Raw genomic sequence first — 72,089 nt, 5'->3', positions numbered from 1 at the left:
GGGATCATGAAGGACATTTGATAGTCATAAAGGCTAGTCCATTCCTCTCAAAACTAATAATATAGCAGAGGCACACTCATTATTGGTTGTGTTAGTCTTGGCTAAGAAGGGTGGGTATACCAATGTGCACATTAAGGGTGATTCAAAGATCATAATCAATGCTTGCCTCAATAAGACTCTACTAAATTGGTGGATATCATACATTATGGATCATAAAGCTGGGGTGTAATGGAGAACAAGTTTTCTCTCTCTAAAATTTGTAGGCTTTTTACTTAGTTGATGCCACCCATGGAATCATTTGGAAATAGTTATGCACCTAATATTTCAAATTTCTTTTCCAACAAGGATTTAGAAATTTCTTCCTAGTTCTTTCGCTAAAGAACTTTTGATATATATATATATATATATATATATATATATAGTCCTATCCACTTTGCCAAAAATTAAAATAAACAAATAAGGCAATCTCTCTACTTTTTATTTTAGAAACATTAAACTTTGAAATATGATCTTTTGAAACAAAAATATATTATTATACATGTTCTTGTATTAGACATCACACAACACTAGCAACGTTTCCACACATCACCAATGTGGCAACATTTGTAGACATCACCAATTTTGAGTTCTTTGTGCTAAGACCGGTTGCATTCTAAGGATCTGAGAGTATTGATGTTGGCACATTTATGTCCATGCTATAAATCAAACCCGTATAAGTCCCTAACATGGTCTCTGAGGCCTCTACTAACCCTTAAGCTGATAACTTTAGGATTTCTAACAACAATTCTTCCTTGAATTCTTCAGTAGAACAAGAATTGGAGAAGTTTTATCACATTTCTCTGGTTTCACCAAGTATTGAATGGTTATGTCCATGCTTGTGCAATTAAATCCATGAATCTATATTTTAGAAGGAACTATTTAATAGTTTTGTAAATTACACTCCTCGTCTTCGTGAGGATGAGTGAAACTTGTTTCTAAAGATCTTTGTAGATTAAAACCCTCTATGACACCACAATTGGTGTTGGAATATTAAATGAAATGGTCATTTGCCCCTTGAGCCAAATGCTCACCTACTCCCTTGACGTCCAGAACAAATAGAAACATAAATACGGTGGGTGAGATTTTTTGAAATAAAAAATGAGGGGGAAAAGGGAATGTTTATCCATTCATTTTCATTTAGTCAGATTATTTAGCAGATTAGTAGTTGTAGAGAAAAGCAGAGAAGGAAGAAGAAAACAAGTTTGTGCTTGTAGTTGCACATACTTCCCTTGTTCACTCTATGAGTTTTTTTTTGTTTGGTTTTTTCCTATTGAAGTATTGATTGCTCTAGGCACCTTTGTATGCAGCCATTAGAGTTGTAGGTTTAAAGTTTTTGAAGTATAAAAGTTGTTTGAAGTTTTACCAGTTTAGGGTTATATTAGGATTTTTCTGGTTGAAGCTGAATGCTCCCAAATTTTGTAATAGTTTAAATCAAAAATCGAATAGAAGTCAAGAAGGCATACTTGAATGCATTTCTCTTGGCATTTGACAAGTTTGTTTAGAAGTTTCAATTATTGGCTCTCTAGTTTTAATGGTGAAAGCATTCATGTTCAAATATTCTTTAAGTTATATTTTTTTAGTTTGAAACAAAACACTTGGCATCCTCTTGTATCATGTTGTTGTAATTGTCGAGCTTTTTTCTTTTGGGTGTCGAGATCTTCGTATGCCGAGCATTTTTCTTCAAGTGCAGAGCTCCTCTTTGTGTTGAGCCAACTCGACACCTACTGCCTGTCACTTGGCAATAGTTGTTGCCGAGAAAGCTATCACTCAGCACCTTCACATGCCAAGTAAAACTATCACTTGGAAATAGTTATTGCCAAGCAACTTGTCACTCGACACCTTCCAGTCCTAAGTAAAAATTGGCACTTGGCAAGTTTGTGCCAAGCAGTTTTTAGGGTTGTGAAAATTGATTTTTAGATTTGTGAGTCTTAATTTGTTAATTTATATTTCTCACATGGTATCAGAGCTTTGAGGCCCCACATCCACAGTGAGTTAGGACAAAGTTTTTTCTTGAGATATTTATCATGGTAGTAGATACAAGAAAGATATGGTAGCAGCCATCATCCTTTAATGGGCAAAATAATGATACATGGGCAAAGAAAATGAAAACCATTATGGTTGCAAATGATTTGTGGGAGTTTTTAGTTAATGGGTTCAATAATGTGACAAACCCAACTCAATATGCTGCTCTCACAAATGCACAAAAGACTAATTTGAAAGAGTCAAGGAGGAAGGATGCTAATGCATTAAGTTTGATTAAAGCAGCAATGATAGAGACTAAGTTTGATAGAGACTACAACTCAAATAAGAGTAATGTAGAATTCTACTACTGTCATAAATATGGGCATTATGCAAGTGAATGTTGGAAAAAGAAAAATGATCAGTGAGGACAAGAAAATGTGGCTAATGTGAACGTGGAAAGTAGAAACAATGCCACTGCCTTCATCATGTGTAATATTGGTGAAGAAGGAAGCCTTGAGGTTTGGTACCTCAAAGTGGATATAGCAACCACATGAGTGGTAACGAAACCTTATTTTCATTCATTGACAAGAGTTTCAAATTTGAGATTAAAATGGGTAATAGTGGAACCCTATCAGTTGTGGGCAAAGGGTCTATTATGGTCCACACCAAAAAAGGTGAGAAGAAGGAAATACAAAATGTGTATTTCACCCCTAGTATGAAGCACAATTTGATGAGCATTGGTCAGCTCATTCAAAATGGATACAAAGTGCTGATGGAGAATGACACGTGTGTCATTCATAAAAAGGATGGGAGCAAGAACTTACTTGTAGCAATTCAAATGACAAAGAACAGAATGTTTCCCTTGAGGATTGAGACATGTTTCTCATCTAAAGTTAGTGCTGCACCTCCCACACAATCAGCTCTAAGGAGTGTGATTGAAGACTCCTCATGGCTATGGCACCTCAGGTATGGTCATCTTGGCTATGCTGGTTTAAATTTATTATCAAATAAAAGAATGGTAGAAGATTTGCCACATGTAGGAAATTCATGTGTCAAGTGTGAGGCTTGTATTTTTGGTAAGCAACATAGGCTTCCCTTTAATTCTAGAAATTCTAGGAGGGCTAGATATCCATTAGAATTAGTGCATACTGACCTAGTCGGTCTAATGCAAGTTACTTCCATTAGGGGGAGTACTTATTTTATGACATTTATTGATGATTTCAGTCATAGGACATGGGTGTATTTCTTAAAGAATAAATCTGAAGCATTTGATAAATTTGTAGAATTTAAAGCCCAGGCTGAAAAAGAATGTGGACACTATATCAAGGTCCTAAGATCAGATAGAGGAGAGGAGTATACCTCCATAGTAAACATGGTATAAAGAAAGAGCTCACAACAAATTATACACCACAACAGAATGGAGTGGCTAAAAGAAAGAATAGGACCATTATTGAAATGACAAGGAGCATGATGAAAGAGAAAGGTCTCCCTACTGAATTTTGGACAGAGGTTGTGGCAACAGTAGTCTATCTAATCAATAGGTGTCCTAAAAAGGTAGTCCGTGATAGAATTTAAATGGAAGCATGGTCATGAGGAAGATGGACAGTTGAACACCTAAGGGTGTTTGTATGTGCTGCATATGCACATGTGCCTAAAGAGAAAAGGAAGAAATTTGATGACAAAGGTGTGAAATGCATTTTCACAGGGTATAGCCCAGAATCAAAGACATATAGATTGTATGACCCATTGAACAACAAGATGATTTTCTCAAGAGATGTGGAATTTCTTGAAAATCAATCTTGGTATGGCTAGACTAATGAGTCACCGAGTACTTCAAGTAAAGTGCCAATTATGAGTGAAGAAGATGCTGATGAACAGCAAGAAGAAGGAGTAAGTAGAAAAAAAAGCAAGCAGACTTAGATATTGTCGAGCTCCTCTAGGCATGATCAAGTGTCAGTGCCGAGTACCAATGAAGACCGAGCTAGTCGGCCAAGTAGCAACAGCAAAGAGTTTGATCCCACACTCTCCTCCCTATTACCAAGAAAGACCAAGAGTCTTAGGGAGATATACCAAGATGAAAGGTATGAAGATTATGATGAGAGTGTTAATTTTTCATTATTTTCTCATAGTGATCCAATATATTTTGAAGAAGCTATTAAGGAGAAGAAATGGTGTAAGGCCATGGATGAGGAGATAGATGCTATAGAAAAGAATGAGACATGGGAGCTAATTGAATTGCCTCCCAAGAAGTAAGTGATTGGAGTGAAATGGGTCTATAAGACCAAATGCAATGCTGAAGGCAAAATTGATAGGCATAAGGCAAGGCTAGTAGTCAAGGGCTATAAATAGCAGTATGGAAGAGATTATGATGAGATATATGGCCCAATTGCAAGAATGGAAACCATGCATGTTTTCATAGCAATTGTAGCTCAACACAAATAGAAGGTATATCAAATGGATGTGAAGCCCACCTTCCTAAATGGTACATTGAAGGAAGAAGTATATGTGGAGCAGCCACCTAGTTATGAAGTTTCAGGTGAAGAAAACAAAGTATATAGATTGAAGAGAGCTTTTTATGGGCTCAAGCAAGCTCCAAGGGCATGGTACAGTAGGATTGACTCATATTTGATGAGCAATGGCTTTAGCAAAAGCAATGGTGAGCCCACTCTTTATATCAAGGCAATAGATGGTAATGTGTTGATTGTTGTCTTGTATGTAGATGATTTGATTTTTTTTGGTAATGACAAGGCTCTAATAGGTGAATTCAAAGAGGCCATGAAAAGTTAATTTGAAATGATAGACCTAGGTCTCTTGAAATACTTTCTAGGCATAGAAGTAAAACAAATGCATGATGGCATATTCATCTCTCAAGAAAAATGTGCAGGGTAGATCTTGGAGAGATTTAAAATGCAGAATAGTAAAGTAGCCCCCACACCAATAGAAGTAGGTCTGAAGTTGAGAAAATAAGACAATATCAAAAGAGTGGATCCAACATTATACAAGAGTATGGTTGGAAGTTTAATGTACTTGACTACAACTCGGATAGACCTAATGAATGCAGTAAGTCTAATTTTCAGATTTATGGAAACACCAAAGGATTCCCATTGGCAAGTGGGAAAGAGGATCCTAAGGTATGTGAAAAGTACCAAGGGATTTGGAATTTTGTATACTACAAATGATGATTTCAAGTTGATGGGATACACAGATAGTGATTAGGCTAGAAGTTTAGATGATAGGAAGAGCACTTTCGGATATATGTTTCATATGGGATCGAGTGCAATTTCATGGGCATCCAAGAAGCAACCTATTGTTGCTCAATCTACAACAGAGGATGAGTATATAGCAACAAATGTACCATCATATCAAGCTATCTGGTTAAGAAGGATCTTGACAGATTTGAATGAAAGGCAAGATGATGGAACCACAATTTATTGTGACAACATCTCATCAATTGCATTGTCCAAGAATTCAGTCTTCCATGGGAGAAGCAAGCATATTTAGATCATATATCACTTCATTAGAGAGTTGGTGGAGAATGGGGATATCAAGATGAAATTTTGCAAGTCCGAGTAGTAGCTAGCAGACATATTTACTAAGCCTTTAGGCATTGGAACTTTTGTACACCTAAGAGAGAGTCTTGGTGTAGTTGATTTGGATCAGCAGTGATCCTTGTTTGTTTGGCTTAGGAAAAAGGGGGAGTGTTGGAATATTAAATGAAATGGTTTTTTTTCCTTTGAGCCAAATGCTCACCTACCCCCCTGATGTCCAGAACATCTAGAAACAAAAATACAGTGGGTGAGAATTTTTTGAAATAAAAAATGAGGGGGAAAAGGGAATGTTTCTACACTCATTTTTATTCAGTTAGATTATTCAACAGATTAGTAGTTGCAGAGTAGAGCAGAGAAGGAAGAAGGAAACAAGTTTGTGCTTGTAGTTGCACGTACTTCCCCTATTCACTCTGTGAGTTTGTTGTTGTTTGGTTTTGTCCTGTTAAAGCAATGATTGCTCCAGGCACCTTTGTATGCAGCCATTAGAGTTGCAAGTTTAAAGTTTTTGAAGTATTAAAGTTGTTTGAAGTTTTAAAAATTTAGGGTTATATTAGAGTTTTTTTGGTTGAAGCCAAATGCTCCCATATTTGGTAATAGTTTAAATCAAAGATTGAATAGAAGGAAAGCATGCATACTTGAATCCATTGCTCTTCCCTTTGTTTATTGCATTTGACAAGTTTGTTTGGAAGTTTCAAGTATTGGCTCTCTGGTTTTAATGGTGAAAGCATTCACATTGAAATATTCTTTAAGTTATATTTATTCAATTTGAAACAGAACACTTAGCATCCTTTTGTATCATGTTGTTGTGATTGCCAAGCTTTTTTCTTTTGGGTGCCGAGCTCTTCTTGTGCCAAGCATTTTTCTTCAAGTGTCGAGCTCCTCTTTGTGCCAAGACAACTTGGCACCTACTGCCTGTCACTCAGCAATAGTTTTTGTTGAGCAACCTATGACTCAACACCTTCACATGTCAAGTAAAACTGTCACTTGGTAATAGTTGTTGCCGAGCAACCTGTAACTCGGCACCTTCATGTGCCCAGTAAAAATTGGCACTTCACAAGTTTGTGCCGAGCAATTTTTAGGGTTGTGAAAATTGATTTTTAGGTTTGTGAGTCTTAATTTGTTAATTTATATTTCTCACAATTGGAATGATAAACCTTACATTGAACCATTATAGATAATAATCAACATAATTTCAAACGTATAGTGTAGTTGAAATGAACCATTACTGCATCCTTCAACATCAATTCTTATCTAGCTTGTTAGATGCAAACTAAACCTAAATTTGAATGGAAATAATTGATTGGATAGGAATATGGAAAAATTTCGCACTCTTAATTTGGGGTCAAACCTTTAGATTGATTATAAAATCTGTGAAATTTTTCCTTCCAATCTGAATAGAGTTGTAGAATTTATTGTAATCTCTTTGAATCATATAAATATATAATATTTTGATTATTATTTTATAATATAATTATAATGGCTCATCGCATTTGAATAAAATATATTTATATATAAATATCCATTCGAACAGTTTTTAAAACTAAAATACATTGAATAGTTTCTAACTATTTCCTCAATTATGACTTCAACCTGTCTCACAACTAACACAACTTATTTAAGTTTTAAGTTTTTATTAGATTCAATATAATTTTAAAAGTTTTTGATAATTATTTATCATAATTGTAAGTTATATTTTGTAGATTTTATATGTTTCTTCGACCCTGTTTGGTTGGGGAAGATGAATTTCTCTCATAACCAGGTTATCTGATAACCAGGTTTTTAAAAACCTAGTTATGTATTTTAGGAAGATAGTTGGACCGTTTGGTTGACACAGAAAATGAATTTTCAAATCCTTATTCTACATTTGGTTGCCAATTTAGAAATTGGAATTGGAACAGAATATGACTGGAATATCTTTTTCTTGAGTCTGGATGTTCATTTTCGAATTGGAATTGGAATTTGATGTAAATTATTTTAATCTTATTTAATTAGTGAAACACAAGGATTATAATGAGTAAAGTATTAATATTTATGATTTAATTTATTTATAATTAGACTACATTATTATTATTTTTTATTCTTGAATATTCACAGTTTTATTTTGTTAGTTAAGAATAAATAAAATGATTATTATTTTTTATTTTAATTCTATTTATTAGCAAAGAAAAGTAAAAAAAATCATACTTGCAATCATTTGTACAAAGTTATTTTTTGTCCCATTGTTGGAAATTGTGATCATATATATTATATATTTTTGAAAAATTATGTAAGACAAATTTATCGTCGAATTGAATTTATTGTCAAGTTCATTCGAACTTCATAATTGTCGAACTCGAATTGAAACTTGAACCTTGTAACTTAGCCACTAAATATGTGTGTTTGTGTCCTCCCTCTATCCCTCCCTATGTTTGTGTTCATCCATGTGATTTGGCAGAAGGATTGGACACAATAAATATTGTTTATGCAGATGAATTATTGCCTACACTATATGAGAATTCTCGCATCTCTTAGGACTAGTTGTCGACATAAAGAGGGACTGTGAGGTGTGTTGTGGCTCTTGGTCGGTATCATCAGAATCCATTAGCCATGGTTGCAACATTATATAGTCTTGGCAAAGAAATATTATCATTGAAGCTTCATTCACTAGAACATTTCCTTACTCCAGATGAAAAGTATGAAGTTGTTAAGAAAGTAATAGTTACAGCAACCAACTATAGAGGCTATGAAGCAACTTGTCTTTATAAATGCTATTGGGTTTTTTAAGGGTTAGAGGGAATGGACAAGTAGCATCCGAAAACCATGTTATGGATCCATTGGATGATAGTAGAATTCATCCAAAGTCATATGAATTTGCCAAGAAAATGGCTAAGGACATATATTGTGAAGAAGCTAGACATGATATAGATGATATGGATGAGGAAACACAAGAAATGGCTGTTGAGCATGTCAAAAAATATCCTAATATGTTAAATGCCCTTGATATTGATGAATATGCTAGAAGTGTGGAGCAATAGACATCCAATAAAAAGCACGAAACCCTTCTCTGACATAAAGAGTGAATTGTTACATGGATTTTAGGATTTGAGATCGCCATATAAAGAGCCATCCTAGGATGAGGAATTTTATCTGTTGACTGGAGAAAATGAAGAGACCATGTTAATGGGAAAAATTGTCCCCGCAGAGTCCAAAATCATCGTATAATTTGTGATTTGGAATCAGGCTTGACAGGAATAATATTGATAGAGGAGCTTTCTGATGATCTAGATATAGATCCTATAGAAAAAATTGCAGAAGGCAACATCCTTACCTTTTGGGTGAAAACTATGACAAAAGTGAAGTACTTAGTTGAGTTAACTTGCAAAGAGAGTTCACTGAAGAATGATAACTATCAGGGTGAACAAGATAAGCATAAGGAGGTTAAGGATCCATATTTTGTGAAAGAGGATTCCATTTCACGAAGTGAACAAGAGAATGAAACCATTAACTTCCTAGCAGATAAAGAGCCAAGGGAGAGTATTATCCATCCAAGCTTGAAAGGGCCTACTCACTTGATTCTAACACTGAACATTTTCAATGGAGTTTATGCACACAAGGATATTGTGGAGGGAGGAAAAGACCAAAAGGATTTTGCTAGCTATCTTCAACTTGGAAAATAATTTCAATTAGGGAGGAGACATTTGAAGATCTTGATGAGGTCATAGACATATATATATTCAAGAGAGGATAAGATATTTCAGTATTTTGTTCTACTGTTTGGTGAGTCATAAAACACACATCAACAGACACCTTTCTACAGATGTAGGAACACACAAGCTCCTCTCTCTCTCTCTCGCTCTCTCCCTTTGTCCCTTCGTCCCCCCTTCCTATCCCACACTCTCTGCCCCTCTATGTATCTCTCCCTTTTAATAAATTTATTAAGTTAGTTAATTATTCAACAAAATATGCAACTAAAATTTTATGTGAAATATTATATAGGAAAAAATATACCATTTTACATTCACATACATTAAACATTTGATGATAACTTTAATAAGAAAAATGATGCTTTGTCAATAATTGCTCTTAAAAAATGTGGAATTTTGGCAACATAGATTTTACATGCAATTTTAAAAAAAAGATCATGAAAATCATTAATCATATAAATCATATTTTAACATCTTGAAATTCTGATAATGAATTTCACATAATTACTACAATATGAAAACTTGCTAACTTGATAGAACAATATCCATGATTTGAATGGTGGTGTGAAAACACATTGTTAAATACGAAAACACTAAGAAATCCACGATGTATGCCTTTATGCCCCACATTCGATGGCACACCGTTAAATATGAAAACACTGAGAAATCCATGATGTATGCCCTTATGCCCCACATTCGATGGAAACCCTCTCATGCTACTCAATCTTCCCATTATTGTCTGTATTGTTAGATGGTCAATCCTGCATATATGAACTAAACATGCTTGAAAAATTAAAACCTGATTTATTTTTTAATGGAATACACCAAGGAGTGGCATTGGAAATATTGATCGTTTACAAACACAGTAAACAATCATCAGATAGATCATTTTTTATCAGCATGTGTGGTCTTACAATATCAGCAAATCAAGAGCAATAAAAAAATACAAGAGAAAGACACTTTATGAATACTGTTGACAATCTTGTCAAGAAGCACGTACATAGGAAACCAAATTGTGGAAAAAAAAAAAAAGAAATTTAAAACATATCCAAGAAAATTAGGAATATACATATAACATGGGACAAAATCATGACTATACAATCATCTACCAGAAATCCTCAATACTTTTGACAATCTTGTCAACGAGAACATACATAGGAAATCAAATAGGGACAAAAAGACAAAAAATAAAAACATATGCAAGAAAATTAGGACTATAGATATAACATAGGACAGAATCATGAACTATACAATCATCTAGCAAATCACATTTCTATATGCTTTCAAGTTCTACAATTGAGCATTTATCATTTTCCATTCCTTGTGTATTCCACGTATGTATGGTTCAAATATAACTCTAATTAATAATGCAATGAACAACTATACCAAACGTTTACGAGATCATAAACTACGTGTTGTGAGAGATCAATGCAATACCATTAAACAAAGCCAACTAACCTTCTGGAATTATTTCACATGCCAGTCATGTGAATGGCAATGAAATGAAGAACTAAACTATGTATTGACCAATGCCAATCATGTCAATGAAATGAATGACTAAACTATACATAGATCAAGTATGTATACATACCTGCATACATGTGTGTGCATACATATGCACATACATACATACATACACACATACATACATACATGTGTACATACATACACACGTACATACATACATACGCACATACACACACACATACATACATACAAGCTTAGCAAAATAGTAAAAATGTGCTCAGTAATGATTTCCAATATAGTGTTGTGACAGATCAATGCAATACCATTACACAAAGCCAATTAACCATCTGGAATGACTTCACATGCCAATCGTGTGAATGCTAATGAAATGAACAACTATCCTGTGTATTGACCAATGCCAATCATGTCAATAAAATGGAAGACTAAACTATGCATAGATCAAGTTTGTATACATACATACATACATGTGTGTACATACATATGCACATACATACATGCATAAGTACATACATGTGTGTACATACATACATACGTATATACATACATACATGCTTAGAAAAATAGTAAAAATGTGTTCAGTAATGAGTTACGGTATAGTGTTGTGAGAGATCAATGCAATGCATAGATCAAGTATGTATACATGCGTACATACATGTGTGTACATACATAAACACATACATACATAGATACGTACGTACGTACATACAAGTGTGTACATACATACTATTTGTTTCAAATTTGTTTAGCAAAATAGTCAATATGTGCTCACTAATGAATTCCATTATAGTGTTGTGACAGATCAATACCAGTGAAATAGACAACTAAACTTTGTAACAATTTCTTGCCAGTAATGAGTTCTAGCATAGTGTTGTGAGAGATGAATGCAATACCATATAAATAGAGCCAAGTCATAAACTATGTATAGATCAATGGAAATCATGGCTTTTATCTATACATGCTCAATATGTGCTCAATAAGGAAATTTACAAGTATATCACTAGCTTTTATCTATACATAGCTGACCTATACATAGTTTATCATGGTTCTATTTCTATCTGCTATCTGCTTAGCATAGTCAATAGATGTGGTAACTATTTATTTTAAATCTATTTAGCAAAATAGTCAATATGTGCTCACTAATAAATTCCAGTATGGTGTTGCGAGAGATCAATACCAGTGAAATGAACAACTAAACTTTGTAACAATGTCTAGCTATTTGTGTCAAATTTGTTTAACAAAATAGTCAATATGTGCTCATGTGATTACCTGTATATATCATAATGCCAATCATAATAGCAAAACATGGCAATCATGCTTTTATCTATACATAGTTGACCTAGACATAGTTTATCATGGTTCAAATGTGTTTAGCAAAACAGTCCAATATATGTTGTAACAATTTTTTTAGAATTTGTTTAACAAAATAGTAAATATATGCTCACTAATAACTTTTAGTATAGTGTTGTGAGAGATCAATGCAATACCATTAATCAAAGTGAATCATGCCAATGAAATGAACAACTAAACTATGGATATATCAAGTATGTATAGATCTATGCAAAATCATTCAACATACTTATGACGTCATAAACTATGTAGAAATCAATGCAATACCATTAAACACAATCAACTCATAAACTATGTATGGATACATGGAAGATCAATGAAAATCATGGCTTTTATCTATACATAGTTGACATATACATAGTTTATCATGGTTCAAATCTCTTTAGCAAAATAGTCCAATACATGTTGTAATAGTTTGTTTAGAATCTATTTAACAAAATAGTAAATATATGCTCACTATTGACTTCTAGTATAGTGCTGTGAAGGATCAATGCAATACCATTAATCAAAGTGAATCATGCCAATGAAATGAACAACTAAACTATGGATATATCAAGTATGTATAGATCCATGCAAAATCATTCAACATACTTATGAGTTCATAAACTATGTACAAATCAATGCAATACCATTAAACGCAACCAACTCATAAACTAGGTATGGATACATGGAAGATCAATGACAATCATGGCTTTTATCTATACATAGTTGACATATACATAATTTATCATGGTTCAAATTTGTTTAGAAAAATAGTCCAATACATGCTGTAACAATTTTTTTAGAATTTGTTTAACAAAATAGTAAATATATGCTCACTAATGACTTCCAGTACAGTGTTGTGAGAAATCAATGCAATACCATTAATCAAAGTGAATCATGCCAATGAAATGAACAACTAAACTATGGATATATCAAGTATGTATAGATCCATGCAAAATCATTCAACATACTTATGACGTCATAAACTATGTACATATCAATACAATACCATTAAACGCAACCAACTCATAAACTATGTATGGATACATGGAAGATCAATGACAATCATGGCTTTTATCTAGACATAGTTGACATATACATAATTTATCATGGTTCAAATCTGTTTAGCAAAACAATCCAATACATGTTGTAACAGTTTGTTTAGAATCTGTTTAACAAAATAGTAAATATATGCTCACTAATGACTTCCAGTATAGTGTTGTGAGAGATCACTAATTAAATAGTCAAAATGTGCTCAATAATGAGTTCCAATATAGTGATGTGAGATCAATATAGTTTCACTTTAGCGCTATTAGAGATTAATGCAAAACTATTAAATAGAGTAATCATGCAACATAAGTCATTGCAATCCATTCAGTAGCTGAAATAGCTAAATGGTACCAAATGTCATTGCAATCCACTCCACTCTCTCCACCTCATCCATCATCAAGAACCCTTTGGCTCTTTCACATTGAAGCACGAAGGTATCATGTGCTTTCACAAAAATTGCTCAACTTAGTTTAGGGACAGCTTTGAGAGTAGTATATGCAGCAGTCAAAATATTATCATCTTTAGATTTATCCACTTTTACAATCTTAGGCTTAATGAGGCCATCTTTCAGTTCCTTCATAGTTTTGCATATCACATCCAATGATGTAGCCAAAGATGTCTTCTTCCTCTTTCCCCTCCTTGATGATGATGGTGGAGGAGTCCCTCTAGCACTTGCACTTGACTGATTGGAATGATATAACTCTTCATCAATATCTAGCTGGCTATCAAGAGGTGTACCACAATTGGTATCATCCTCATCAAGCACATTAAATGCATCTTTCATAGGGTGCCCTTCTTCAGTATCAAGGGGCATTGTAGATGTGAACCCTTCAGCAATGTCATTATCGACAATTATAGCCAACTCATTGAAATATTGGAAAGGTGACCTCTATACACTTTTGCATTTTTGAATTCTCTCCTCTACATATAAGCATTAATAGATGAATTATTTTGTAAGTTTTTCATTATTAAAATAAGAAGGGAAAATTTCTTCAATGAAAAGAGTACAAAGATCATCCTACCTTCAAAAGGTCATCCCACACTGAATCCTCAACATCCACTATTTGTGTTTCTTCATTCCAAGCTAACCCACTTGTATTTTTCAAGTCCTTCATTACTTTATATCCTACTTTCCATGTTTTCAGCTTATTCTTAAAATGATCTCGTGAAAGATTCGAGTTCGTCACTACATTGAATGTCCTCTCTATCACAGTCCATGCCTCTTTTTTAAACCTACCTTCACCTTTTCGTCTGAGATGGACTTGTTCAAGGAGCAAGTCTAGAAACTTGTGTTCCATCGATTTTGTCCATATTTTCTTCTTTGAAGGAGAAGATTCGTTGCTCACAGTGAGGGATCCATCTATATCACTCAAAGTATTGGGAGAACACATCTGGTTCACATGATCAGATCCGTCCATGCTCATCATGAGCTCGATATATGCCAGTGTGTACTCCTTCTTGTATTTCATTTAAAATTGAAGGTGAAAATCTTTAACTATCAATTTGTAATACGTCATAATAGAACGAGGCTAACATATTGAATAGGTAAATGTATTACGATTTAAAGTAATCATATGACTAAAATTGAAAGTTATTGCTCTTTAAATTTAAATGGAATGCAACAACCAGTAACATAAAAAAAAAAAAGATTTTCAACGAATTCGTTGTTCTCTTCTTACTACTGGGCTTATGATCTTCATCATTTGGTACTCCTTGCTATATTTCATTTAAAATTAAAGACGATAAACTTTAAATATCATTTTTTAATACATCCTAATGCAATGAGGCTAACATTTAATAAACTTGAAAGTATTTAACTGAAGATGATACACATTTTAAGCAATAATTGATGATAACACATCAACATCAAAAAAACTACCAGTAAGACAAAATGGTGATATCAATGGAAAGCAAACAGTCATGAGCCCCATCATGAAGCATGTTATTGTACTTTCTCAATGCAAATATGTATAATAATTGTGCTTTCTTGCATTTTAAACAATGTAATCTATATTTCAAGTTGAATTGTGTATTGCAGATATGATCAACCATTTTTGTACATAATGTAGGTGTGAAATTGAAAGTTAATGTTCTCTTTATTTAATTAAGAATGTAGCAAAGACTGATATCAGAATAACAAAATCACACACCATCATTATATATGCATACATCAATTTAATCATATAAAGCACATTGCCTTCTAATAAATCATTTATTCTTGAGATCTATAATCTTCCCACATCCTATTTGTTATATCTTCTCAAAATTGGACCCACTCATTTCTATCCTCCTGAGACAACCCATATGTCTCAAGCAGGGGCACCTCTATCCCATCACGATCATCTTCCTCTTCAATAGCTTCTTTCGATGGAAGGCCATCCTCTATCATAATGAAATTGTGAAGTATGCAACATCCTAAAACAAAATAAGATTGTGTCATGATATCATAAGATGTTGCATGTCTTAAGATTGGAAAACGCTGCTTCAGAATACCAAATGTATATTCTACTGCATTTCTAAGAGAGGAGTGTCGATGGTTGAACAACTCATGTGCAGAGTTTATTGGGTTTTCTCTTGACCACTCTTTCAAGTGGTAGCATGTACACCGATAAGGAGCGAGAAATCCAAGTGCATTTGGATATCCAGCATCCACAAGATAATATTTTCCTACATAAAGAAAGTATATTGTCAATACTTGAACCATTTAACATAACCTTGAGTATATTAAAATGTGATTTGGCTTACTAGGGGGAACTACAAGTGGATTTTATCTGGATAGAGCTGAGGCTAGAACTCGGCTATCTGCAGTAGAGCCTTCCCAACCAGCAAAGCAATACTGAAACTTACAATCAAAGGAGTAGAGACCCATAACATTTTGTGATAGGTTCCCTTTTCTATCATGATATTTGCCCTATATGTCGACATCAACTCACACTAGAATATGGGTTCTGTCGATGGCTCCAATGCAATCCTATGGGATATGATACACTGATCAAATGTATGCTCAAGTAATAATAAGATAAGGACAACATTCTACACAAAAAACTTGTAACAATGTGTGATTTACCTTGAAGAATGGTTCAAAATGATCCTTCCCACTAATTTCAGGAGGAGTTCTTGGACTAGGTGGTATGAAGTAATCTCTGTGAAGGGCTAAGACAGCCATCAAAACCTTGTGGAAGTACCGACTAACTGTCTCTCCTGAGTGCCCAAAGTTATGGGAAATCTTTCAGTTCCTTAGATTGTGTCCAAGGGTGTGGAGGAACATCACTAGTTTTTCTTCTAACTTCAAGTGGATCGTATCTCTCAAGCTTCCTTTCAGCCTCAGAATATGAGCTAGAGAAAAGAAGGCTGCCCCACTCATTCGAATTTGATCATGACAATCCACCTCATTCGAATGAATAATGTCTCTACAAAAGGAATTTCCTTTTCTTATTCATTTACCCATTTGACTGCCTTCTCAGGCTACTAGTACTTTGGCTATGCCAACAAAAGAAAAAAGAATTGTGAGAATATGGGTGTATGTGGTCTTCCTAACTATGCTTCCTTGGACCTCTATACTCTCCATAGGATCCATTAGTGACCTGAAAGGTGGACAATTTAAACACTATCAGTTATGAGATATCAACTATCACCTATCAAGATACAACATGATTATTTGCTATCCTCATTGCATTAAGAAGTCAATTATTTATTCAAATACAACAAGGAGTACCAACTACCAAGGATCATAAGCCCATAAAGAACAAATTACAATGTGTCATTATACTCCATGTAATCTATCTATACCAATGAAAGCATAATACTGATTCCATTTGTCTATATGTATACACACATGTATGTATATATGTATGTGCACACACATGTATGTACACACACACACACATGTATGCATGTATGTACGTACACACACATGTATGTATGCATGTACATATGTACACACACATGTATGTGTGTGTGTATGTACATACACACACATGAATGTATGTACGTATGTATGCATGTATGTACGTAGACACACACACATGTATGTATGCATGTACGTACATACACACACATGTATGTATGTGTGTATGTACGTACACACACATGTATGTATGTGTGTATGTACGTACACACACATGTATGTATGTATGTATGTATGCATGCATGTACACACATGTATAAATGTACAGACACATGTATGTATGTACACATACACATGTACAAACTATAATCTAAATTTGGGCTTTTATGAATGTGTTTTAATAAACTGTCAGGTCCGCTGAAACTGAGGTTCATCTTTTAGAAGATGAAAAGTAGCATTGTTGGCAATGGGAATAGAGTTTCTTTCTACATTGATCTATACATAGTTTGAAATCATGACTTTTATCTATACATAGTTTATAACCTCATAAGTATGTTGAATGATTTTGCATGGATTAATACATACTTGATATATCCATAGTTTAGTTGGTCATTTCATTGGCATGATTCACTTTGATTAATGGTATTGCATTGATCTCTCACATCACTATATTGAAACTCATTGGACTATTTTGCGAAATAGATTTGAACCATGATAAACTATGTATAGGTCAACTATGTATAGATAAAAGCATGATTGCCATGTTTTGCTATTATGATTGGCACTATAATATATACAGGTAATCACATGATCACATACTAGAATTCATTATTGAACACATATTGATTATGTATAGATAAAAGCCATGATTTCCATTGATCTATACATAGTTGATCCATACATAGTTTATGACTTGGCTCTATTTAATGGTATTGCATTCATCTCTCACAACAGTATACTATAACTCATTACTGGCAAGAAACTATTACAAAGTTTAGTTGTTCATTTCACTTGTATTGATCTCTCACAACACTATACTGAAAGTCATTAGTGAGCATATATTGACTATTTTGTCAAACAGATTCTAAACAAACTGTTACAACATATATTGGACTGTTTTGCTAAACATATTTGAACCATGATAAATTACGTATAGATCAACTATGTATAGATAAAAGCCATGATTTCCATGTTTTTCTTGATTGGCACTATGCTATATACAAGTAATCACATGAGCACACATTGGAATTCATTATTAAGCACATATTGAGCACATATTGATTATGTATAGATAAAAGCCATGATTTTCATTGATCTATACATAGTTGATCCATACATAGTTTATGACTTGACTCTATTTAATGGTATTGCATTCATCTCTCACAACAGTATACTAGAACTCATTACTGGCAAGAAATAGTTAGAAAGTTTAGTTATTCATTTCACTAGTATTGATCTCTCACATCACTATACTGGAATTTATTAGTGAGCACAAGTTTATGACTTGGCTCTATTTGATGCTATTGCATTCATCTCTCACAATAGCATACTAGAACTCATTACTGACAAGAAACTGTTACAAAGTTTGGTTGTTCATTTCACTAGTATTGATCTCTCACAACACTATAGTGGAATTTATTAGTGAGCACATATTGACTATTTTGCTAAATAGATTTAAAACAAATAGCTAGAAACTGTTACAAAGTTTAATTTTTTATTTCACTGGTATTGATCTCTCATAGCACTATGCTCAAATTTATTAGTGAGCACATATTGACTATTTTAAAAATAGATTTGAAACAAATAGTTACCACATATATTGACTAAATTGCTAAGCAGATAGTAGATAGAAATAGAACCATGATAAACTATGTATAGGTCAGCTATGTATAGATAAAAGCTATTGATATACTTGTAAATTTCATTGTTGAGTACAAAAAATTAAAACTTTAACTATGATATATACAAGTAATCAAAGTTAAACATACTGGGACTCATTCCTGAGCATATATTTTAACTAGTTTTCTAAGCAGACCTACAACATGCAGTTACGTTCAAATGAACCAAAAAAACTTAAAAAAATCTAGTATGCAAAGGTGGGTTTGAGAAGAGAACCATTTAAAGCCATTGCCATTGTTCAAAGCGAAGAAGAGAAATCGCAAAAAATTCCAAGGCCACAGGAAACCACAGACACTGAAAACCCACAAACCCATCAAACGGCCAAAGCCCAACAAATGCCATGGCCACAACCCAACAAACGCAGCAAACCAAAAACCCTTGCCTTCGCACAACAGAGCATGAAAACAACACAACCGTCATCTTCCAAAAAACCCAATTTGTTCTTCGAAAAACCTAAGGTGGATTCGGCGGACCCGACGATTGATTCAAATGCATTCATAAAAACCCAAAACCTAGTTTTCATTTCAACTTCCACCTATTTCCTAGAAGAAGTTTATTCCAATTTTTGAGTGAAATTGGCAGATGAAACCCGAAATTGGGTTATGCATTTGATGAACCAAATGCCACCGTTTTCCTCCATAACCTAGTTTTGGCATTGAAAACCCTATTCCGCCCCCGGTATTGCCATAACCAAATGGGGCCTCATTGATCAAACTTTCAAGAAGTTGAAATATATTTTTTATTGATCAAATATTTATATCAAAATTCTTATTCTAATTCTCTAAAAAAAATTCCTATGAATAGATTGATTGATTTGTGAATCCAATTTATTTTGGGTCAAATCTTTCACAATTGACTGGAACATGAGGTTTTTACTTAATGATTATTTTCTTTAAAATATGGCCATGAATGATATTATATTTAATATATGTGTTTGTTAATAGTTGAGCTGGCAGGCTCAAACCTGAATATTGGCGAGCAATGCCCTATTGGTCGCCAAGTGAAGCAGATGTTATATAGGGGAGGTGTTGCCACCATGGTTTCCTCCATTCAGACCATCCTTTGTTTGGTTTTATCATAGGTCCAAGGATAGCAGCTCTTCAATCATTTCAATCAACCCACAGAATATCTCAATAGAGATCTCCTCTCGTTTATGTGGTAGTCTTGTAAATGTAAATTGTACTCATTATTATATATAAATGATGATAGAGGCAAGAGCCTATAAGACATCAGTAAATTGTGAGCCTCTCATCGAAGAGGTCTTGGGTTCAAATCTACTCGTGTAATATATAAATTTATATTAGCATTAGTAAAAACTAAATTGTAAGGTATACAGTGAAGACATTGACTTGGTTTAAATTAAAAGTAATTAAGATTGAACGAATATAACAATTATATCAAAATTTAAGGTGTTGTAATATTTGGATATTCTATTATGTCTTTATATTTAGGTGTATACTTCAAAAATGAAACTCATTTAATAGAGACAAAGATACATTGAAAAGTAAATCAATAGAAAAATGTATACCAACAATTATATCAAAATTTAAGGTGTTGTAATATTTGGATATTCTATTATGTCTTTCTATTTAGGTTTATACTTCAAAAAAGAAACTCATTTAATAGAGACAAAGATACAGTGAAAAGTCAATCAATAGAAAAATGTATACCAACAATTATATCAAAATTTAAGGTGTTGTAATATTTGGATATTCTATTATGTCTTTCTATTTAGGTTTATACTTCAAAAATGAAACTCATTTAATAGAGACAAAGATCCATTGAAAAGTAAATCAATAGAAAAATGTATACCATAATTTTAACGATCTTGTAAAACCATTAACAAAATCTTAACCTAATAAAAATCCCAATTCTAAACCAAAGCTTAACCCTAATTTTTAGTCACAATGACAGCTTTCTTTTTTATAATCATAACCCTAATAATAAACCATTTTAAAACATAAGTCTAGGATTTAATTACTTTTTTATGTGAGTGAGTGTGAAAGAGAGATGTGTGGAAAAGAAAGAAAATGTGGAGGGGGGAGAGATGAAATAGTGCTCAAGAAAGTAGATGAATTGGGGGGCGGGGGAGAGAGAGAGAGAGAGAGATGAGAGAGAGAGAGAGAGAGAGAGAGAGAGAGAGAGAGAGAGAGAGAGAGAGAGAGAGAGAGAGAGAGAGAGAGAGAAATGAGGAAAAGAAAGAAAGTGAGAGAGAGAGAGAGAGAGAGAGAGAGAGAGAGAGAGAGAGAGAGAGAGAGAGAGAGAGATGAGATAGAGCTCAAGGGGGTTAATTAGAGATTAAAATAAAAAATATTGGAATGGAAAAGGTTGGGGAGAGAGAGAGAGAGAGAGAGGGAGGCATTAGGCAATAATAGATGGTAATGAGTGGTAAAATATGTTGAAATGGGAAGGAAAAATTGACATGTTGGAGGAGAGAGAGATGAAATAGAGCCCAAGGAAGAGGATATTTGTGTATCATAATAGAAATAGAGAGATATAGATAGGATAATTAGGATATTAAATATATTTTATAAGTATGCTTAACAATTATAAATTATATAATATGTATAAATAAATATGAGAGATATCAAGGCTTTAATTTTTATAATTGGGGATTAGAATAGATAAATATGGTTTTTGTGTGTGTGTGTGGGTGTGTGTGGAGAGAGAGAGAGAGTGGGGTGGGGGGGATAATTAGGATATAAAATATATTTTATAAGTATTCTTATCAAAATTTGAGTGTCTTCCATGCACCACAAATGCTAGTAGCATATATATATAGTAGATCAAATCCATACCTTTCTTATTGATTATGGTCAAAATTGTAATGAAATATGACTCCCCCAACTATTTTGAATAAAATATACACTTAGCTAAAATGAATATATATATATATATATATATATATATATTCTTATCTAAATGTGGCATTCAATATATTTTATAAGCATGCTTATCAAAACTATACTGTCTTCCATGCACCACAACTGCTACTAGCTTATATATATACACATATATATACACATACATATACACATACATATACATGTATATATGTATGTATGTATGTATGTATGTTAGAAATAGATAATACTGGGGGGGGGGGGGGGGGGGGGGGTGGGCCTGAATTAGTATTCTACAAACTTTTGGCCATATTTGGATATTGTTAATTACTTTCCAACATGCATATGAAAGCAAACCAAAAATCATGAGCAATAAATAAAACCATACACAAAGAGAACTCATAACACCATTATTTGTTAACTAGGGAAACTCTAACCAAGGAAAAACCCTAATGGAGATGGTACCCACAAGATGATCCACTAAACAAAAGAATCTCATTAAGGATATTGACCCTATTAGGAGTCCGTGAATTACATATAGTGTATCAGTCCTTGTTAGAGGACTAGGCCTTGTTAAAAGCCTCAACCCTATTAGGATTTTCTTAAACCTTGTTAGGAGTTGGTATTACAATTAAACATTTATGCAAGAAGAGCCTATTTCCCTAATGGGAAATTATACAATATAGTGTATTTATACAAAAGAGACAGATATAAAAACCTCTTTATTACTGAATTCCTTACTTCACATAGCCTAATTTGACATCACACTTCACATCACAGACTTCTCATATAAATTCACATGTCCATAATATAGTTCACATATTCATCAAATACTTTCTATTCACATATATCACATATATTGCATATTTCACAATTACTTTGCATATAGTAACTCTTTACTTATATCATTTCCTTTTACAAAAATCTTGTAGAGTTGGCTTGATGCAAACACATGTTACATTGATTTAGGGTAAAAATATAGGATGCCATCCCTAAAAAAACAAGTAATTACCTTGTGACAAAAATAATTTCTTGACACTTTATACATCTCTTCCCACTGCACTCTATTTTGTTGTGCACACTATCTTTACCGGTGTTTAGCCTATAAATCTATTTGGAAATGTTTCCAATCTTGAGTGTTAAAAGAATTTAATTTATGATACCAATTTTATTGGAGTTGGAGTTGATAAATTCCAAGGAAATTTCTTAGACCAAGCCAAGGTTAAAGGGTGTCTAGAAGTCCTAAAAAGCAGTATCCTTGAAGCAACCACCTTTCCTTCTACATTGTTAAGTTCATAATTACTCCATCTTTGTATAGATCATTATGATCTATAAAAACCAAGAGTATAATGAATAGGAATGAGGAACTAATTTTGTTTATCACCAAAGAAACTATTTCATCTATCTTCAAGTTACCATAATGCTCCTTTGTTGGTTTTAGTCCCACCTAGTCCTTAGTTCAATAATAAGAAAATCCTTCAAAGTATCACAACCAAATGTCTTGGAAGTGGGCAGAAACATTTTATCATGGAGGTTCAAGGTTTCCTAAAATAATCACCAAGAATCATATGAAACCTCACATACATGACCTGATGGTTTTATTGCATTGAGCTAAGGGTTTAGTTGATGTTTTTCTTTTCAAAAATTGGATGTTTCACTGTCTAGATATTGTTCTAACTAGGAAACAATTTCTAGACTAGGTAGAATTAATAGTAGATCATTAAGGAATCAACTCAAACATTCACAAGCCTCTAGACAAGATTTTTATATGTCCTCTTATCTAACTTATTGCCTTACATGTGCTAGTGATCTTACTTCCATTCCCCATGAGCCTTGGAATGAGGATGTAACAATATATCAACATTGCCCCTTGTTAAAGAGAGACAGAGTATTAGAATAATTTAGAAAAGTGCATGATGTTTTATGGGAAATGTACACCTTAGTCTCATGAAAGAAACTATGTAGAGGATATCTCTACAAGCTCAAATATTGGTTAAAACTTATGGGAGATTTTACATATAGTTCTTGAGGCTCACTTATTTCAGTGTAGTGGGATTCAAAGAAGAACCCATTAAGTTGCTTAGGTATGCCTTGGATTGTTTTGTCATGGTTGAGATATAAAAATAGGTGTTTTATGTAATAAAAGATAATCTTCATGAAGAGAGGTGAGAGTTTATTTTTCCTATTAAGCTTGACTCTCTATCATGTAATACAATGACTAATTCTTCTGTAATTAGAAATGGCCTATTGAATTTTAATCTTGGGTTCTATTAACGAAGGAGAGACTTTGATAATAAAAAGTTTGCGACATTGGTGCTCAACATTAAAGACCATTTCAATCAATAATTTTCCTTGAATATTTGTGTGAAGATTTTGGTAGTAAATGTAATGTTACTAAATGAGATCACTCAAGGTTAACAATCTCCTAGGTCATCTCATTTAAACTCAAATTCAACATAGAAGGAATGACTGTAGATGGTTTAGAAGTTGTTGAATCAAGTTGGGAAGAAGTGAATCAACAAATTCATCTTGATATTGATTGGATTTGAGATGAGAAGGATGATATAAACCTTAGGACTAGGTCTATATTGGCTTGCATAGATAACTAGTTAAGAAGGAGAAGTATAAAATTAGTCAATGAAGAACAAATTGCAAAACATACAAAGGTAGTTTCTTTCTCTAAACCTTTAACCTCTAACATTATACTTTCCAATGTTGTAGGTTATATTTCAAATGATAAGAAGAAGAAAGAGTCAGTGTCCCTAAATCATTTGTTGGCTCCTAGAACTAGGTCTAAAACCAAGTCTACAATGCTTGCTTAGGAGCGGATTAACACTATGGACCAAGGAAAAAATAAAGGGGAAGATCTTACTCTATCAGGAAACCAAAAGATGGATGCTAAGGTGATAGGAACTCTAAATGTAGTTCAATCCAACTTCATGAATCCTCCTAAAAATAATGAAGGAACAATAGTTGTTAATACCATTCCACCTTGGTTGTCTAATTCTGTGAGCAAGAAATGCAACCTTCAGCCTGTGACTATGTTGGTTAAAGACATAGTCACTAAATATGTTGCTCATGCTCCAATAAAAAAAACTATAAAGAATGATTCATGTCAAACTAAGGACCCTATCATAGGGAAGGTGACAAAAAAAGTAACCATAACCACATACAAACATAAAGAAGATTCAGGTGAAGTGGAAGCTGAAGACTTTAAAGTTACTACTGTGGATTTGGGAGTTCTTACTAGGGATACTGACAACCATATTTTCAAGTTCTTGGCTGGCCATATGTTAACTCAATTGGAGAAGGAGAGAAAGGAAAAGAGGGAACTAAAAAGGTTGATTGTGACCATGGCAAAATATATTGATTCTTTAATGATTCTTGGTGCCCTACCTTTGATAAAGGTTCTACAGTCTTTCAACCCCAGTTCCTCCAACAATCAACAATTAGTTAAACAAATGAAAAGGAGGGCACTTCTTTTAGAGGTGATAAATGAATGGGTAGATACATTGCGAAGGAAGGGAGCAAGTTTATTTTGGACTTTACTACCATGTACGTAGAATGAGAAGTGTTACTGGGGGAAGTTCAGACTCTTGTTAGTACATGGGAAATAGACCAAGTTAATGCTAACTAGTCATTTTCTAGGTACATGAAGTAGTTAAGTATGGTGTAATAAAATTCCAAAGTGAAAATCCTATGAAGGCCATAGATGGTTGTATGCTCTTCATTTTGAAGAGTAATATGAGATGGTAAGATTCTCTTTATAAGGCTTTCATAAAGGAGATGTGCAATTGAGCACAAGGTCAGTGAGATGCATAAAGAGATACTAAAAGACATGCAAATAATAAATCCTACTAGCATCTTATAGTTCAACAATGGGAGCACAGATTCAGAGAGCTTAACAAAGAGCTTTCATGACTCCATGTTTAAGATCAGAGATATTGAGATCCCTACCTCCCAAGATTTTACTATAGTGGATGTCATAGACTCAATGTTGTTTCTAAATAGGGAGCTCATACCTAGGAAAAGTAGAATGATCAAAGAACTGAGATGGTTCTAGAAGGATGCATATAGGTGAAAGATGGTCAGCTTAAAGAACTTGCATTCTCATTTAGTTTAGGAATTTACGAGCACCTTCTAGAGCTAGAAGTTGGTAAAATAAACCATGGTGGATGATGAGAGGAATGGCAAAGAAATTTAGTAATGGGTAGTTGTTTTTTTGTTTCCTATTTTAAAAATACTTTGAGCTATTACATTTGATAACCATTTGTAACTAAAATGGTAGGGTTTTGTTGGAGGCCTTTCAGGTTTTGAAAAAACTATATATGATGGGGCATAGAACTTAGAAAGAGATAGATTTTAGTTAGACATATAAACAATCTTAGCAGAAGTGTTTTATTTGGGAAGGCTTTTTGAATAGAAATCAATAGAAAGTAAGGATATATGTGAATGTTGTTTCTTTCAAGACTTTGTGCTTAAGATTTTACATTAATATATCTATCAGTATTTGTTATGGCTCAAAATTTTGATTTTGAACTTAGTCACTCATAGGTAGTTTGAGAACTATTATTTTGATCTCCAATAACATTGATTACTGTCTTAAATTTCCACACTTGGTCTTTTTCCTTATTTAGTTTCATTCTATTGAAAACCTGAGTTATTCTTTCAATGTTGTTTAGTTTTGAGAAGAATTTTTTCATTTCAATTTTATTTCATTTTTTAGAATTTGTGTATTACACATCTGTACCCAAGAGTATGTGAGAGATCCTTAAGCACTTTCCTATAAAAGTGCATCTACATGTTTACTATTTTTGTTAAATTAAATTTTTTAATGATCTATCAAAAGGGATATTGTTAATTACATTGCAACATGCATATGAACATAAACGAACAATGCTAAACAATAAACAAAACTATCCACAAAGAGAACTCATAAGACCATTATTTGTTAACAAGGGAAACCCTAGCCAAGGGAAAACTCTGGTGGGGATGGTACCCACAAGATGATCCACTAGAAAAAGAATCATGTTAATGATATTGACTTTGTTAGGAGTCTATGAATTACATATAGTGTATTGATCCTTGTTAGAGGGATAGGCCTTGTTAAAAGCCTCAACCCTATTAGGAGTTGGTATTACAATTATACTTGTATGCAAGAAGAGCTCACTACCCTAACATGCAATTATACAATGTAGTGACTTTATAAAAAATAGATACATAGAAAAACCTCTTTATCCTTGACTTCCTTACTTTGCATAGCCTGATCTAACATCACACGTTGCATCACATAATTCTCATATAAGTTTACATGGCATGGATATAGTTCTCATATTCATCAAATACTTTATATTTACATATATCACTTGTATGTACTATCTGTACTGACCTAAACACTTCAGTACGTCATCATGACACTCTAATATACCTTCCCTTAACTTTGCATGTGCCAAATATCTCTGTAGCTTTCACTATACCAAAAAAAATCTTTGCGATGATTGTGAAACTATCTAACACTTAGACAATTTTCTATCTGTGATTGTAGAACCTTCAACAATATATATTGTGCTTGCATCCTGAAATATATATTCTATTTGAGGCACCTATTTAAAAACATATTCAATTAAAGACAAAATAGGTGCATCGAATATAATATCTCTTGGCATGTTATATATATATATATATCATAATCAAGGCACCTATTATATCTGTAATTGAACTTTTTTAAATAGGCACCTCAAATAGAAGACACACACACACACACACACACATGTGTGTGTGTGTGTGTGCATACATACATACATACATACATACATACATACATACATATATACATGCATACATACATACATATATATATATATATATATATATATATATATATATATATATATGTATGTATGTATGTATGTATTTATGTATGTATGTATGTATACATACATACACACACACACACACATAGATATATGTGTGTGTGTATGTGTATGTATAGACACACACAAGCTAGTAGAAATCATGGAACACGGAAGACATTATGATTTTGATAAGCGTACTTATTAAATATATTTAATGTCACATTTCAATAAGCATATATAAGTGATTATATATTTTATTCAATATAGTGAGGGGAGGTTGTATTTGATTATGATTTTAACCATAATTGATAAAAAAAGGTTTGCATATAATCTACATAACAATATAAAACAATAACAAATGGTTTGTATATTCACATTTGGTAATGGATCATAATATATTGCATCAAGTGAATGTATAACTTTTAAAATATAGTTGTAAATGGAAATTTGTTAAACACAAATTGTACATGAATCATCTTCTAGACATTTGAGTCTATTTTCCTTAGCCCTTTATTTGAAAAGTTGTTTTCCATTTTTTATTTTTTCATATTGATCATATATGAATAGTGGCATTATTTTGAAACCTTCTAGATACTTCACACACAATACTAGATCATAAATGTTAATCATGTTCTCTCTCTTGGTCCTATATCAATTATAGCTTCTGAAAGAGTTAAGCCTTGAGACTTATGAATGGTCAATGCCCATGCTAATTTTGGTGGTAATTTATGTGTTCTTCCCTTTTGTATTGATATATTTGGAACTATATCTCCAAATGGTATTCTAGAGTAATTGTAAATTCAACTATTACATATGTTGATAGTTGAGGTGGGGTACTTCCTAACTTGTAGAAAATTTGCTAAATATACTCATCACTCTATTTACTAGGCCCACTTGTACCCAAATATTTGAAACCAGAATAACCCTTGAATTCTTTTTGATAAATAAGTCTAGATCAAGCTGTTGACATATTAGTCAAGTTTGTTCTTAGTGACACACACTTATTTAGATTCTATATAGCTACTTAGCTCATTGAATAGTTTACAATTTTTACCATGTAATTTAGTAGCCAAAGAGCTTCTATAGTTGCTACCAAGTCCTTTGGACAATTTCTAGTGGTTACCGAGCATATTCAGTTAGTGTGAAGTTCAACAGTGCAAATCGAGCAATTCAGTGTATACCAAGTTTATTAGTGGTTACCGAGTTTGCAGTTCATGTGATGCGAAGCTAGTGGTTACGAACCATTGCAGTGTCTACCAAGTTCTCAATTCACATGATGTGAAGGCAGTGTTGACTAAGCCACTCCATGGTAACCAAGTGATTCATTTTTTTCCAAGTTGCACAATATATACCGAGTCACTAGTATAGAACGATTTCAAGACTACTTGAAAGTGATTAGTATGGATCAAGCTTCTACATTCACCAAGAGCGTGATGATGCCAAGTAGTGATAGTGGATGTCGAGTATCAGAACCTTGTCAAGTCAGTCTTCAGAACTTGAGTATCTTCATATTGATCGAATTTGTGATATTTGTGTTCAATTATGTCATGGATGACTTTGTAATTTTGCAAATTGGTTTGATATGTGTGTGTGTGTGTGTGTGTGTGTGTGTGTGTGTGTGTGTGTGTGTGTGTGTGTGTGTGTGTGTGTGTGTGTGTGTGTGTGTGTGTGTGTGTGTGTGATTTATTGTATCATATCAAAGTGATATGGAATGTAATGTGTATGTAATGCAAGTGAAAGAGTGCAAATGTAAGTAGTAGACAAAAATTTATGAAGGCCATATCAGCATAAGGAGTAGTAGAGACAAATCTATCACAAAAAGATGATCAACACATCAAGGAATCTCTATCAGAAAACTCAGTTGCAAATTCAAAGATCTACTACTTCATCATAATAGGTAAACCAGTCAAAATCCTTTAACAAGGTAGACCTAATAGTATTTTCTAAATATCTTTACCAAGTGCATACTTCATTGTATGTTTGTAAATTCTCTCACAAGGTGGACCTAGCAAGGTAGATCATCAGAAGTGATCAATGTAAGCCTTAACAGGCCAACTTTATATTGTAGTAGTAAAGTTTGTGGGTTTCATCCCCACCCTAGTTTTAGTTTCTATTTGGAAGGTTTTTGGGTCATCAAATCATTGTGTTCAAGTTTTGTGGGTGCTTTCATATTTTTAGTTTCTTATGCATGCAATTAGATTAGATGTGATAAATTAAATGTTAAATGGTTTATTGGATTCAAAATTGAAATTTTAGTAGAGATTTTAGAAGTTACTAATTCACCCCTCTCCTCTCAGTAACTTAGTATAGTCTTGATTATTTCCAACACAAGCTCATCATTTGAACAATATTCTATTGTATTAACACTTCCTTATTTTATTGCAACGATGTGTGCACAACAAAGTTCTTCAATGAATATAACATTCTCTTGTTATGGTTATGAATATTTAAATTTGTGGAAAATAGATGTGCATCATTGTCAACTTGTTAATTTTTTTGTGAGATTTAAATTGATAGGATTTCTCATCATAAGCAATTTCTAGTCATCAATTGGTGGGTTTGCATCTCTAAAATTTGTCAAAAATTGACAATTTGTTTTGTTGTTGGATGTTTTTCCCATCTTGTCTAAATATTTTATCTAAACTAGCCATAATTTTCAATTCATCCCATAATAACTTCTCCCTCTTGTTTCTATCATAAGATAATTGATTGGAGGAAATTGACCCAATTCTCCAACCAAAATAATTGATATGCCTAGAAGATGACCAACACAAAGTATTTTCAAATTGTATATTAATGTTGTTCTAATTTATTGCATTAAATATACATAAATTAGTATCTAATTTATTGGCAATATAAATGAAAGTATTGTTGGAAATGAAAAGAAGTAACTAAGAGGGGAGGGATGAATCAATTACGACAAAAACAAATCCAACATCCCTTAAGATGTCAACAAAACTATAAATCAAATCCTTGTTGTAACTCGATTAAAATTGAATATATTACTGTCACTCGGTTAACACTGAATATCTTACTTTCACTCAATTAACATAGAATATATGCACCATAAGATATTATATGTGATTAACCTTAATTAACTTAGTTTTATAAACATAAAGGAAATAACATGAACACATGAGACACCAAGATTTAACATGGAAACCTGATTTGGGAAAACCACCAATTGTAACTAGTTATTGTTCTTCACTCTTCTAAAGTGAGCCATGTTAGGAGCCAACCTTGTTAAAGGTTAAAAAATACATTACTAGAGGATTTAATTCACCTTGTTAGGAGTGAGCTTGTAAGATGTCTTAAGACACTTAAATCTAGAAATGCCACCTTGTTAGTGGATTTGGCAAGTAGTTGTTAAGCCAACTCCATTAGGAGATTTGATTCACTTCTACAATTATTAGAGAGTAACAATGACTTGACTTGATTGCTGATGCAACTGACCTTATTGAATTAGATCTTAGTTCTAGCTTGATTAGTTGATCCTCCTTCATTAGAATGTCCTTTACATCTTGATTAACTCATAAACTCTATTCTCTAGAAAATATCCTTCTAGTTTCATTCCTTTAATCATCTTCTTCAATTCCACATGTTCACACTCTTCAATCCTCAAATTGATCATAGAATTATATGAATTACCTTTTCAAGTCATCTTAAATACACTTTTAATAAAATGATTATCATCCCTTAAGTTGAATATCATTAACCAAACTCAATGTGATGCCAGTCAGCTAATACAGAATTGAGTACTTAGTCAACTCAGAAAAACTCTTTGTTAACTAACCCAACTTGGTCAGTATTGATGATGAACTAACTTTCCTTTGGTAATTAAGTGAACTTGGTCAATATAGGATCCATGCTAACTTTCCTTTGGCAATCAAGTAAACTTGGTTAACACAAGATTTGCCTTCGTTGCCTAAGTGAGCTAGGTAGATACTAACTCTGAACTTGGTTATCACTAGAACACTCAAAATATATAGGAAACTATCTTCAATTCTTGAGTGAGCTAAAAAATCATTGACTTCTTAGTAAGGCTTGACATTTTGTGTAATGTTAAAGATAATGTACAATTGAATAATTATTTTCAACAACTATACATATAAAGTTTGCATCTACACTTTGTGGGAATACTAGCCTTAATCAAGAATCTATGTTCTCTTACATGTCTTGGTTGATGAAGCTCATCTCATAAATCAAAATATACATGATGTGTGTCATCTCTTCTTGAAAATTTCTAGGTCTTGATCGTTCTAGTTGAGAAAAATATCTAATTGGAAGTATTAATTTGAGGGAATTGTAAAAGATCCTATATCAAAGGTTGCAACTCTTGTTGGTGCAAGTAAAAGAAGGGGAGAAGGACCTAGGCTTGCTACATTTTTAAGAGCTTGACTAATGGAACCAATCATATATGACTTTCCTATCTTTGATATTCCTTGAATTATCATAAGTAAAGTCCTTTTACTTTGATTTCTATGGTAGCATGTCATAATTATTTCAATGGCCTTTTGTTGTTTACTACTAAGGGTTGTGTAGTTGACACATTCTAAAATGTAATCATTTAATAGACACCCATGGTGCTTCATGTTTCTTATAAAATTGAATTCTCCCATTTTATACTCTTCATTTTGATATTCATTAGACCAATTTGTATTTCTATCAATATCCCTTCTTCCCAATATATCTATTTCTAAAACTTTCATATTTTGACCATTATGAAGTCTAGATATAGTTTCCCATTAATGTTCTATGGGATTTACCTAAATAACCTCACCTTCTTCAATCTCTTCTTCATTATTATTTTCAACATATTCTATAATTGTTGTCTATTGCACATGCTAAGTAGTATAATTGAATGGCACCCAATTTGATATTAAAGAATTATTATGTTGACTGATATATAGATGTTGGAATAATTAGGAAATATGAGACATTTAGTGGGGGGGGTGTGGTGGGGGGGTGGGGTGAATCGTTATACTCTAAATTTTTTAATCTTAAACCAATTTAGAACCTTTTTTCTCTTATGTAACTCAATAATCACTAATATTTTATAACAATACTTCATAAATAAAAATAGGATGACTAATTCAACATTCATGACCTAAAATAATATAATCTCATAAAATATAGCTCTAAACACATTCATTTTGTATCACAAAAATCCTTGGCCAGAGAGAAAACTATAGTGCAGATGGTGCACATAAATTCATCACTACTAGAGTAAGAGGGTACTTTATTAGGTTGTACAATGTTTAGTCACTTTTGTTGATTTACTTGTCTAGGAGTATACAATAAGACCTATAAGGATCTAAATTTTTCAAGGATTTTACAATACTCTTCAAGTGTGTCATTGGTTAAGAGATTTACATAAAGAACTATTAAGTCCACTTTTTTCAATGATTTATAAAACTAATATAGTGATTAGAAATTAGCAGCAAATGATCTTTATAGTAGCAATTTACTTTTCTTGATTAGAACCCTCTTATGTTCTCTAGGTATCACCTTTTATGAAAGATACACAATTTCTCTCTATACTATCCGAATCTTGGATCTTAGATCTCTGATCTCTCTTTCTCACTTCAATACCTTACTTAGTGTTGGTATACGATTGTTTTGAAGTGAAGAACTTGCAATTGAACATTCATTATTTTGTTACTGATGTCAAACCTACTACCTACTAGTGAGACAATTTATTTTTGGTCTGAAAGCTATCCTTTAGTTGATTGATGAAGATGATTTGAAAAAAGGAGACAACAATAGCACCTAGAGAAAGGTTGAGTTATTTGGTATGTAAAAGAAGCACTAAGATGAAGCAAGACATTGATACTATAGTGAATAGTTTATCTACTTAAACTCTGAAGTGAAAGATTACTCAAGTTAATATTGGAAGAAGATCGAGTATGAAAAGTATTTACCAAGGCTTTCCAAGTAGTTAGTGCAAGCCGAGTAGCAATTAGTGGTAGCTAAGTGAAAATAAAGTGGTGCAAATAAAAGATGAAAATTAGTGCAAGCCAAATGATTGTTAGTATATGCTGAATAAAGTTTAGTTGATGCTAAGAATTAATAAAAATTAGTGTTTTCCATGTAATCTAGTGTAAGCCAAGTGGAAGAATAGTATGGAAGCCAAGTGACAACATATTGATGTTGAGTGCCTGTATTTGTGTTAAATTGTAGATTTGATGCATCTGAGCTTACTATTTTTTTTTCTTTTATTGTGTGAAGGATTTGCAAGATAACTATGATGAGTTGGAGGAAGATAGTTCAAGGTAAACAATTTTGTGGAAAATTCAAGGACAATTGAAGAAGAATTTTCTAGAGGAACTAAATGGAAAAGTAGGTAGATTCATTGCATCCTACCTAATCTAACCTAACCCTAAAATGGATGATTGTGGTTAAGCAAAATAAATAAATTAAATCTCTATTTATAGAGAGAGATGGTTAGAAGAAAAGGTTGTCAAGTGCAAGAACCTAAGGAAGACAAGGAGTTTAGGGTATTGCTTCATTCAGTGGCCGAATAGTAGAGACTACAATTAGCATGGAAATTAAGAATGCTTAAGAGTAAGAATGCTTGAAGGGTGAAAAAATATATCAAAACTGAATTGTTTGAATGCCAAGAAGAATGGAGGACTAAAAAAACATTGATAATCTATAAGTGAGTTGTAATTTGGTATTAGATCAAGCCTTACTATTACTTTCTAATCATTGTATCAGTCTAGGGTAAATCCTTTGGATTAAGATTAACCTAATAGTCATTTGTAAATCCTTTAATTGGGTGACATTCCAAGTGAATGGTCTAAAGTCCTCTAATAAGGCTCACTCCTAATAGACTGATTGAAATCCTTTAACTAGGTTACATTTAATAGTGTGCATTGCAACCTTTAATAGGGTTGGCCTTTCACAAGGCATCACTTTAGAAGAGTGAGAATTAGTAGCATGTTATGGTGGTTTTTCCCAAATTGTGTTTCCATGTAAAATCCTTGTGTCAAATATGTTATTGAATCTATTATGTTTCATGTTTACATTTGTGCAAAGTTGTTTGACCTAGGAGAGCAGCCTACAAAGTTTAAGTGTTGTATGACCTAATGGATGTATGCATAATAAGGTTTTATAGATATGGGTCTAATAAGTATTGAAAAGTTTTATTTGTACATCTAGACCTTGGATAAATGATTCACCCCTTTCAGTTATTTTAAAGAATTCAACAATTGGTATTAGAGGCATAGTGCTTAAAAGGACTAGTTTGAAGGCACTAGAAGTAAAAGATCAAGATGTCAAAGAGAGAGGTACCCAAGATTAATAAGTAGAACTTACATGGATGGAAAATTATGATGAAGCTACACCTAGGAGGTCTTGGAGACCACGTACAATCTACCATTATCATTGAGCATGTCAACCTTGTTGGAGCCCCAACTTTTGATGATTTCAAAAAGAAGAAAGAGCATAATAGGCAATGTTGGAGGTTTCCTCTGCCCTAAGTTATTCTAAGTTTGATGACATCAAGGGTTGTGATTTTTCAAAGAAGATGTGGAATGTTATTCACACCATTTTATGGAGGATATGCAAATGTTTTGAGAGACAAATCTAAAAATCTTAGAGGTAAGTTCAATGACATGAGGATGCAAGAATGTGAGAATGTTGCTCAATTTTGCTCTAGAATAAAATATGTTGTTAATGATATAAGAGGATCTAGTAGTAAAATTGATGATGAGACTATATTAAGAAAATTATTGAGAACATTTCTACCCATGTATGCTATTAGAGTTTTTGTTATACAAGAATTAAGATGTATACTAGGTTCTAATCCGACTCTTGAAGTTCTGGTAGGTAGGCTCACTGCCTTTGAGCTCCCTAATTTTGATAAATTCAAATATGAGAATGTTGAATCTACTTTGAAATCTAAAATATAATTAAAGGATGATAAAGATAAAAATAAAAAGGTAAAATATGTTTCTAGTGATAGTGATACGGATGAGGAAGATGTAGCACAACTTGAAGCACTACTAGCAAGGAGATTTCACAAAGGCAAATACAAATTTAAAGGCAAGTTAGTTATCATGTGTTTTATATGCAATAAGGTTGGTCATATTGCTGCTAGGTGTCCAGAGAAGAAGAACAATAGAAGTGGAGACAAAGACAGAAGTAAAAGTGATGAGGACAAAAAAGATTACAAATAAAAAGGTAAGAAGTCTTGCTACATTGCAGAAGAGAAACCTAGAGATGGATTTGATGATCATGATGATGTAGTTGTGTATGTTGCAATGAAGGATGATTTTGATGAGGATGAGGAAATTGCACTGGTGTCTTATGTGAACAAGAGTAACAGATGTATCATTGATAGTGGGTGTTCACATCTCATGTCTGGAGATAAAAGTAAGTTCATTACTCTGAATTGTTATAATAGAAATAGTGTAATGTTTGGTAATGATGCACCCTGTCTGATAAAAGGAAAAGGTTCTATCAAATTTGCATAAAATATTATGTGTGACAATTCTTATTATGTTGAAGGACTTAACTATAATTTTTTGAGTGTGTCACAATCGAATAGTTCAGGTTGCAAGGTTGAGCTTGAGAACACGATAGCTAAGATATATGATACTGATGGGAAACTAATTGGGAAAGGTGATCATACTAGAGGTAATCTATTTTATCTTGATATGAATGATTCTACTTATCTTTTTGTAGAATTTTATGGTGTGTGATTATGGCACAAGAGGTTATGTCATGTTAACTTTGATAACTTAGTGAGTATCAGTAACATGATAAGAGTCAAAGGTTTGCCTAAATTGAAGAAACTTGATATTGTAGTTTGTAAACAACATCAGTTAGGAAAGATGACAAAATATAGTTATAAAAGTAAGACTCACACCTCTAAAGAAATTCTTGAGATTGTTCTTACTTACTTATGTGGACCAATTAATGTACAAAGCTACAAGGGTGACAAATACATTATCTTATTTTTTATGATTATTCTAGGATGATGATAGTTATGTTTCTAAAACATAAATATGATGCTTTCCAAATTTTTAAGAAGTACTTAGCTAGAGTTGAAGAGAAGATAGGAAAAAGACTTAAATCTTTGAGATCTAACAAATGTGGAGAATTCACATCAAACGAGTTTGAGATGTTTTGAAATGATAGAGGAATCAAAAGACAAACATATGCACCTAGGTCCCCTCCAAAAAATGGGATTGTTGAAAGGAGGAACATATATGTAATGGACTATGCTAGGACACTCATGATGGAGAAGAATGTTACTTTGAAATACTAGAGAGAGGTTGTAAGTACAACTATCTATACCTTGAACCATGTACAAGCAAAGAAGGGTATTTATTCAACACCTTTTGAACTATGGTATGGATACTCCCCTAATGTAAAATATTTTAAAGTATTTGGAAGAAAGTTCTACATTCTTAAAGATTTAAGGAATGATAAATTAGATGCTAAAATTGAAGAAGGTATATTCCTTGGATATTCAACAAGAAGTAAATCTTATACATGTTTAAATATTAACACTAACAAAGTTGTGGAAAGTGAAAATGTGACATTTGATAAATATGCAAAGGTACATGAGGCTGAACCTATGAAGGAACCAAAGAAATAAAAATATTTTGCATAATTTTATGAAGGTATTCCTATTGATGAAGATGTTGTAAACCATGTTGCAAATCAAAAACAAGTTTTAATGACTATTGAGTCACATATAATGAATGAACATATACATTTAGGAACTAAGCTATAGTTAGGAGCCAAGTTATAGATAGAAGCTAAGACTCATTCTAATTATGAGATAAGTGTGCATGAAAGAAATGTTAATTACTTGATAGAGAAGTACATAGTGATTCTAAAATTGATAGACCTAATTAGGAAAGTAAAGTAGAACCAAGATTGGAAAGCTATGTCAGAAGACATCACCCCACTAAACAAATTATTGGAGACAAAGATGCTAGACCAATGACTAGAAATAGATTGAGAAGTGACATGATACATGTTTTCTAAGCATGCAAGAGCGTAAGATAGTGAAAGATACCTTAGAAAATGTGGACTGGAGTAAAGCCATGAAAGAAGAGATTAAAGAGATTGATAAGAACAAGACATGGACTCTAGTTCCTAGACCAAAGGACAAAAATGTGATTGGAACCAAGTGGGTGTATAAAAATAAGCTAGATGAAAATGGTGAAGTCACAAGAAATAAGGCAAGATTAGTTTGCAAGGGTTGTGCACAAGAAGAAGGGATAGACTACAGATAAACATTTTCCCCTATTGCAATATTGGAAGGAGTAAGAACTCTACTTGCTTACTCAGCATACAAAGGTTTCAAATTTTATCAAGGGTATCTGAAGGATTATGGTGTACCAAAAAGTGGCAATCTAAAAAATATGTAGTTTTGAAATGCTTCAAAGCATTTGAAAATATATTCCTTTATAAGGGCTACTCTATCTTTCAATACTAACCCTATATGATCAACTTCAAAAACATCCTGAAAATTTTTTTTTGGCTCGTTCTTGTGTATTTTTTACTTCAAACATGTAACTGGTGATTTTTTTCACCAAAATTTGATGAAATGAAAAGGGTTTCATATGAATGTTCTTAGCTTTCCATAAATGTAAGGTTTGTCAAATTTCGAGTTTAGTAAGTAATTATTACTTAATTTCTAATGAAGTTATGTATAAAGTGTTGATTAACACACCACTTGAAAAACAATTATAACTTTCAAATGGTACAACATTTTTGAAATCCAAAAGATGCATCACATTCTATGTTTCTTCTACTATAAGTAAAAAAAGGACAAATTAAATTCTGCAGAGTTTTGAACTAGTTAAGGTGGTTAGGCATGAAATTTTTTTATTCCAAATATAATAAAGTAGAAATTTAATAATTATTTATTTATTTAGAATAAAAAAATCAAAAAATACATGTCACATCTAGGCATGAGCCCACTTCTTATATTTAGAATATTATTAAAAATTATTATCATTTGATTTTGATAAAGGTGGTCAAACATATGTCTACTTCTTATTTTTGTTCTAAAATTTTTGTACTATTGCATTAAAATTCAAAATTTTGACCAATCAATTTTTATTTTTTTAGATGAGGCCTAGTAGTTTAGAAACTAAATTTAATTTCAGAGAGATTCTTTTCTCTCAACTTTTTGATATAAAGTTTATAACAAGTAGAAAATTGCACATCAAGTTGACATAACCCTGATTTCTGATTTTTTATTGCCACTTAAGAGCATAGTTTGGTTGACCATGATCTTGCACATACCCTCAAATGGATGTGAAGTCAACATTTTTGAATGCAATATTAGAAGAAGGGGTTTACATAGAACAACCAAAAGGATTTTTTGATACTCACAACAAGAACATGGTATGTAGACTACACAAAGCTTTATATGGTTCAAGGAAAGCTTGAGGAGCATGGTATGAAAGACTTCACAATTATGTTGTGAAGATTGGATTTGAGAGGATTGATAATAACAAAAATTTGTACTTGAAGACAAAAGCAGGAAAAGGTAATTTACTAGCTGAATTTTTTGTTGATGGTATCATATTTGGAGGTCAAGATGGATTATGTAAGGCATTTGCAAATAAAATGAAGAAAAAATTTGAGATGTCTATGTTTAAAGAGATCGAATTCTTTGTTGGTTTGCAAGTATATCAAATGAAATATGCTAAATACATCACTTGGTCTAAGTATGTGAAGGAAATATTGAAAGCTTTTGGATTAGAATATTCCAAACCAATTAGCACACCTTTGGTGATAGGACACAAGTTGTCAAAGAATGATGATTCAGTTGATGTGAATCAAACATTGTATAGGTCTATGATTGAAAAATTGCAATATGTAGTACATAGAAGACCTAAAATTTCATTATCTATTGGGATTATTACAATACTCTCTACTAATCCTAAGGAGAATCATTTTATGGTTGTTAAGAGAACTATGAGACATATGAAAGGAACAAAAGACTATGGTCTATACTACAAGGAAAATAAAAAAATTGAGCTGAGAGCCTATACTAATGTTGATTGAGCTAGAAATATTGATGACAAAAAGAGGACAAATAGAGAAGCTTTTTTCTTAGGAAAGAGGTTGGTTACCTAGGCTAGCAAGAAACAAAATTTCATGTCAATCTATTGTTGAAGCTAAATATGTGGTTGCTATGGTAAATTGTACAAATATTGTATGGATCAAATAGCTACTCAAAGGTATGAAAGAAGAAATCACTAAACCTGTGGTACTTTATTGTGATAATAAAAGTGGTATAAACATATCAAAGAACCATGTGATGCACACAGAGACTAAACAAATTGTAATCAAGTATCATTACTAGAGAGAGTTAGTTCAAGAAAAAGAAGTGAGGATGGAATATGTGAATATAAAAGAGAAAATAGATGATATCTTCACAAAATCTTTACATAAGGATTCTCATGAGTATCTAAGAGGTAAACTAGGGGTGATACTGCTATCCAAATCTACTTAATAAGTATGAGTAGTGCTCTGCATCAACTGAGATGAATGTTGTATCTTACAACTTGATGCAGTGGATATTACTTTAAGTGTTGGCTGAAGTAATGAAGGAGTTGAATTAGTTGATTTACAGTCATATGTAAGGTGACAGAGGGAGAATCTAAAATTGATTATATCTACATATAGAGATGACAAGTCTTTGACATTTTTGTCAAAGAGGGAGAAATATAACTAAAATATACTTGATTGAAGAAATACATCTACTTTGTAAGAGGGAGAAATTACTGAGGGAGATATAAGTTGGAGGGAGAAGATTTAGTAAAGGAACTTGAAAAATCTTACATTACCCTACATAGAGGAAGGACATATACTACATTGATAGAGGGAGAAATTTCAAAGTTTTATTTTCTTTTTGGTATTGTTGTTGTTATTGGTTTGCCATCAATGCTAAAGAGGGCGATTGTTGATATGAGATTGTTTTGAAGTGAAGATTGTGTAATGGAACACCCATTATTTCATCAATGATGTCAAACCTGCTACTTGCTGGTGAGAGAATTTCTTTTTGGTCTAAAATCTATCATTTAGTTGATTGATGAAGAGGATTTGAAAAGAGGATATAATAATAACACCTAGAGAAAGATTGAGTTATTTGGTATGCAGAAGAAGTGCACTAAGACCAATTAATACATTGCTACTATAGTGAATTATTTATCTAATTAAAGTTTGAAGTGAAAGATTAATCAAGTTAAGATTTGAAGAAGATAAATTATGAAAATTGTCTACCAAGCCTTGCCAAGAAGCTAGTGCAAGCTGAGCAAAAATTAGTGGAAGGCTAGTGAAAATCAAGTGGTGTCAAGAAAAGATGAAAATCAATGCAAGCTGAGTGATTGTTAGTATATGCCAAGTAAAGTTTAGTTGATGCTAAGTATCAGTAAACATTAGTGTCCATTGAGTAATATAGTGTAAGCTGAGTGGAAGAATAGTATAAGTCAAGTGACAATATATTGATGCCAAGTGCTAGAATTTGTGTTAAATCATAAATTTGAGAAATTTGAGCTGACTATTTTCTTTCTTGAATTGTGTGAAGCATGTGGAAGATAAATATGATGAGCTAGTGCTACAAAATTCAAGGTAAACTAGTTTTTGTTGAATTCAAGGAGGATTGAAGAAGAAGTTTATAGAGGAACCAAATGGAAAAGTGGTTAGATTCATTGTATCCTACCTAATTTGACACTACCTTTTGAACTAGGTAAACTCTGGATTACTCAATAGCCACAAAAAATTGTCTTTAATGCCCTAATGAGCTTGGCATATACTGACTGATAATGATATGATATTTGCATAATATCAAAGATAATATGCAATTAATCAATTGTATCCAACAATCTCCCTCTTTGGCATTGATGGAAACATAACATATCATAACATAATAAAACATTGGAGCAAGAATAAAGTAGGGAACATATCCTTATCTTTATTCAAATTGTTAAGTGTGAACTATGCCTTCAATTTTCTCCCTCTATATACTAGAACTCTTATCAAGTTCATTCTCCCTCTATGACAATTCTTTTCTTTATCAAACTTCTTCTTCTATTCAACAAAAAATTATGAGATACGACACTATACTTCTCTCTCTTTGACATCTCACGCCAAAGACAATTCTTAGTGAATATTAATGTACCTTAAGTATAGATTCATTTACAATGTGCCCTTGTTAATACTAAACCAACTGATTGATCTTTAATATGCTCTGGTTGATGCATCACTAATATTCTTTTAGTGATCTTCAGATAGGGGAACGTCCCCTAGCTTACCTCTTAGATACAAAAATGCATCCTTAGGTAATGGCTTTGTGAATATGTTTGCAATTTGTTCTTTTGTATTGACATATTCCAATCTATCTTCTTTATCTTTTACTAGTTCTCTTAAGAAGTGATATTTTATAGCAATCTGCTTTATTTTGGTATGCATTACTAGATTCTTTGATATATTGATTGCATTGGTGTTATCATAGTATATGACTACTAGATTTTTGATCTCTATCTTCATTCCTTCCAACAATTATTTTAACCAAAAAATGTTAGAAAAATTAATTGTTGCTGCCACATATTCTACCTCTGCTATGGATTGAGAGATGCAATTTTGATTCTTGTTGGTCCAAGACACTAGTCTTTTACCAAGAAAGAATCATCCACCATAGGTGCTCTTCCTTTGATCAATAATTTTTCCCAATCAACATCAGTAAATACTTTTAAGTCCAAATTGCCTCCTATTTTATACTATAATCCATATTCTTTAGTACCTTTTAGATATCTCATGATTCTTTTGACTTCCATCATGTGAATTTCCTTGGGATTTGCTGAGAATCTTCACACCATATTGACCGCTAATGCAATATCAGGCCTTGTATGTACTACAAACTACAATTTTCCAATCATTGATCTATATGTGGTCTAATCTACCTCTTTGGAATCATCATTTTTGAAAAGCTTATGTCAAGTAGACATATGGGTTCCAACTAGTCTTGGGTCTTCCATTCCAAATTTCTTTAGTATCTCCTTGATGTATTTAGATTGAGTAATGTAGATGTCATCTTTCTTTTGTTGAATCTATATTCCAACAAAGAATTTTCTTTCTCCATACATAGACATCTCAAATTCCTTGCTCATTTCTTCCGAAAATGCCTTGCACAAGTTATCATTTCCTATGAATAATGTGTCATCAAAAAATATTTCAGCCAACACAATCTTCTTGTCTAGTCCTTCTTTGATATATATACTACTATTATCATTTGTTCTTAAAAACCAATTTATATCAAGTAATTATGAAATCTTTCATACCAAGCATTGGGAGCTTACTTGAGACCATATAATGCCTTGTGTAATTTTCAAACCATGTCTCTTTTGGTAGGATGTACAAAACCTTCTGGCTATTCAATATAGACTTCTTCACCAAGAATTTGATTCAAAAATGTAGATTTAACAACCATTTTATAAACTTTAAATTGTTTATGAGTTGCATATGCAAGTAAAGTTCTAACACCTTCTAATCTTGCGATACGGGAAAAAGTTTCACCATAATCAATACCTTCTTCTTGAGAATAAACTTTACATTCCAACCTTGCTTTGTTTCTAGATAATTTTCTATCTTCATTTAGCATGTTTTTGAATACCTATTTTGTGCAAATTAGATTTTTATCCTTGGGTCTAGGAACTAGAGTCTATATTTTGTTCTTTTTTATTTGTTCTATTTCTTCATTCATTGCTTCCATCCATCTTTCACTATCCAATGCATCTTTAATATTTCTTGGTTCAAATCCAACAAATAAATACGTACCTTTCAATTTTCTTCTTGTCATTGTTCCATCAAAATTGTCTTCAATGATCTAATCAGGTGCATGGTGCCTTCTAACATATCTTGGTAACATAGGTTATTTGGATTTGGAATGAGTTTCACTAATTCCATTAGGCTTGGGTTCCATTCTCTGTGACTGAGATCCATCAGACTTGGTTTACTCTTGAGGTAGCTTGGTAGCCTTTGATTATGACTCGAGTCCTTAATATAACTCAGTAACTATTGGAGATTTTAGGGATTTAGGAGGTGAAGCCTCCTTTCTATTAGATAGATTAGGCAGGGTATCAGGTTCATAGTATAAAAAAAAATTGTAATCTTCTAGCTCTTTGTTTCTTTCTTCTTCACTCTTTTGTGCAAACTCATCAATTCTCACATGTGCACTTTCTATTATTTTATGGGTAGAAAAACTTAGACATTTGTATGCTTTACTTATGTAGGAGTATCCTAGAAATATGCCTTTATCACCTTTGACATCAAATTTTCCTTTTCTAGATTCTTTCAAGATATAACATTTGCTACCGAATGCTTTTAAATAACTTACATTAAGTTTGTAGCCATACCATAATTCATAAGGAGTTTGATTGAAGTCTTTCTTTAGCTGTACTCAGTTCAAGGTATGAACTCTAGTACTGAGAGCTTCCTTCTAGTATTTTATTGCAACATTTTTTTTTCTATCATCAATGTTCTTGCACAATACATGATGGTTCTATTTCTTCTTTCAGCTATACCATTCTGCTCTAGTGTACCAAGGGTTGATACTTATCTTTTGATTCATCTTTCAATGTAGAATTCATTGAATTCATTTGAGATGAATTCACCACCTCTATCTGATCTTAAGCATTTTAACTTCTTTCTAGTTTCTTATTCTACTCTTGCCAAGTACCACTTGAATTTTTGAAAAGCTTTAGGTTTTTCTTTTAGATACATTATAGTCATCATTCTAGAATATTCATCAATAAAAAGAATCAAAAAGTTTTCTCTAGTATAATTTTGTATTCCAGTAGGTCCACATAAGTCTATATGCACAAGCTCTAAGACTTCTTTAGAATGATAGTTTTTTCTTTTGAAACAAGTCTTTCCCATCTTACCAATTTGGCAATTTTTGTATAGACCCATATTGGGTTTCTTTAAACTAGGGATACCTCTTACTTTTTTTCTGTTTTTTTATCTTAACCAAATTATCAAAATTTACATAACATGATATTTTGTGCCATAGCTAGCTTTCTTTTATATGAGCAATTAAACATGAAATTTCTCTAAGATCAAGATAAAATAGGTTACCTTTTATTTGGTTGCCAGAGCCAACTAGAATTCCTTTTTCATCTAGAAGTTTTGCCTTTCCATTCATGAATTCTACTTTGAATCTAATGTTGTTCAACTATTCCACTCTCAATAGATTATTCTTTAGTCTTTCAAACCAATAGGAATTATCATATATAAGTTCATTGGTTAATGAGATATGACTTTTTTCTTTTATGCAACAAGGTTCATTATTTTCAAATCTTACACTACCTCCATCATAATGTTCAAATTTTGTTTTATCTCTAGTCATATGGTGTGAACATCCACTATCAATAATCCATGTATCATTTTTGCTAATATAAGAGATAAGTGCCATCTTATCTCCTTCATCATCAAATTCATTTTTTACAGCAATATACACCATTTCATCTTCACTATTATCAGAATCTTTAGCCATAAAACAAGATTTCTTGCCTTTGTCCTTGAAGTTCTTGTAATTTTTGAATTCTTTCTTGCCTTTGTGCTTGTGGCTTTTCTTTTCATCCTAGCTTTCTCTATTTTGACACCTAGCAGCAATATGACCAACTTCTTCACAGGAAAAGTAGATGAGAGGAATTTTACCTTTCTACTTTCCTCTACCTTTGAAATATTTCTTTGCAAGTAGGGCTTTAACAATTTCAAGATCATTATCAAAACTTTCTTCAGTTTCTTCTTCATGTCCTGATTTATTGGCCTTTAATTTCTTGCTCTTTTCCTTGAGTGAGAGTTTGGCTTCAAATGTAGACTCAATTTTTTCGGAATTAGGAACATAGTTATCATAGTTGTCTAATTCAAAAGTTATTAGTCTTCCAACTAGAGCATCAAAGGTTATTTTCTTATTTGGGTCACATCTCATTTCTTGAATAGTAGATACTCTTATTACATAAATAAGAAGAAGATTTTTGAGTACCTTTCTTACAACAGTTGTGTCCTCAATGTATCCTCTAGATGCTTTGATTGCACTTACACTAGCCTTGATTCTTTCCACAAATTTTGCAATATTCTCATCTTTTGTTTGGTTCAGATCAAAGCTACCATAGACCAAGTTTGACAAAAAAGAATGTTACTATATATTGCCAAAAAAGAATATTGACAAAAAATTATGTTACCATCATCTCAATATTGACAAAAAATAATGTTACCATCATTATATTACCACAATATGGGTTAGCCTTGATTCTTTCCACATATTTTGCAATATTCTCATCTTCAATGTTATTTTCTTATATCAACATATTGAGTTTATTGGATTATTTTGTTAGTTCTAGCTAACTCAAGGGTTGATTATTGAATGTTTATAAGTGTATTCAAGCCGACTTGACAAAAAATCTATATAAGGTAAAGTTGAAGATAAAAGGAGAGAATTTGTGGAATAGAAACATATGAGTAAAGGAAGCGAATTAGAAGGATAACACAGTATCCAAGTTAACTAAGCTGCAAGAACATTATGATCAAGGAGGATCAAGTAATCAAGCTAGAACAAAGATCAAAAATCAACAAGTCATTTGCATCGATGGTCAGGTCAAGTCATTGTCACTCTCTAATAATTGTAGTAGTGAATCAAATATCCTAATAGAGTTCTCTGAACAACTATTTCCCAAATCCTCTAACAAGGTGGCATTTCTATATTGAAGTGTCTAAAGACCTCTAACAAGGCCACTCCTAATAGGGTGATTTGAATCCTTTTATAGGGTCACACCTAACAATATTTTTTTCTAACCTTTAACAAAGTTGGTTCCTAATAGGGCTTAGTTTAGAAGAGTGAAAAAATAGTAACTAGTTGCAATTGGTGGTTTTCCCAAATTGGGTTTTCACGTTAAATTTTGGTGTCTCATGTGTTCATTTATTTGATTTATGTTTCTACAAATAAGTTAATTAAGATTAATCCCATTTAATATCATAAGATCTACATGTTTAGTGTTAATTAATTAAAAATGCATATATTTAGTATTAAGTGAGTGTTAGTCATCCTTAGTGTAAACTGAGTTACTATGTTAATTGAATGATTTAGTGCTAACTAAGCTACACCAATATAATCAGAAGAGTTTTCTTTTGTATTGTATTAACATCTTAAGGGACTTGGATTTTCTTTGATGGTAACTGATTCACCCCTCCCCTCTCATTTACTCCTCTTATATTTCCAACAAGATCATCAAAAGAGATCAAAATGTAGCTTTAACAAGAAAAAATCATTGCTACAGTAGTAAGGATTTGTGGGTGTCATCCCCACCCCAATTTTACTGTCACCTTGGAGGGTTTTTGGTTTACCAAAATCTTTGTGTTATGTGTTTACATTTTCATGTTGATGGTTGAATTGCATAGTTAGATTCATTTTAGCTTTATAGTTCATGATTATATGGTATATGATCTAAGATATGAGATGGATTAGGAGTGAATTCAATTAATTTGTTTTTTTTTTTTTAGAAGCTAAAGCTTTATAGATTATGATTCAACCCCCACCCCCACCCCCCCACCACCACCAATATCATGCTTCAGACTTCCAACATTTTCTTGGTTGTTTTTCTTGATTTTTTCCCCACTACCAATGATAGAAGAGTCTAATAATAACATAAGAATCATTAGCTATAGGAGTCTTACCCATGTTAATTATCTCATCTTGTAGATATTTCCACCAAGTTTGTCATGCCCAAAATTTTAGGCAAAAAGACAACAACTTTTTTTCTTCATCTTTTTTTTTTTGAATTCTTATATTGACATAAGCTACTTATGACTAACCTAGTATAGAGATAGGTGATTTGGATATACCTATTCCACATATACAAATAAGATTTACATTCAATAGATGGTATGTGTGGTTATAAGTTTAAACCATTGATTGAAAGTGGTATCTTAATTTGGTTAGTTATCATAGAGTAATACTTTTATCAGAAATAGGTTGCCTTAACATTTTACCTAGGTCTTAGGTAACCCAGGATAAATAATTTTATTTTGAGTACCTTTAGGATATAGTTGATTGACTATTGATTCTAGTTTGGTCATGATAGTGGATGATTTGTTTCATTCAACACTCTAGTGTCACATCAAAATTAGTTGTAATAGTGAATCCCATTACATTTATTTAGGGTTGTACATGGATTTTGTGTGTAAGAATGACATGAAAGATTCTAAGCAACATAGGTTCACAAATTCCATTTTCTATCATGTCTTAGAAATTCTTTAGAATAACTAAGAGGGGGATGAATTAGTTATTCAAGGGCCAAATGTCATGATAAACTTTTCCACTAAGTATAGTGAGCCCATTTAAACTAACCATGCATCCAAACTAAACATTATTCTTAACAAATTACTGAAAATCAACATGCAAGAAAAAGTTATGAAAGAACAACACATAACACAATGATTTACATGGAAATTCAATTTGGGAAAAACCATCAATAAAATGCTACTCCTTTTGCACTCTTCTAAAGTGATGCCTTGTTAAAGGCTATGAAACACACTATTAAATGTGACCTTGTTAAAGAATTTCAACCACCCTATTAGAAGTTGGCCTGTTTAAAGGACTTTAGAACATTCACTCGGAATGTCACCCTATTAAAGGATTTACAACATGGCTATTAAACCAACCTAAGTCCATAGGATTTTCCCTAACTAATAAAATTGTTAGAGAGTAACAATAAGGGCTTTTGATATGATACAACATAGAACATAACTTGAAAATTTTAGATCTCAATTTAGTTCACAATTTTTCCTGGGTTTTAGTCTCTGTAGCTCTATCAACTTGTCCTTCTTTCAAGCTTTGTCTCCTTGAGTCTCCATGCTTGTTGTGCCAATGAAATCACCTATGTGGTGACCTATCTAAGTAGAGTCTTTGTACTCTATTCCTCTCAATGCCTTCTCCTTGACACCACACACTCTCATCAACCACTCTTGCTTCTTGACCTGTAACTTCTTAAATAGAAGTTTGGAATACTTTTCCCGCTTTAATATTCCCACTCTCATTTTGGGTTCGAATGGATTTGGTAATATACAATGTATCTTTCCCTTATTTTGTTTCTTCTAAAAACATCATATAGAATCCACTTGTATTTTCCTAAAGATGGTTAACCAAAAATTCTGTGCCACTAGGTCATCATCCTTATCTTCTATCTGGTTCACAAAATTCAAGGTAACAAACTTGTTAGCTAAGATTTGGAGAATCTTTGATATTTCAAATAATGCAATAGCTCAACACTATTGACTTTTTGATGCTCACCACATACTATGTTACTTGGCACCTACTATGTTACTTGACACCTCTTGTGGATTCACTCGACATCAACTAAGTTTTATTGACGCTCATCACCTTTTGCATTGTGTCTAGCTCGGCACCTAAACTTGCTTAGCTCCTTCTATTTCACTCAGCACACATTAGATTTTTCATTTTCTTGGCACTTTATTGATAATCTACTTGGCATGAACTTTACTAATAATCTACTTGGCATGAACTAAATTTTTGGACACCCACTGATGAATTTAGTCAAGCTTTGTAGATAGTTTTGTTATAACTTATTCTTCCAGAGTTTCTAAGTGTAGCCAACCGTTGTATCTTCAATTGCATTATCAATACATCATTTTACTATTGCCTTAACTAATCCTTGTACTTCATTATAAAACCATAACTCAACCTTATTGTTGGTCTTAGATGGGTTTGACATTTGAGTGTCAATACACAACCACTTTCTACATTGAAGTCGAGTACACTATGTATGCCGAGCCACAGTGTGTGTTGAATCAAATTTTCAATAGATGCCAAAAAATATATAAGTGTTGAGTGACATATAGGTGCCAAGTCACAGTTAATACCAAGCAATCCAGAACTATACATGTGCTGAGAAATCCAGGATCTTACATGTGCCGAGCAAGAGAGAATGTAATAGGTGTCGAGCAAGCCAGGATAGTGCCGAGTAACACAGAATTAGCATATGAGTTTTTGCCCTCATAGACTCAGATGTAAACCATTTTTGGAGCTAACATAGAATGATTTCAAAGGAGAAAAAGGATAAGAATAAATCTTTTCCATTTCCTATTCAATCAACATGCAACCAATCAGAAAAAAGGAAAAGGCATGCAACCAATGAGGAAAATGTAAGGAATGAGTGGGAACTCAAGATTCAATATGGATCATAGATCCATACCTAACCCTAAGTCTTCACAATATTTAAAAGGAGATCAAAAACCCCATTGCATGTGTAGAAGAGACTAGTGTATGGGTAAAATATAGCGAAATTCAGTGTGAAAGAGAGAAAGACTTAGAGGAACAGAGCAAAAACTATATATCCAGTTGATTAGAATAGTATAAAAGATAAGGGACATGATAAGATATCAGATCTCAGCGGATCAAGGTCAGAAAGCGTAGATCAAGTGCCTAAAATTAGAAATTGAAGATTGTAAGAAATCAGGTCAAAGATTCCTAATACTTTCTAGCCATTGTATTAGATAAGTGAAAATCTTATTTTAATAGGTTAGCTTAACAACTACTTTGTAGATCCTTTGAAGAGGTGACTAAATCCTTTAATAGGTTGACACTTCATGTAAAGTGTTTGTAAATCCTCTAACTAGGTCACTATTAACACAGTGTAAAGCCTTTAGTAGGGTAGGCCTTTCACAGGGCAGACCATCAGAAGTGGTCAAACATTTATTGTTGCATTGATTTTTGTGGGTATCATCCCCACCCCAGTTTTACCTTCTTATTCTTGGAGGGTTTCTGGGTTACCAATTCTGGTGTCATGTATTTACTTGCATGTGTTTACTTTATGTTCATTTATATGTTTACATGCATGAAGTTTACTTTTCAATTATTTGATTTAAAGGATTAGAAAAGGTCAAAAGTGTGACACTTTTGATTCACCCCTCCCTCTTAGAAGTACTCTTCCCATTTTGAACAATCCAACAATTGGTATCAGAGAAAGGGTTCTCACAAGGAGAAGCCTAACAGCTTAGAGAAAAGGTCTGAAGATGGAAGTCTTCAAACTTGGGAAGATCATAGACAATCAAGTGATTGGTGTGCACCTTGCTCTACACAAATGGGAAGAAGCCAGAGAAGAATATGGAGATGGAGCATTTTAATGTAGATCAAAGCCTATGTGGATACCTAATTAGCTTGCAAGAGGAAACAACCATGGTCATCACTACAATTGGGATTACAATACTAGGTATAGCTATTAATATTGTCAGGAGTGTGGACACATTCCTAAAAATTTCATAAGGACACATTTTAGAGGGAATTAAAATAGATGGTTAAACCAAACCACATGTTTCAATTGCTTGAAGACTGGACATATCAGCAGGAACTACCCAACAAAGTCAAAGCACCCAAGATAGAAGTCAACAAAGGAAAAGAGAAGGTTGATGTTGAACAAATAAGAGGGAAAATGAACAAGACTTGGAAGAAGAAAGATGAGTGTAGCACATGAAATGGAGGGATTACTTCACCTAAAAGGTCAAGTGATCACACTTCATCCAACTGAGCAAAAGAAAGGTGTATGGGACTGATATACAAAGTTATGTCATACATCAGCTCCAAGACAAAGTAATGCAAGGAAGAAATCTGCATGAGCAAAGATGCCAAGTCAAAATCTAAAGTTTTTGCAAATACTGTCAAACTATCCTTAGATGCCAAGTAAAGCTCCAATGGATGCCAAGCTGATAATAGTAGTTGAGTAAAGTGGTGAACTAGTGGAAGCCGAGCAAATGAAATACAATAGGAGCCGAGTCATGGTGAAACCTTCAAGTGCTGAGTTTATAGTTGTATGCATGAAGCATTTAATGTTAGGTCTTTGATAGGTATAAGGTCAATTTTTGTTCATTTTCATGCCATTTGAACATAGAGTAAAGATGATAAGAGTAAAGAAGTGATCTAGAAGAAACCTAATAGCCATTTGCATGGATTTCAATAGCAATTCAACACAAATTCATCGATTCAAAGGTATTTATCAAGTGCCAAACTATGTAGAAGTTAAAGTTTTAAAAGATTTAAACCCTAGTTTGGTAAAATGACCTCTAGTTCAAGAAACCCCAAAGCAAAGGAAGGTCATGAGATCTAGTTAGTTAGCAATGAGGTAAAGCAACCCAAATTTAGGCCAATCCCTGAAGTTGCCTACAAAAATGACTCAATTGGCACATTATCCATTATCCCACCTAAAGTTGTTATGGTTCAAGATGTGAGAAAATTCTATAACTACAAAATTGGTGCCATAGGTGATCTTGAAGTCTTCCATGCCTATGACAAGTTATGTGAAAATGGAATATTGAAAGATGAATTCAAAATAATTGAGAAAAAGGGTTTGACAAAAACCCTAGTCTTTCCTATGATGTTTAAGACTGAATGGATTTGTATTTTTTGGAGTCAAATTCATGATGGCTACCTATGGCTAGAGACAAGACCTATAAAGATTACAAAAAGGATAGTGCATAGGGTTACAGACTCTCAACCCTAGATTGGCAAAGACCTTGAGAAGTGATAGAAAGGAGGTCATTTAGAAAAATATAGAAGTCAAATGGAACAATAGGGGAATGACCATAGACACTGTAACTGAACCCCTACTTGACTTTGCTATGAGAATAATTTCACACAAATTCTAAAAATCTAGCATATTGAGCAACATACCTTGCATAGCTATTGATGTAGCTTAGAAGTTGGTAAAGAAAGGTCATACCTATGATCTAGCAGAACTAATGCTTTAGCAAATAAATAAAAATTTGGGAGCTATAAGAAGATCCAAGGGAGCACAATGCAAATTTGGATTAGTACTAGCTTGTATATTATTTTATATTATGGAAGAGTTTCCTTCTATAGGAAAGGTAATTTGGGATTCCAACAAGTCAACAATCACACAAATTAATGAGTTCATTGATCAGATGGGAGATAATTTTGAGGCTCAGATGACTAGTTATTTTGAAGACTTTAAGAAGTCTATGAAGCAAAGAATTAGAATACCTGTTTCATTGGTAGAGCAACATATCAATGACATATGCTTCTTGGTTGATATTGACTATGTACTGACATCCAAGGAACAATAACAAGACTAAGATGGCTAAGGCCACTAGGATATGAGATTGATGTAGATGAAGTCTTAGCAGCAATCACAAAATTGCTAGCAGAAGACATAGACAAGAAGGCTTGTCACTTTGGAACATATGATGTTGTCAAGTCCAAAGTTAAGACTAAATTAAAAATAGCTACTATTATCAAGAAGAAAGAAAAAATAGTGAAAAATATAAAGAAGCAATTTGGAGCAAGCATTGAAGGAGAAGTAGGTGAAGAACAAGAACAAGAACAAGAACAAGAACAAGAAGAAGAAGGAGATAGTGAAGAAGAAGAAGAGCAAGGGCAAGGCCCAGTAGAGCCAACACAAAGATTAGGAGAAGACAAGGAGGAAGGTGTTGAGGGTGAAGAATCTAAGGAAGCACCTATACCTGTCAAGAAAAAGAAAATAAAGGCAAAAAATTAGCCTATAGCTCAGCCCAAGCCTAAGAAGGTCACTAAGCCAGCTCCAAAAACAAGGGCTACTACAAGAGCATCCACTCAAAAGGCTAAAGAGGCATCAAAAGAGAAGAAGAAAGCCACTAAATAGCCTACTGAAGAGCCAAAGAAGAGAAGGAAGTATGTCGCTCAGCTTGATAGTGATGATGAAGAAAGAATAGAATCAGAGGATATCAGCCAATTTAGAGTGGTAAGTCATCCTCCTAAATCTGCAATTGACAAACTTTGTGAAAAGATTAGAAATGTAGATTTAAATGATTTAAAGACTCTTGATTTTGATAAGCTTAGTAGAGAAGAGAAAAATAAAGTAGAGGAATTTGTGTATTCCATGATGGTAGAATTTAAAAACACACCTCTAGAACTTCACAATACCATGCCCAAGGAACTGTATGAGATAATTGAAAATAAATGAAATTATTGTCTAAAAATGGAAAAGGAGATTAGAGAATCCACCTTGGCTCAAGTAAAGCCTGACATGAAAAAGATTCAAATAACCAAGGAAAATAAGAAACATGGTGGAAAATTTGCACCAAAGTATAGAGCCTTCAACATCCTTCAAAACAAGATTGAGGATGTAGTGAATAAATCCACACAATTGTGGAAAAAAATTTATAAGATAACTGATGACAAGGTAGAGGAAACAAATAAGGCAAAGACCAGTGCCAAAGGAAAGATAGAGGAAAATAAAATAGAGGATAAGAAAGGAGAGGAAGAGAAGCAAGAGGAGGAGAAGGAAGAAACATCAAGAGCTAAAGAAGAAAAGAATAAAGAAGAGGAAGATAAGAAAGTTGAGGAGGATAAGGAAAAAAATGAGGAGGAAGAAACACAAAAGGAAGAAATAATGGCAACAACTGATCAATAGGAAGAAGAAGAATAGAGTGTGCAAGACACACAAATGCCACCTCCTAGTCCATCTCATACAACCATCACACTTGTAGACACAATAATCATTGAAATGTTCCTAACAACTTATCTCAAAACATCAATCCCCTTATTGTAGAGGATCTCTCCAAGATCCTTCACCAATCCACTCTATAGGCATAGTTATGCACAAGCCCTATATTGGTGAGTGTTGATGAGTTACAAAAGGTAGTAGCAGCACCACAAAAAGAAAAGGTGAAACCAAAGGAACAACTTTTCACCGAGACAACTACTAGGACTAAAGTTTTGATGCTTCCATCACCTCTAGCAATAGGTGATATATTATAGAAGCCAAGTGCAATGGAAGGAAAGTCAGATGAGAAGAAGGATACATCAAAATAAAAGGAGCATGCTGCCATTCAGACATTGGTAGAACTACCAAGGACTGGCACTCCTACAAAGACCCTTCCCAAGCTGAGCACTGAAGTCACACCTTTGTAAATCTCAACTCCAAGCTCGAGCTCAACTAGAGTAGCTAGGTTACTTTACTATGGAGACCCTAAATTAGATGAAGATATTGTAATACCCTCCTATGATTCCAGGACCATCACAATGGCACAAATCAATGAAATGCAAAATGCATTAGATAGAAGGATGACGCAGGAAATACTCAGAAATGAGTTCAAACACAAGCAAGCACTACATGACATTAAGGACATCTTTATGGATGCCTTTAGCTTGTAGTCACTAGATGAAGCAAAGCCACTAATAGAGAAATGATTAGATATAGTTGACCAAGTGACCAATGAAGACCAGGATACTAATGTTAAACTCATGGAATGGTCAGAGAGAAAATTTCAAGGAAAAGTAAATGAGAAGATATCAAGTGGAATAGCACTTGAACAAGTTGAATTGGCCAAGAAAATAGAAAAGGTCAAAGTTATACTTGAGAACATTTTCTCATTATACAGGAAGCTGTGTGATTTTTCCAACTTGACACAAGAAATAAATTAGAGAATAATGAGCTTGGAAAGAAATTTGAAAATTTCTAGCATGCAACTTCCAAAGGATCCAGCTCAAAGTGAGAAGCATTTTACACAATTGCTTCACACACAAAGGGAATTAGTTATACTTACAGTAGAGGAAGCCAATATTAAGGCTAAATTGATGCAAATTCAATCCTCTATAACCCCACATTTAGAAGTTCTCCAAAAGGAGCAAGTATATGCTGAAATAGTTCTAGAAAAAGATCCTAATCTTTCTAAACTTGATGGACTTGTACACCTTGTTGTAGAGACTACCATCCAGCACAAGTCACTTGACATTACTTTGGAGAATTGGGATGTAGCTCTAAAAACAATAATGGAGGTAAACAGTAATTTTTTGGCTAAGTATGGTATTACTCCTTAGAACCCTTTGACATTAGTGTCAAAAAGGGGGAGATATAAGGGATATATAATAGTTTGATATAACTAAGGGGGAGAATACTATAAATTTTGATTACATTCTTTCATGAGGAGAAATAATGTTTTGGGGGAGACAAGAATAAAACACCACACAAGTACAAAATATAGGGATAGTGCAAAAGATTGAGTATTAGGCACATTCAACATAGAATTTTGGTTGTAAGAATGATAAGGCACAATCAGCTCAGGGGGGTTATAAGATATATTGAATAAATTTTGAACAAATTTTGAAATTTTGTGGATAAGGTACTCGAACGGATAGATTAGTAATGATTAGTTAAGCAGTTTTGACAATCATGTTAAAGGGGGAGATTGTTGGTCTTAGATGGTTTTGAAATTTGAGTGTCAATACACTTAACCACTTTCTACATTGAAGCTGAGTACACTATGTATGCCGAGCCACTGTGTGTGCCAAGTCAGATTTTCAACAGGTGCCAAGTGACTTTAGGTGCCGAACAATATATAAGTGTCGAGTGACATATAGGTGCTAAGTCACAGTTAATGCCGAGAAATCCAAAACTATACATGTGCTGAGCAAGCCAGGATAGTGCTGAGTAACATAGAATAAAAATATGAGTTTGTGCCCACACAAACTCAGATGTAAACCTTTTTTGGAGCCGAGATAGAAGGATTTAAAAGGAGAAAAATGATAAGAATGAATCTTTTACATTTCCAATGCAATCAGCATGCAACCAATTAGAAAAATGGAAAAAGTATGCAACCAATGAGGAAAATGCAAGGAATGAGTGGGAACTTAAGATTCAATATGGATCATAGATCCATACCTAACCCTAACTCTTCACAATCTTTAAAAGGAGGTCAAAAACCCCATTGCATGTGTAGAAGAGACTAGTGTATGGGTAAAATATAGCAAAATTTAGTGTGAAAGAGAGAAAGACTTAGAGGAATAGAGCAACAACTATATATCTTATTGATTAGAATAGTACAAAGGATAAAGGACATGATCAGATATCAGCTCTTAGAGGATCAAGGTTAAAAGGAGCAAATCAAGTGCCTGAAATTAGTAATTGAAGATTGTAATCAATTAGGTCAAAGATTCCTAATACTTTCTAGCCATTGTATTAGATAAGTGAAAATCCTATGTTAATAGGTTAGCTTAACAACTACTTTGTAGATCCTTTGAAAAGATAACTGAATACTTTAATAGGGTGATGCTTCATGTAAAGTGTTTGTAAATCCTCTAACTAGGTCACTATTGACATAGTGTAAAGCCTTTAACAGGTAGGCCTTTCACAGGGCAGACCATTAGAAGTGGTCAAACATTTATTGCTGTAATAATTTTTGTGGGTACCATCCCCACCCAAATTTTACCTTCTTATTCCTGGAGGATTTTTGGGTTTCCAATTTTGGTGTCATGTGTTTACTTGCATGTGTTTATTATATGTTCATTTATATGTTTACGTGCATGTAGTTTACTTTTCAATTATTTGATTTAAAGGATTAAAAAAGGCTAAAAGTGTGATACTTCTTATTCACACCCCGCCCCCTCAACCTCAGAAGTACTCTTCTCATTTTGAAAAATTGAACACTAACTTTCTCAGCACCCACTAATAAATTTAATCAAGCTTTGTAGATAGTTTTGTTATAATTTATTCTTCTAGAGTTTCTAAGTATAGCCGACCTTTGTATCTTCAATTGTATTATCAATACATCATTTTACCATTGCCTTAATTGATCCTTATACTTCATTACAAAACCATAAATCAACCTTTCCCTTAGGTGCTTTTGTTATATCTTATTGATTAAATCCTCTTCATCAATCAACTAAGTGATAGTACTTGGTGTATCTACTACTTTAGTATGTTAGAAACACTAAATTAAAACAATCAAAAAAGAATTTGCATACTAATTTAACATAACTTCATGAGAGACAAAGTGAAGTCCTCAAATGAGAATATGAGCCATGGATAGGCTCTCTCAATGAGGATGATCACTTGATGTAGAGGTGTGTCTAATAGCTAAGATGGCTTGATTATGTATGTATGCTCAAATTCTCAAATGGGTTTCAATGGAGGATTTTTGATAGATTTTGATGAATGGATTTGATGTAAAAAATGGGTTCTCAAAATAGCATTATGGCTTTACTTTCTAGATTGTGTTAAAATGGCTTGGGAGAGGATTCCTTAAATAGGCAAAGGGCTTGAGGGATCAAGGGCTAGGATGCAAGGATGGGAGAAAACTTATGGAAGGTTTAGATTGAATGAGAGGAGAGCACATGGATTGTGTTTCCTTACAACCAATTAGGGAGTGACAAATGTCACAGGGTGATTGGTTAGAGCAAGAGGGGTTGAGGGGTCAACAAAAGAGACTCAAAGCTCATAAAGACCCTCATAATGGCTTGTAAGAGAAATGAATGGGCTTGTAAGAGTCATTTATGCCTTTGTGGGCTTCATAAAATTTTATGGTTGGGATATTTGTGAGAGAGTTGAGATATTTTGACTTGGGTTAGATTAAGAAAGTCTTAAGCTTGACTTAGGAATGTGAAAATGATTAAGGCTTGGATTAGGCTTGGGTTAAGATTAGATTAGGCTTGTTAGAGATGGGCAAGTGGATGGCATTTAATGAGGGTGGGTGAAGGAGGAGATATTTGTTGACTTTGGCTTGGGTTAGCAAGTCTTAACCCATGTTTAGGGAATGTGACAAGGTTAGGAGGGGATTAGGATTAGGATTAAAGGTAAGGATTGACATCTTCTAGAAGAGTCTAGGCTTTGGATGAGGATGAAGACTTTTTAGAAGAGTCTAGAACTTCCTAGGATGAGGATAAATAAGATTTTTAGGAAATAAATAAAGTTTTATTTATTTCAAGGGTTTGGGTTGAGGAGATATTTATTAAAATATTTTTAATAAATATGAGGATTAATATTTAATCTTAATTAAATATTTTGAGTTGGGATTAGGAGTAGAAAATGATGGGATTAGCCTTTAATCAAAATTAAAGAAGGATTAGAAGATTTTGGAAGAGGTTAGTGGTCTTAAAGAAATTGGCCAAGTTTTGGGCAAAAAATAAATAAATAATTTATTTTGGGATTTTTGGTCAATTTATTAATTAAATAATTAATAAATAAAAAAATAATGTTTAAATAAGATTTAAACATTTTTGGGAGGGATTTCTTAATTAAATATTTTTAATTAAGATAAAAGGATTTAATGGCATGAAAATAAATTAAATAATTAATTAAATAATTAATTAATAAATGATGATGTCATCAGGGACTTTTTCAAAAAATAAAAATACTTTATTTTCTAAAGAATTTTTAGGTGTCTACATTTTGCCCCTCTTTGATGTGATGCTGCAAGTGGCATGACATCAAAGATAAGAAAATAAGATGCCCAAGGCTAGAGTAGAAGAGGAGAGAATGGACTGCGGGACTACTTTAGTATGTTAGAAACACTAAATTAAAACAATCAAAAAAACATTTGCATACTAATTTAACATAAATTCATCAGAGACAAAGTGAAGTCCTCAAATGAGAATATGAGCCATGGATAGGCTCTCTCAATGAGGATGATTACTTGATGTAGAGGTGTGTCTAATAGCTAAGATGACTTGATTATGTATGTATGCTCAAATGCTCAAATGGGCTTCAATGGAAGATTTTTAATAGATTTTGGTGAATGGATTTGATGTAAAAAATGGCTTCTCAAAATGGTATTATGGCTTTACTTTCTAGATTGTGTTAAAATGGCTTGGGAGAGGATTCCTTAAATAGGTAAAGGGCTAGGATGCAAGTATGGGAGAAAGCTTATGGAAGGTTTAGATTGAATGAGAGGAGAGCACATGGATTGCACTTCCTTACAACCAATGAAGGAGTAACACATGTCACAGAGTGATTGGTTAGAGCAAGAGGGGTTGAGAGGTCAACAAAGGAGGCTCAAAGCTCATAAAGACCCTCATAATGGCTTGTAAGAGAAATGAATGAGCTTGTAAGAGTCATTTATAATGGCTTGGGAGAGGATTCCTTAAATAGGTAAAGGGCTTTAGGGATCAAGGGCTAGGATGCAAGGATGGGAGAAAGCTTATGGAAGGTTTAGATTGAATGAGAGGAGAGCACATGGATTGTACTTCCTTACAACCAATGAAGGAGTAACACATGTCACAGAGTGATTGGTTAGAGCAAGAGGGGTTGAGGGGTCAACAAAGGAGGCTCAAAGCTCATAAAGACCCTCATAATGGCTTGTAAGAGACATGAATTAGCTTGTAAGAGTCATTTATGGCTTTGTGGGCTTCATAAAGTTTTATGGTTGGGATATTTGTGAGAGAGTTGAGATATTTTGACTTGGGTTGGATTAAGAAAGTCTTAAGCTTGACTTTGAAATGTGCAAATGATTAAGGCTTGGATTAGGCTTGGGTTAAGATTAGATTAGGCTTGTTAGAGATGGGCAAGTGGATGGCATTTAATGAGGGTTGGTGAAGGAGGAGATATTTGTTAACTTTGGCTTGGGTTAGCAAGTCTTAACCCATGTTTAGGACATGTGACAAGGTTAGGAGGGGATTAGGATTAGGATTAAAGATAAGGATTGACATCTTCTAGAAGAGTCTAGGCTTTGGATGAAGATGAAGACTTTTTAGAAGAGTCTAGAACTTCCTAGGATGAGGATAAATAAGGTTTTTAGAAAATAAATAAAGTTTTATTTATTTCAAGGGTTTGGGTTGAGGAGATATTTATTAAAATATTTTTAATAAACATGATGATTAAAATTTAATCTTAATTAAATATTTTTAGTTGGGATTAGGAGTAGGAAATGATGGGATAGGCCTATAATCGAAATTAAAGAAGGATTATAAGATTTTGGAAGAGGTTAGTGGTCTTAAGGAAATTGGCCAAGTTTTGGGAAAAAAAAAAAATTATTTATTTTGGAATTTTTGGTCAATTTATTAATTAAATAATTAATAAATAAGAAAATAATGTTTAAATAAGATTTAAACATTTTTGGGAGGGATTTCCTAATTAAATATTTTTAATTAAGATAAAGGGATTTAATGGCATAAAAATAAATTAACTAATTAAATAAATAATTAATTAATAAATGATGATGTCATTAGGGACTTTTTCAGAAAATAAAAATACTTTATTTTCTAAAGAATTTTTAGGTGTCTACACTTGGATCTTATAAGCAATTGTCATTCTAGCAAATAGCAAGTTTGACATCAATGACAAAACAATGATTGAAAACATTCTTTATCAACAATCCCCCTTCTTCAAAAATGATATTTTCAATTAGATTTCAACAATCTCCCTCTTTGGCATTGATGGAAAACTAAATTAATCAACCAAGTTATCAAAATGCTAAGTAGGTTAGAACATTAAGTCAACTGCCAAAACTTTGATCTATTATCTTGACTAATTCTTGAGCTTTTGTTTCTCCCTCTTAGTTGATAATCTACTATTTCTCCTTCTACACATTTGATCCTATAGATTTGATCAATTTTTGGTATTTCTCCATCTTTGACAATAATGCCAAAGACATATTATTTTAGCAACTTATCATGCAAGTGTAGCATTTGTAGGAACTCCAATTTCTCCCTCTATCACCTTGCTTGTAGCTTATTTAAAATTTCAATATTTTAATTACTTTAGGAAAAACCTAAAGTAAGTATCCTTTGTATCAATTTATATCATTTCAAAAATCAACTTAAACAACCTTGGATAGGGGTATCACCCCTAGCTTACCTCATAGATGCTCAAATGCATCTTTAGGTAATGGTTTTGTGAAGATGTTAGCAATTTGTTCCTTTGAGTTGACATATTCCATTTTCACCTCTTTGTCTTCCACTAGTTCTCTTACACAGTGATACTTAATTGTAATGTGCTTTGTTTTGGCATGCATCATAGGATTCTTTGATATGTTGATGGCACTTGTGTTATCAAAATAGAGTATAATAGGGCTAGTTATCTCTTCCTTCATACCTTTCAATAGGTGCTTGATCCATACAACATTGGTGCAGTTGATTACAATAGCAACATAGTCAGCTTTAGCTGTGGACTGTTAGGTACAACTTTTCTTTTTGCTAGTCCAAGTGACTAATCTTTTACCTAAGAAAAGTTCTCTTCCACTAGTGTTTTTACTATCATGTATATTACCTCCCCAATCTGCATCAGTGTAGGCATTCAACTGAAACTTTCCAATCCTCTTGTAGTACAAGCTGAAGTCATATGTTCCTTTTAGGTACCTCATTATTCTTTTTATTGCCATATGATAATTTTCACATGAATTTACAGAAAATCTTTCCACTATTCCAACAAATAATGTAATGTTAGGTCTACTGTGTACAATATACTATAATTTTCCAATCATTGATCTATACATTGTTTGATTTACTTTAGCTGACTCATCATTCTTATATAACTTATGTACTATTACCATTGGTGTACTAACTAGTTTTGAATCCTCTAAGCCAAATTTTTTGAGTATCTCCTTGATATGTTTTGATTGAGTCACAAATATGCCATGTTTCAATTGATGTACTTGCAATCCAACAAAGAATTTGATTTTCCCAAATATTGACATCTCAAACTCATGTTTCATCTGATCAACAAACTCTTTGCATAGTGCATATTTTCTTCCAAATATTATATCATCAACAAATATTTCAGATATGAGAATATCTTTAGCTTTTTCTGCCTTGATATATAGGTTGTTGTTGTCATCTATTCTCTCAAATCCTATCCTCACAAGAAATTTGTGAAGTCTCTCATACCAAGCTCTAGGCGCTTGTTATAAACCATAAAGTGCTTTATGCAGTTTGCAAACCATATCCTTGTTGTTGTCATCAACAAATCCCTCTAATTGTTCAATGTAGAATTCCTCTTCTAGTATACCATTTAGAAAAGTAGACTTTACATCCATTTGATAGACTTTAAAACCTTTGTAAGAAGCATATACAAGGAGAGTCCTTACTCCTTCCATCCTTGCAATAGGGGCAAATGTTTCCCCATAGTCCAGTCCATCTTCTTGTGCATAACCTTTGTAGACTAGTCTTGCCTTATTTCTTGTGATCTCACCATTCTCATCTAGCTTGTTCCTAAATACCCACTTGGTACCAATCACATTCTTATCTACTGGTCTTGGAACTAAAGTCTAGGTTTTATTTTTCTCTATCTACTCAATCTCCTCTTCCATAGCTTTATACCAATTATCATCTTGTAGTGCATCTTTCACTATTTTGAGTTCAATCTTTCTCAACAAACATGATTCATTTCCTAGTCTATTCTTTATCATTGGTATGACTTCTTTGTCACCAATGATTTGTTTAGCAGGGTGATTTCTTCTCACATACTTGGATAGCCATGGTTCTATCCTTGTTTTGATGTTTGGTCTTTCAGCTTTAGAGTCACTATGAACATCTCTTTCTAGTAGCTCAGCATATCTTTCATGTGTACTAATTTTAGAATCAGAATGTGCATTTTCTTCATTCTACAACTTGGCTTCTAAATGCAACTTGGCATTCACTGGTTGTGACTCAGAAAATACTAAAACTTGTTGTCGATTCCCAACTTGATTGGCTACATCTTCTTCAACAGGCATTCCTTCATAGAAGTATACAAAGGATATGTGCTCTTTGGGTTTCTTGTTGGATTCATCAACTTGAACTTCTATATGCTCATCAGAATTTACATTTTCACTCTCCACAATTTTTTTAGTGTTAGTATTTAAAAACTTATATGGTTTACTTTTAGTGGAGTATCCAAGAAATATGCCTTCATCACTCTTTACATCAAACTTTCCATTTCTAGAGTCTTTTAAAATATAGCACTTACAACCAAACACTTTGAAATGTTTTACATTGGGTGAGTGACCATACTATAATTCAAAAGGTGTTGTATTTTTATCTTTCTTGATTTGTACTCGATTCAAGGTGTAGACTAATATACTTACAGCTTCTCTCCAATACTTAGAGCAGCATTCTTCTCCATCATTAATGTTCTTTGCAATTCCATTCTATGGTGGAGTTCTAGGTGCTGATGTGTGTCTCTTGATTCCTTTACCATTGCAAAATATCTCAAATTCTTTTGATGTGAACTCTCCTCCTCTATCAGATCTTAGGCACTTTAGACTCTTCCTTATTTGTTTCTCAACTCTGGCCAAATACCACTTAAACATTTGAAATGCATCAAATTTGTGCTTTAAGAACATGACAGTCATCAACAAACAACATTATATATTTGTCTCCTTTGTAACTTTGCACTTCTATTGGGCCACATAAATCAATATGGACTAACTCCAGTACTTCTTTGGAAGTATAGGTTTTGCTTTTGAAACTTGACTTGGTCATCTTTCCTGGCTAACACTATTTGCATATTATATTGTCAGGCTTGTTTAGTTTAGGTAAACCTCTAACTTTCTTCATTTTGCTGATGCTAATTAGATTATCAAAGTTGACATGACAGAGTCTTTTATGCCATAGCCACACATCATCAAATCTTACAATAAGATAGGCTACATCCTCCATATCTAGGTAAAATAGATTACTCCTAGTTTGGTCTCCTTTTCCTATCAGATTTCCATTAGAGTCATAGATTTTGGCAGTTTTGTTTTCAAATTCTATTTTGCATCCTACATTGCTTATTTGTGACACACTTAGCAGATTGTAGTTCAATCCTTCAACATAATATGCATTATCACATGTAATTTTCTCTATAAGCTTAATGGAACCTTTTCCTTTGATTAGATACTAAGCATCATTTACAAATCTAAAACTATTTCCATCATACTGAGTTAAGGTAACAAACTTACTTTTGTCTCTTGGCATGTGATGTGATCATCCACTATCTATGATCCACCTATCATTCTTGTTTACATAGGTTATCAGTGTTGTTTCCTCATCTTCATCTAACTCATCCTTCATGGCTACATAGACTACCTCATCATCATTTTCATCAGAATTCTCTTCTTCAACAATGTAGCACTTTTTTCCTTTGTCTTTGTAATCCCAACTATCATCTTCTCTCTTTTTCTTGTACTTATTGCCCTCTCTACAGTTCTTTTTCTATGTGCACCTTGTAGCAATATCTACTTTGTTACAATTGAAACAAATGATAAGTAGCTTGCCTTTGAATTTACCTTTTCCTCTGTGAAATATTCTGGCCAACAATGCTTCCAATTGTTCCACATCTTCTTCATCTAAGCTACTGTCACTGGATGCATATTTTATCTTTCTTTTCTTCTTCTTTGGTTTCACTTATTTAATGTCTTTAAATAAAAGTTTGGCCTTGAAAGCAAATTCAAGATTCTTAGGTTTGTAGTTATCAAAGTTGGATAACTCAAATGCAGTAAGTCTTCCTACTATACCTTCAAGAGTTAGTTTGTTTTCTAGTATGCATCTCAATTCTTGGATGGCTGATACTCTAATAGCATAGATGGGGAGCAGGTTTCTTAAGACTTTTCTAATAAAAATTTCATCATCTAAATGACCAGCAAAAATTCTTATTAGACTCACTACTTCCTTTATTCTAGAGGCATATTAGGCAATGTTCTCACCTTCCTCCATCCTCATATCATCAAATTTTCTTTTGAGACTTTCTCTTTTTACTCTTTGGACATTCTAATCTCCTCCATAAATTTTTTTTAGGGCTTCCCACATCTTAAATGCAAAGGTACATCCCTTGATGTCATCAAATTTAGCATAGCTAAGAGAAGAGGCAATCTCCAACATTTCTTGACTGTACTCTTTTTTCTTCATATCTTCTGTAGTAGGGACACTAGCTAGATTAACATGTTCTACTTTGATTGAGTTTTGTGCATGATCAAATATTGATCCAAGGTGTAGCTTCATTAAACTTTTCCATGCAAAAAAGTTCTCTATTGAGCTTGGGAACTTCTCTCTTAAACATCTTGATCTTTTCTACTTCTAGTACCTTTAAACCAAATCAGAAGATGACTCTAATACCAATTCTTAGAAATTCTTTAGAATAATTGAGAGGGGGGTGAATCACTTATTCAAGGTCCAAATGTCATGATAAAATTTTTTTACTAAATATAGTGAGTCCATTTAAACTAACCATTATCCAAGCTAAACATTCTTCTTAGCAAGTTACTAAAAATCAACATACATGAATAAGTCATGAATGCAAAACACATAACACACTGATTTACGGGGAAACCCAATTTAGGAAAAACTGCTTGTAAGATGCTTCTCCTTTCTAACTCTTCTAAAGTGATGCCTTGTGAAAAGCCTGCCCTGTTAAAGGCTACAAAACACACTGTTAAATGTGACCTTGTTAAAGAATTTCAACCACCCTATTAGAATTAGGTCTAGTTAAAGGACTTTGGAACATTCACTTCGAATTTCACCTTGTTAAAGGATTTACAACATGGTTGTTAAACCAACCTAGGTCCATAGGATTTTCCCTAAATGATACAATTGCTAGAGAGTAACAATAAGGGCTTTTGATTTGATACAACTCACAACATAACTTGCAAATTTTAGATCTTAATTTAGTTCACAATTTTATCTAGCTTTCAATCTCTACAACTTTAATAGCTTTTCCTCCTTTCAAGATTCATTTCCTTGAGTCTCCATGCTTATTGTGCCAATATAATCACCTCTATGGTTACCTATCAAAGCACAGTCTCTGTACTATGTTCCTCTTGATGCCTTCTCCTTGACACCACACACTCTCATCAACCACTCTTATTTCTTGACCTGTAACTCCCTAAATAGAAGTTTGGAATACTTTTGCCACTCTAATCTTCCCACTCTTATTATGAGTTTGAATGGATTAGGTAAGATAAAATTTATCTTGCCCTTATTTAATTTCTTCTAGAAACATCATGTAGAATCCACTTGTATTTTCCTATGAAATGGTTAACCTAAAATTATGTGCCACTACCTCATCATCCTTATCTTTTATCCAGTTCACAAAATTCAATGTAAAAAAATTGTTACCTTAGATCTGGTGAATCTTTGACTTTTCAAATAATACAGCAGCTCAACACTATTGACTTTCTGATGCTCAGCGCATACTATGTTACTTGGTACCTACTATGTTACTCAACACCTACTATGGATTCACTCAGCATCAACTAAGTTTTACTGACACTCGGCACCTATTGCATTTTGTATAGCTCAGCACTTGAACTTGCTCAGCTCCTTTAGTTTCACTTGGCACACACTAGATTTTGCATTTTCTCGGCACTTTATTGATAATTTGATCAACATGAACTAACTTGCTTGGCACCCATTGATGAATTTAGTCAAGCTTTGTAGATAGTTTTGTTATAACTTATTCTTCTAGAGTTTTTAAGTGTAGCCAACCTCTATATCTTCAATTGTATTATCAATACATCATTTTACCATTATCTTAACTAATCCTTCTATTTCATTACAAAACCATAACTCAACCTTCCCCTAGGTGCTTTTGTTACATCTTATTGATTAAATCCTCTTCATCAATCAACTAAGTGATAGTACTTGTATCTTATAAGCAATTATCATTCCAACAAATAGCAGGTTTGACATCAGTGACAAAAAAATTATTGAAAACATTCTTTATCAACAATCTCACTTCTTCAATAATGATCTTTTCAATCAAATTTCAACATCATGTCAATGGAATCCTTGTGCAATATTGATATATTCCAGTTTCAACCCTACATAATGGGTTAGTCAACCTTACCTAACTATATTGAGTTACACATCATTAGATCTAGATTCATAACAAGAATCACATTAGATTATTTTTGTTATCATACTCTTATTACAAAATACTAGGAAAATTCCCTAGAGAACCAATATGTGCTTAAGGGATACACTATCCAAACTCTAACATAACCTATTGTAACTAGATAAAATATTAATCTCTTATTGCAAAATCAATTATGACATAAAATTCATCTTCTAACATAATCCTATATCAACTATCAAGTTATCTATACTACTCTAACCTATACAAGCTTCTAACCATAACGTAAGCACTTTACTAACCGAAAAAACCCCACTTAGATATTCATGATGCTTCATTAGGTCATACAAATAATATAAGATTTGATAACCTTACCCTATCATTACTTGCACATAGGGAGCACAAAATGAGAAGCTATCTACACTAGCATGCTTATCGACCTTATTTGCATACTAGCTAAATAATACTTTATTTATACACTTACAATTTCAACGTTGACTTATATTCTAAGAACTTTAATAACCCACTAATACCTTCTATCGAATCCATAACACTTGTTATCTAGTTATCATTCCCTTGAACCAAATATAAAGTTTACTTTACAAATAATATTTAATAACATAATAATCCAACATTAACACCTACACAAATATGATATGCCCACTATACTATACATTAAATCCTATATAATAAGCCTATCTATCAATATCACTTTATTAACTAGATATTATAATATACTTATGTAACTACTTTCTAAAACTAAATTTGAATTATTTGAATTATCTTAATCCACCATCTAACCTTATACTTTTATTTTCCAATTCTAACACCCTATTGACTTACTTAATATCAACCCCAATAAAACAAAAAACTATAACCAACTAACTTTATTAACATTTCTAACACTAACTCATACCTACTAACTAAAGTCATGTACTAAATTATAAACTAACATTTACAAACTAAAATCCATTCACTTATCTAGCAACAAATTTAATATTGACTATGAGCTAACTTATACTATATCCTAACTAATATACTAACTAACTAACTTAGTAACATACACCCAACTCTAACCTACTTAAGTTAAATGCTACTTCTTCCCAAGGCATGAATACCTATAACAATTTCCCATCCTAATAATGCCCAACTCTCCCTAAGACTAGTGCTCACATTATGAGCCTTCTTCCCTGCATCATGAGCAAGTGGTGGGGATGATGGGCATCCCTTGTCCTTTAGTGGCCTTCCCAAGTGTTGGGTTTACGTGCCTAAGGAGGGTGGATGTTATACTTGGTAAGAGGTCCCCCTCTCTTTTATTTGTTTTTTTATATATATAACCCTTATGCAATTTTTTTCAAGGGAGTCACGTGCCTTAGAAGGCACTTGTATTTAGGGTGGGAAAGGATGGTTTGGGGAAGGGTACACATCTTCCCAATCCTTTTCACATTTGTGGTGATTTTAGAAAAGTTTCCCTCCCTCTTTTAAAAAGGGTCAACTTCCTCGATTGGGGTAATATTCACCTCTTCTTTTTATTTGATTTTCATTATAGGGTACCTCTCCTACTTTACTATTATGTCTAAGGGGTGAGTTCCTAGGTCCTTCCTCATACTTGACTTGACATAAATTTTATATAATTCTTTTTATTTATTTATTATGAAATTGTGACACAAGGGTTATGTGACTCATATGAGTCTTCTTTTACCTATATTTTTGAACTAGGTATTTGTATAGTTTTCAAGTCTTTTATTTATAATAAGATTTTATGAGACAAGATGTTAGGGAATATTTTGATTGAGTATTATAATGGATTGTATTAAGTAGTGGATATATATATATATATATATATTCTTTCCACTTCTCATACAAAGTCCATAGAGTTAAACTTGCATTTACAAGCTTCTTTTCTTATGTAATTTTATGCTATGACATCTATTTGGTTCCTCTCTTTTTTTTAATTCAACTATGATATTAAGATCATTGACTTGGTAGTAGTTTGATGTTATCTTCTAGCATTCCAATGTATATGTCAAGGTTAATGAACCTATTTAATATCACTTGAACAATAAATTTATCCCATGAAGTGCATTTGGATAAGATCAAGCATTAAACTAATAGGTTAATCTTTCCTATCAATAGTATGACTTAGATGAAAATTTCTTTTTAGCTAATGCATAATGACATTTCTTTGTGTGAATAACCTCTTGAAATGTATTCTCTTGTACTAATTCATTATTCAAAATGGCCATACTACCACATATGAAAGTTCATTCCTTTAGTATCAAGAAATAGATCATCCTTTGAGAAGAATCTCCTTTACATTCCAATACATCTAAATGCATGTTATTGAAACTACATTGTAGGTACATATGGACATCCTCTGAATTACTCTATTACTTCCATGAGAGCATATTCCACAATAATGTAATACGATGGAGATTTCATCTTTACAATGCAATACATGAATGACATAGATAGAGATTTCATCAAAACATGAGAGACACCACAATTTCTCTTTGACCTAATGAGTACAAAACCTGCAATACATGCAACCCAAGAACATGGGAAGCTCACCTCCCATCCTAGGCTTCTATGAAGCCCCACTGAGAAGGGGAAACAAGACTCAAATAGGTTACACTCATGTAGATAACAATGCATACAACATAGCATCACAATACATAATAGTCCCTCCAAGGTTTAACTAAATGATTCACCATTGGAATCATGAAACAATGGGTGAAGGTGGGTTCTCCAAAGAGGAGAATTCCATATCCATATCCATATACAAATATACATTTTCAATTGCATAATGTCCCTTCTAGGATATCAAGATATATCCTCCTCATAATACAAATGCCTCTTCAAGGCTATCAAATATTTCCTCCTCATCACACCAATACTCTTATACCTCCCAAATAATAATAATAAAGCATATGGCTTCAATCGAGCCCATACTCCATGAACAACAAAATTCTCTGCAAGAGGAAAAACACGCAACTTCAATGTTGAGCCCAACTAACCCCTCCACCCAAGGCATCTCTTCCATCCCAAGGGTCAGTGAAGCCTTCACACCCATCAACACTCATACACACAAAAACAAGGAAAAATCTACAAGATAAATCCATTGCAATAATGGCACATACCAACAATCTCAACACAAACACATGACATGAATTTAACATAATATGAAAAAGAACAATCATCATTGAGCAAGTGCAATGAGAGTTATGGCATGGGCACCAACCTTGGTCCAAGTTATAGGAAAAATGAATTTTTTTGTAGAGCTCCCTTCTCCTTAGTCATTTGTCCTTCCAAACCCTAATTGTCTCTAAAGTTAGAGAGTGGGTGAATACCCCACTAGTTTGTCAAAGTTCCTTAAAAAGACTCTCCCACTATTTTTATTTCAAAAAAACATCAAACCACTATCTCTTACAACTTTTTTGCTACCAAATTTGTTACTTTTGGCTAAGAAGAAAAATTTGGATGAACTGATGGGACAACTCAATTTTCGAATTGGTGGAAGAATGCATTGGTTAAGGGATCCCCTAGTCTAGCTAAGCACTAAAATGGTCAAATTTAGGCCCCTAACATCTTATGCTAACATATGGGTAGCATATTTTCACAAAAAAACGAACTTTGGGACCACCTATTGACCCTCTAAAATCCTTTTCAAGTTTGAATTTGAAATTCCCTTTGATATTGACTCATCCTATCCCTTGTCAAGTGGGTTTACTTAATCTTTAAAAAGGTAATTAGTTTAAGGTTTAAATGCTACCATGACCAAAACCCTAGGTGACATGTCATTAACACACAACAATCTACAAGTGTTAAGTGACATTAAAGCACATTACACATCACCATGACATGTCCCTAATGCATCTTTAAGATTAAAATTTTCACACACATGCAAGCTTACATTTATGAAATAAAATACATCACAACAAGGCTTTTGAGTCTTCCAAAGATTTTTCTTGGCTAAACCATGTTTACATGAGTTTGGACCTTTTTTCCCCAATAAAATTTCATTTTTCAATTACCTACACACTAAACTCAAACATTAGTAGCTCAATGAAAAATCATATAAAATGTATGTATATAGGTGCATGACCAATTTCATATTGAATAATTTTCATTGACATACTCAATTGTCCTAACCAACTTTATTTTCTAATAAATTTTTATTTTCTAATCATTTTCATATAAAACATCTAAAACATTAAAATATTAGAATCTACATATCCATATTACTATCTAATCAAATGATCCAACTAACATTCTGAACCACATCATAATCCATTTATGATCGTATTGATGAAATGTTGAATCTACAAAGTTAAATCAGCCAACATGAAAACTAGTTCTGAATACATGTCTTAGATCAAAATCTCCAAAATGTAAACATTAAAACTAGCATCCTTTGATTCAATTAAATATAGTTTGATTACTAATAGTATCTCATTATCATTATGAGGTAATACATTATAAGGTGTATCAATTATGTCAAGTAATTAGGATATGTGCATAGTCATAAAGTTTTCAAAATCAATCATAGAATAAATCTAGTACATTTTATTTGGCCATAAAATTTGTCCTTGTGAATTTCAACATATCCACCTAATACTACTTTCACAATAATTGTCTTATTATGTTTACATCATAACAAGTTCTACCGTGTAGACCCTTATCCAATTTTGATAACAATTTCCATCTACATCATTGGTAATTCTTACAAGGGTGGTGTTGATTTATCTTTCTTAAATAATTCATTATCCTATTAGATCATAAAATAACATGAATCCATTAACCTAGTTTCTAGGTTATGACATTTCAAACCTTTATTCCATATGGTCTTAGCTCATCAACCTAATGCAACTAAATAGGTTATTTAACCTAGCAATAACTAAAATCTATATCCATCTTAAGAAACATCTTGTAGTTCATTATTGATAAGTAAACTATCACTCATGACATTACATAAATTCT

This window comes from Cupressus sempervirens, chromosome 10 (assembly GCF_028749045.1).
Source record: "Cupressus sempervirens isolate cs-2001-9-10 chromosome 10, ASM2874904v1, whole genome shotgun sequence".
Lineage (NCBI taxonomy): Eukaryota > Viridiplantae > Streptophyta > Pinopsida > Cupressales > Cupressaceae > Cupressus > Cupressus sempervirens.
Note: the sequence above shows the minus strand (reverse complement) of the source record.